The sequence below is a fragment of the Podarcis erhardii genome, assembly GCF_964252035.2.
Source record: "Podarcis erhardii genome assembly, chromosome: 10".
In the NCBI taxonomy this organism is placed as follows: Eukaryota; Metazoa; Chordata; class Lepidosauria; order Squamata; family Lacertidae; genus Podarcis; species Podarcis erhardii.
The window spans coordinates 30910760-30982848 of NC_138500.1; the positions used below are offsets into that span (position 1 = coordinate 30910760).

A 72089-nucleotide genomic window follows, 5' to 3' on the forward strand; every position below is an offset into this window, starting at 1 on the left:
GTGAGGGGATCTCTAGAAATGCAACCCCCTCTCTCCCAGGATGCCAACCACCACAATTCCATTAACCACCCCACATACATGCGCTCACATGTATATGAAAGCAGCCAAGCTTTGTGGCACCTTAAAGACTCACAAATAAACTGTAACAGTGAGAAAACTTAGGCCACAATACAGTGCCGCAAAGTCTCTCTGTTGTTTGTGTCATATGGCTGTCCTTGGGAACTTATGTGCACCCACCCACTTACAAACATATTTCTCATCCAGATCCTTCCTATTGATTTATTATGCTTTGATCCTGCTGTTCTTTGAACAAGTTCAGCTGCAAGCCGTAAAAGCCTAAGAGGTGCAACATCAGGCGAAGCATGATAGCTTTATGCTGCTGCTCCAGACACAGAGCCCTACCATTAGACAAAGTGAAGCAATTGCCTCAGGCGGCTGATGCTGGAGGGGCTGGTTCTCCTAAGCCACCCAACCATTCCCCCTGTTGGAGAATGGAGCTGTGCATGTTACACTGCCTGTTCTGCCTAAACGTCTAGACTAGCCTGCTATGCTGTAGAGATGCTATCACCTCATTTACACTGAAATAAGACTCAACTGCCAGTCCAGTGGGTTTCTATACATGGAATGGGGTGGAGGTAGCATTTTCCCTTTCGCTTCAGGCAGCAAAATGCCTTGGGCTAGTCTTGCCTTCAGGTCCTCACCTTCATGCCCTGCTTGAAGACTTCCCAGAGGGATCTGATTGGTCACTGTGGGAAATAGCATGCTGGACCAGATAGCCCTTTGGTCTGGCCCATATTTTTCTTAAGAAGACTGACCCACAGAATTAACAAAGGATGCTGTTGGTCAGCCCTTGCAGGGCTGCTTCTCATGCACAGCCGCACAGCAGACATGTTTGGTTCATCCATTTCCCTCTTTCTTCACGATAGATTCTTTGTCTCCTTGTCACTTAAGCAATGGCCTGTAATAAGCACAGCAGAAATATATATACCATTTTCAACAATAATTAAACATACTTTTACATCTCATTCATTTTTTTGACTTCCATCAGTCCTGTCTGAAATTTTTCCAATCTAGTTTCTTAGTATGCATTTCTTATTTTCCCTATTACATTCAAACTCATAACCAATATCTATATATTTTTCTACTTTGTAACACTTTGTATAGTTCTCCTTACAAAACTTCTTGTAGTCCTACTAGCGTAATTTGTTGATTACAGTTGCTCTTCAATTAATTCATATACTCCTTCCAATCTTCTGTAAATCTCTGGTCCCACAGGTTTCGAATCCTTCCTGTCATTTTGTCCAATTCTGCATAGTCCATTAATTTTGTCTGCCATTCTTCTTTCGTCAGAATTTCTTCTTGCTTCCATTTCTGGGCTAACAATACTCTTGCCGCTGTTGTTGCATATAAGAACAGTTTGACATCTTGTCTATTAATGTCTTGGCCTATAATACCAAGTAAAAATACTTCTGGTTTTTTTAAGAATGTATATTTCAACATCTTTTTCATCTCATTATATATCATTTCCCAGAAGTTATTTACTTTATTACATTCCCACCACATGTGATAAAATGTTCCTTCTTTTTCTTTACATTTCCAACATTTATTATTTGTCTTATACATTTTAGCTAATTTCACTGGTGTAATATACCATCTATACATCATTTTCATCATATTCTCTTTCAAAGCATTATAGGCTGTAAATTTTATCCTTTTATTCCACAAACTTTCCCATTCTTTAAGTTGTATATTATATCCAAAGTCTTTTGCCCAGTGTATCATTACGTTCCTAGTTCTTTATTATACCCAATAAAGAACTTATCAAACCAGGAAGTAGAAAAGATCGATTTATTATATGGGGGGGGGGCAGTGTGTGCTGCTTTAGAGGGTAAGATACAAATATGCGGGCAACACACACCTTAATCCTGCACACTTTAATCCCATAAAGAACTACCCCAAAGGTCGGTGAATGAGTGCAGCTACGTGCCACAGACTCACAGTAAAAAGAAGAAAGGAATACCTGATCTTGGAGTTTCATGGAACACAAAGTCAAGAGATCTGTGCCTTTTTCGAAATGTAAACATTTATCTTAAACTCCTCTATCAGCCATGCAACAGAAATCTCTCAGAGAGACATAGGGCTGATGTTTGGCAAGAAGGAGTTCCATTGGAACGGTGAGTTGACAAACCACTGTAAAACCTTGGGTTTAAATATAATTGGAATCAAACTTTTCATGAGCCAAGGGAAGGGGCTAGCTCAATGAGTGAATAATATGACACCAAATCCTTTCAACTGTGGTTTGTTCTCCCTGGTTTACTATTGTGTTTCTGCAATATAAGTATGAAGTGAGGATGACATGAGCTTAATTTTGGGAAGGCCACATTTTATCTTTACAGTTTTTGAATCATAAATTTGCCTTAAAAGTGATCTTTCTTGTCTTCTTCCTGCCCACGGGAGGCTGATCACTAGATCTTCCTGGCTAATAAAAGGATTAGAATGCTGATCTTTGCTGCAACTATTAGGGGTCAGGACCTCAGCTGTTCTCTGAGTCATGTATGAGATAGGTGCTTGTAACCAGGGTCAGAGATAGTTCATGCGGGATATCTTTCATATTAAACTTATGCCCGCTGCACTGATGCCACGATCCAAAGAAATACAGTAGTACCTCGGGTTACAAACAGTCCTGCTTATGAACGCTTCAGGTTATGAACTCCACAAACCCGGAAGTAGGTGTCCCGGGTTGTGAACTCTGCCCCAGGATACAAACGCAATCCACTTCCAGGGCCTATGTAGGCCTATGTTGGGAATGCGCACCTGGGATTAAGAACACTTTGGGTTAAGAACGGACTTCCAGAATGAATTAAGTTTATAACTCAAGGTACCACTGTAAACCATGTAAAAAGTCCAGAATAGCACCCATTGTTACAGTAAGAGAGCTGCAGCTGTATTTGTGGCCCTGCCTGCTCATTCTGCTAAGCGGGGGCCCCAGACTTCTGCCCCAAAGTTGTGTCTGATGGCACCACTGTTTAAACACCAATAATACAATATCTGTTCCCAACAAACAGAAGGAGACAGCTTTACTGCAGAGGGAATTCACACTCGAAACCACTACTTTGGGGGGGGGGGGGAATCAAGAGAGTAGTGTATTATTCCAACATTGGAGAAGAGGAGTGTGCAATTTCCAAATAAATAAGCAAAATGAATAAACAAAAGGGTTTACAAAATGTAAAGGAATTGTTAGGTGGGGTGAGAAGCCTTGCTAGCATTTTCCTTTTTTTTTTAAAAAAAAAAAAAAGGTCTGCATAAGCATTCCTGGGTTTGAATGGTACCGTGGAGACCCCTTGAAAACAACCCTGCTCATGGTGTTTTCCCCATGAAACTGCTAATAGTTAAAGGTGCTAGTAATGGTTTCAGAAGCCCCACACTACCTGGAGCCAGGATACCTAAAAGACTGCCGTACCCTTTATATCCCCAACTATCAATGCTGGAGAGGGCTTCCTGCATATATAATCTGATCAGGAAGACACTTCTGTAGGAACTGGGCCTCAGTGTTGTGTACCTACCCTTTCAAACTCTCTCCAACTATATATGTAATGTAATATGTAGCGTCAGATTATGATATCAGACAGATGCCACCCCCGTTCTTTTTTTCCAGCGCCTCCTAAACACCTCCCCGCCCCCCAGACTTATAGGTGGAGATTTTTATCTCAGTCTGCATTGGATTTGACTTTTTAAAAATTGTTGATGTTTAAATTGTCAAGTTCCTTCAATGTGTTTCCTGGGAAGCAATTTTAAAAATGAAATGAAAGGCCCTGTGCTCTGAAAGGCAACTTACAAATTCCTTTAATAAATGAACGAATTCATAGCTAAAAGTAATCAGTGACTCAATCAGTGGATGAACACAGCTTGAAAGGTCCTCATGTCTTCGCCCCTTGCCATGACACAAGCCTTGCCCAAGAGGGACTTGTGCAACCGCACTGCCACATAGGATTCATAATCGCATTTGCTGGATTGCTGCATTTTCCCAGTGACAAAATAACCCAGTCTGAATGCTGGGGGAATATTAACTTGGCACAACAAATGTTCCACTTTGTAGGGAGGGGAATAATTTGTATCACCGGCAAAACAAAATGAACAACGGCTGCTAACCTGTGCATGATTACTTGTGAGTAAGATGCACAGAACTCTGGGGCTTGGTTCTGAATAGAAATGCTGAGGATTGTGCTGACCTATACATTTATTGCCTAGAGGCAGTAACAGGGTAGCCCTTCCTTCTGCTTCGTAGAGAGCAGTTCTCTCTTTTTGAAGGGATATTGGAGGATAGTCCTGTGTTTGAAATCCTCTTTCCAGTCTAAGGCCAATCTATAGATCAAGATAAAAAAATTCCTTCCAGTAGCACCTTAAAGACCAACTAAGTTAGTTCTATGTATGAGCTTTCGTGTGCATGCACACTTCTTCAGTTTTTTGTTTTGTTTTGTTTTTTTTGTTTTGTTTTGACTATGGCAGACCAACACGGCTACCTATCTATAACTGGAACTATAGATCAAGATTCATCAGGAGGGAGAGCAGGGACCTTGAAGGGTGGTCCATTGACAGCAAACTGAGCAGCCACACTGGTCAGATGTACTGAATGACTGTATCAATGTCTAAATTTGCATCCATACATATAAGTTAGCCTATGCAAATTTTAGGTAAATATGTGCCTTCCATTTCCTGTTCTTGGGTGATGGATAGGTAGCAAGGAAGGTTTGCTGGAAGGCTCCTAAAATGCGCCCCCACCCCGCATCATGGGTCTGTCAGTCTGAACTATTTTTGCCACGGCCCTCTCCGGAACAGGGTGTCCGTTGTACCCATTTTACAGACGGTGCCTTGAACGCGCAGCAAATTCAAATCCAGGCCTTGCCGGGTCCACTCCCAGCTGTCCGCTGCACCGTCCTGGCAGCTTTCCTTGCCTTTTCAGGTGCCTTGGTAAAAGGGCCTACTCCCCACCGCCCGCCCCCTTCGTCCCCGAGCTTGGCGCATTCCTTCGCCCAGCACAAGTGGTCGTGCCCAGTTCAGACACTCACCGAGCCCACCCCGCCGTCTCCTCCCCGCCCTCCCGCCGCTCCCACCCCTTCCCAACTCGGCTTCCAAACACAAGGCGTTCCTTTGTATTGCCTTCCATTGCAGAGGCAGAACAGGAGCGCCAGTGCACAAAAAGAAAGACACACACACACACACACACACACAGCTCTTTAAGCTGCAAAAACCGCCGCCAATTGCTAGGCATACATTTCCACACTCAAATATCCGTCCCGGTTTTTGTATTGTGAGGGGCGTCGGGTTGAGCTCGCTTTGAAGATGGTGGGGAGCCCACCCTCGACTCCTACCTAGATGCAAAAAAGAGAGAGCGCCTCTGGGGGTCACGATGATGCTCGGATGACTTAATCCCTCTCCTCCCGACGAGTCCTTTCTCTCCTCATTCCCTCCCCCGTCCGCTCCCTTCCCTACTTTGCGTCGGGGTAGGGGGCGGGATATTTTTAAACCGGAGGAGGGACGGGAAGGTGGGGAAGGAGCTGCGGCGATCTGGCTTGGCGGGGCAGAAGGAGGTTTTTTTGGGGGGGGGCTGAGACCTTCGGGAGCAGAGCGGCGGGCGGAAGGGGCACGGACGGACCCCCGCTCTCACGCACGCAGGGCTTTTGAATGACTGCAGCAGCAGCATAGAGACCTGCCAGGCGAGGCGAGGCGGGTGGGAAGGAGAGCAGCCCTCCCAACCTGATCTCTCTCTCCCCGTTAGCATCGGGCTCCCTCCTTTGGCGGCTCCGAGGAGGAGGAGGAGGAGGAGGCGGGGGAGGAGCCTCGGCCGCATTATTATTAGAACTATTAGTATTATTCTTGCGCGAGGAGGTGATTTCCTCCCCCCCCCCCACGCACACATTCCCTATTTCTGCCCGGATCCATCGCCTGCCCCGCCTGCCCCTGCCTCTCTCTCTCTCTCTCTCTCTCTCTCTCTCTCTCTCTCTCTCTCTCTTTGCGCCTTCATAATCACCACCATCTTCATCATCCTCCCCTCTCTTCATCCTGCGCTCCCTTCGCCTCTCTCTCTCTCTCTCTCTCTCTCTTCCCCCAAACCACGCTCCGCACCCGGGTGTGTGGGTCGCTCGCCTCCTCCCTCCCCTGCAGAGGCTGCTGCTGGAGGGGGGAAGGAGGAGGAGCAGGGAGGTGGAGGGCTTTCGCCCCGGCTGAGCCATGCCGGGGGGCGGCCACGGCTGCCGGAATCAGGGATGGGGCGAGAGGCTGCTGCGGAGTCCAGCATCTCCCCACCGGGGGCCCGCGAGGCAGAGGAGCCGCCGCCGCCGCTGCCGCCGCCGCTACTGAAAAACAACGGGCGATGGGTAAGTGGGAGAAGCCCCCCCCCTCACTGCCCCCTACCCGCCGTCACGCTCTCCTCTCCGGCCCTCCTTCCCCGCTGCCCCCCCTTCCCACTCGCACTCCGAACCCCCCACTCCCCATCTCACTGCTACCCTTCCCTGCCCCATTCCACCCATCTTCCCTTTTGACGTGTGTTCCCATTCCACCCCACATCGCTCCTGACCCCAAGGGTCTCCCTTGCCACTTGTGCCTCCTCGCTTCGTCCCCCCCCCCATCGTCAGATCTTTGTGCATGGTTAGGAAAGGGGGGGCGGCTTCTTTGGAGGCACAATTATTTTAAGACTCTAGGGGTGCGGGAAGAGGTCACAATCAGTCCATTCTTTTGAGTCAGGGAGCTAATGGTGTTCTGAGGACCAGACACTCTGCACCATCCATCCAGGAGGAAACTCCAAGTGTTTTTGATCTTTCACTTGCCTTACTTCACTCTGAGCCTTAGAAATAATGGGGGGGGTTACAGATGTGTGTGTGTATGCGTTGGGAGGGTAAGGGGTGGCAGGGACCCTGCCATCGCTCCCCCAATCTCTGCTGCTGCTTGTGATTGTAGTATGGGGAAAAGAGGGAACTGGGGAGGGGGGTTGGGTTTCCTACTCCTCCTTAGAATTGTAGGGAAACGACCCACCTGTATCTGCAGGGATGGCTAAGACATGACCAGAGAGAAGATGCTACCCCTTCTGATAGACCATAACCTCAGCATCTCTCTCTCTCTGTCTGTCTGGAGGTGGGGGGGTGATGGGGATCTCCTGCATTGCAAAGCCAAGGCTAGATTGCAAGCCCACTCTGCCTTTCCCACCCTACAAAGAGAGAGAGAGAGATACACCTTAAAGCAAGGCTGGGAACCTACAAGCGCAGGCACTGCAGCAACAGCCCATCTGCTGCCCAGCTCTCAATGCCAGGAGGGCACTGATGGTGTATTTGTGCCAAGCCTGCACCGTGCTATAGGCAGTAAATAAGGGGGAGAGAGAGATGAGATAAAGAGAGGTGCGATTTTGAACACTTATTCTATAGAATAAGCACAGAGGTTTTCCTTTCCGATCCACTCCCTCAAGCATATTGCTCATTGTGTTGTTGATTTTAAATGATCCCTAGACAGGGTTTGATACAGAAGCTGGGCTTCTTTCCCTTGGCTTATACATAGGGCCACTGGCAATGTCTGAAGATGCACAGCTAGACAGACAGAGCTCTGCCTCTCTGTATATTGTGATGGAGGGACCATCCAGTGCTGCTCCATCCCAGGGAGATGTGATTGTCTGCTGGAGCACAACAAAGGTGTTGTTGGGGGGGGGGGAGTGGAGCCTGTGCTGCAGATGTAAACCTACTTAGGCAGTATTATGGAAAGAAGGGGTGGGGAGAGCAAGCAGGAGGGATGGAAGAGAAAGAAGACTTGGACCCCCCCCAGCTTTCCTTTCTCCAGGGATTTGTGGGTTTTACCTGCTGGGTTCTCTTCTTGGGCAACATTAAGTCTGTCCTCTTGGCACATTTTCAGGACCACTAAATAGATCAGGCAAGAGCAAATATTCCCCCAAAGTAGAATTTTCACAATTAGGAAAGCTGTTCCCATCAGCAGCAAGGATAGCATAGCAGAGCTTTTTGCCTGTTGAAAGTTCTTCACACAAACCATCTCAGTAATATTTAGAACAACCCTGTTAGGTAGGCCAGTATTTTTATCCCCATATTTGTAGGTGGAAGGCCAGTAGTGGCTTGCCAAAGACAACCTGGTGAGTTTGAGTTAGATCTGAACCAGGGACATAGTTGGCAATCATTTATAGGCTGCTTTTGCACATATGTACATCACATGAGTCAATGCACCCTGGCTGGGAGTGGAATATATGAACTTGACTACACTGAAAAAGTATAGATTCTGAGTTGGAGCATTTTGTGATATAAATAACCATGTGTGGTGATAGATTGCAGCTGACTCTTTCACACATGCCAGTCATCACTTGATGTTGCAGTCATCGTGGGATGAACTTGCATGTTGAGCTAGACCTTAGGCTGAGAGTGTTACTCAGTTAACTAACAAATTTCCTGGAGGTTCAGATGCGTTTATGCCCCTCCGCAGTCACTGCTGAGAGTGGAAGGGGCTGAGTCATCTGTAAATCCCAAAATATACATACATTTCAGCAGAAACTGAATCATCCACAAGGCTCACTACTTTCCTATACATAGGAGCACAGGAAGATGCATCCTACCAAGTCACACGGGCAATTGACCAAAAGGTTGGTGGTTGGTGGCCACCCAGGGATGGTGGTGGGCAGGATTCCTGCATTCCAGAGGTTGGACTAGATGACCCTCAGGATCCCTTCCAACTCTACAATTCTCTGGTTCTGCATGCAATGATCTACCATTGACCTATGGCTCTTCCCTGACCTACACCCCCTCAACTCCCTATATAGCAGAGCTCAGATCACGAGGAATCGCAAATATCAAGAAAAGCAGCCCATTCCCCCATTCCTTGGAACTGCTGTGCTTCTCCCTCCACACCAACATTTTTTTAATGGCACAAGCTTTAATGGACTACCACCCATGCCATCAGATTCATTATGTGCTAGTCCCACGCACATGCTAGAGTGGTGGGATTGTAAGCAGAAGAAAAAGTAAATGCAGGAAAGCAGAGAGGCAGTGATAATTATGTGATGAGCAGAGTGGCCACACATTCCCAAACAAATCCTTGTGTCACCTGGAAATTCTTCATTTAATTTTTCCTATTGATTATCTCTTTTCCATCTACGTTATCTAATCCACCAAATTCTAGTCACTATAATCTATAGTACCTTTCCCTTCCCCCTGCGCTGGATGGCAGGGCACGCCATAGGGTAGGTGATCCATGTGTGCTGTAAATCTGGGGTCAGATTTGACATCAGCTAGGAACTGGCTGCATGGGTGACATTTTTTTCAGAAACTTGAAAATAGTACAATAGGGCTATCGCTGCCTGTTGGTACGCGTGCTCTCTTTTTTTCCTATTCCATTGGCCTTTGGTCCAGCAGAATTTGCATTGCTTGAAAAATCTGCTTTGTCTATAGTGGGATGGATTGGGTTTTTTAAAAAATATGCATGTTACTATGATTCTTCTGTACTTCATTCAAATCTCTGAGAGACTGTAGTCAGTACTCAGCTTGGATAGAAGAGCGGAACATAGGATGCTGCCTTATATGAAGCCAGACCATTGAGCCACCCATCTCAGTGCTGTCTTCACAGACTGGCAGTGGCTCTTCAGGGTTTCATTGCAGGATTCTCTCCCAGCCTGACCTGGAGATGCTGGGGATTGAACATGTGACCTTCTGCATGCAAAACAGATGCTCTACCACTGAGCTACAGCCCCTTTCCCTGAAGCCCCGCCTCCAAAGATAAGTTCCATTCCAAATAGAGAAGTAAAAGTGGGGATAATCTGTGCAGCATTTGGTGAGGCAATAGAGACAAGGGCATTAAAAAACAAACCAACCCTAGGTCTAGGAAGATGGCATTTCGTCTGTGTCTTTTGGAGGGGAGAAATGCCCAACCTTCCCTTCCCTGATGCCCTTTGAGAATCCTTGAGTCTCTGCAGTGAAGTCTTGTTGTAAACAGTAGACTTGGACTGAAGCCTACAATTACCACAGGCTGTGGCAAAGCTCCCAGCCTAGTAGCTGGACCGACTGACTCAAGGTAGCTTTGCAGTAGAGACAGGAAGTTTGCTGCAGGTGAGACATCCTTTCCTGCTGGGGCGCTGTGCCAGATATCTATATCCCTTGGTTTGGATTCTGCAAATATGCAGACGACCCAAAACTGGATGCAGAGTGCACCCAGCCAAATGCGGAGAGGGAACCTGACCAATTTTCCCTGCGGGTGCCAGCTCACATTAAGAAGGCCCTTTCCCAGATTGCTGTCCAAGCAGCTGCTTCTAATACCATCATGTTTCTTTGCGTCTGTGGTGCCTGCTTGAAATGCCACCATATCCCTCAAGCACTTTGAGCTGCTTCAGGGACATGCTATGGCCTCTTCCTTATAGAAAATATCAGACAGACAGACAGAGATGCAGCTGAAGAAATAGGTTTTTGTTGTATTGCATCCTAGGATTTATTTTGAAATAAACACACACTATACTCATGAAAGACAACCAGGAGACTGGAAACTGAACACACCTTGTCAGAAATCAGAGTCTCTTAGGTGTAATCATTTTCTATCCAGAGTTCATGTGCTTATCAAAGTGCTGGTTTAGGGTTGTTTTTCCATTTGTCCTTATTTGCTCCTTGTGCCTGTATTTTTGTGGGCATGCTTGCATAGTAAACTGAAAGTGGTGCATGCACATTACTATGGGATGTACACAAAGCATACAGAGTGGCCAGGGACTAGAAGACATTTTAGGCTTGCCAACTCTTTCCTGCACGGTTTCTATACCTATTTCAGCTTTGGGAGAAGCAAAATTTAGCTGGTGAATGGTTAGTGCATCTCCATGCTTTTCCTGCTGAATTTCTGTTTGCTGTTAAAGGCACAGGAGCCATGACAAAAAGAAATTTGGTAGCCATGAGAGAAACTCAGCAACAAATAATTTTGAAAGCTGGTGAAAGAAATACTTATTTTGGATCTTTTAAAAGAAAGGTTGGATAGATAGCCAATATAATCTCGCTTTCTCTGTTCCTTCTGAACCAGAAGAGGCAGCTGAGGTGTTAGAAAGGTGCTTGGGAGCTGTGATGGGCTGAATGTGGGCCAATAAGTTGAAGCCGAATCCTGAAAAGGCAGATGTGTTATTTGTCCCAAGTTCTCACATCCAGAAGGTGGGAAGACAGTCTGTTATGAATGGATTTGCATTGCTCTGGAAGGGCTGGTCTGCTGGGTGGGGGTGCTTCTGGATTCAACACGGTCACTGGAGGCTCAGGATACCTCAGGGGATAACAGTGCCTTTTTGCAGCTATAGCCGGTTCACCAGCTACAGCCTCTTTTGGACAACAGTGATTTGTGCCCCATGCTCTAGTCACTTCCAGGCTGGATTATTGCAGTGCACACCTATGTGGGACTGCCATTGAATACAACATGGATTCAGCAAATGCCAGAGACACACCTCATTGCCCTGGACTTTGACACCTGAGATGTGTGTTTCCATCTTATTTTTGCAACTGTGAGCTGTTTTGAACTGTTCTTAACATTGTAAGTTAATTGTTGTAACCTGTCCTGGGACCTTAGAGAGTGAAGGGTAGGTCATAAATTAAAATAAAGTAGTAGTAGTAGTAGTAGTAGTAGTAATAATAATAATAATAATAATGTGTGAATCTATATCCAGAAAGTTTGCAGCATGTTCTTGTAGGTGGGGGACTTTTGTAAAAGCAGAACCTCCCCTTGTTTGATCCTTGGTCCATCACCCCCACTTGACTCTCCCGTAGCCCATCATGTAGCACGATCTCCCCCAGTCTGGTGCTCCCCAACTGTTTGGGACTACCACTGACTGGGAACTAATGGGAGTAGTATAAAGCAGCTGAAGGGCACCAGGTTGTGGCAGACTGAGGAAGGCCTCTAAGGCCTCTTCCTCCTTTCTTATCTTGTACCTTCTGAGCAGCCACTGCAGCCGTTCTGTGGGAGGACCTACACACTACCAGGCCCTCAGAAATGCTCCATGCTTCTATTCGCCCTTGACCTAAAAATGGCTAAATATGCATATATCCAAGATCTACGGTTTTACTTATTTCACAGCATCTATACTGCTTAATTAAATAATAACAATCTCTTGAGTGGTTTACATAAAATAGTAGGAACGTCTGATATACTTGAACAGTTAAGGAGTGTGTATATAACCAGATTGCAGCTTATGCCATCTCTCTCTCTCTCTCTCTCTCTCTCTCTCTCTCTCTCTCTCTCTCACACACACACACACACACACACACACACACAGCTGTGTGTTAATCTTTTGGCTGCGGGATAAAACTCTGCACAGGGACAGAGGTCTTATCAAGCTGCTGCTGGATTTCCTGTCACAAGCTTTCTTAAGAACAACATCTTGAAGATTAAAAAGAAAGAAAGCCAGAATGGGCAGATTGGATGAAGGAATGGAGACGGGGGGGGGGGGGCAGGATAAGTGCCAGTGGGGACTATCCGCCCAGGAAATTCTCCTGTAAAAGCCCCATTGAAACAGACAGGGCAATGGGCAGAGCTTCCCCAGAGGGCTGTGACTAACGGTTGCCAAGGCTGGCAAGGCTCAAGGTGGGGCCGCGCTCTCTGAAACGGGCTCTTTGTACATTGTTGGAATCTGTGACCCAGTCAGAATGGGATACGGTTTGAGGAGGAGGTGGCAGTGCTGAGGAAGCCTGGCACAGCCTGCAGCCATGCCAGGGTGGGTGGGTGGCTGGCCATTGCCTGGCATATCAAGCCCGGCTCATATCTCTGGGTCAGATCATGTGCACCAAGGGTTACACTCGCTGTGCATCGCCTGCGGTTGCACGCTGGTGGGTGTGGGCAGTGTTTGCTCCTCTTCCACCCTGAGCACAAAGCAGGGGGAGAAGTATTTTCCGCTCGGTGTGCCACCAGGTTGGCAGGTGTGTGCTAGGAGTGGTCAAGCCATTCTGATTTCCCCTTAAGGTTGTCATGAGAAGAATGGCTGCGGGACATTGTGTCCCTTGTTTGTTTGTTTGTTTGTTTGTTTGTTTGTTTTTTATTTATGGACATTTTCCAGCATACAATACAATAAATAACAAACTAATCTAAATAAAAATTAAAAACAAAAGCAAAAAAGAGGGAGAGGAAGGGGGGAATACAAAGCCCCCTATCAGAGGTAGATCTTAACTTTTATCACAGATAAAAGCTGGCAAACGCTCCCAGCTCTCACCTGGGAGCTTCCCTTTCTTCTCCCAGCCCCCCACCCTGGGAGATCTTCCCTTCCCTGCTTCTCAAACAGGGTCTTTCCCCTTCCATCCATCACCTTCCTCTGCATTCCTTCATTAACTCAGAGCAGAGGACACCAAGAAACAGAATGAAACATAAGGAAGAATAAAGTGGATAGAAAAAGAAAGAAAAAGAGAAAACTCAGGAAATTTAAACCAGGCACAGCCTAGAAGGAGACAGTCCTGACCCCAGTCCAGGTAACCATGCTGATGCCAGCATGGTGATCGCTTCAGTCTAAGGTCCTGATCAAGCAGATTAATTGTGTATTGGCTTGAATCCAAGATAAAATTGACTAGTGGAGTTGCACTAATGGAGACAAACCCTGAGGTGCTCATACGGGCCGTAGGTCAGTGGTAGAGCGTCGGCTCTGCATGCCAAAGGTCCCAGGTTCAATGCCCTGCAGTTCCAGGTAGGGCTGTAAAAGACACTACTGAGCTAGGCAGACCAATGGTCTGGCCCAGTATAAGGCAGCTCCCTGTATTCACCCAGGACATAGAACCGTAGGCTCTGAGGTGTCTCTAGACTGGCCTTTCTCAACTTTCCCAGCTGTAGTTGGACTACATCTCCCATCATTCCTAGCCAGCATGGCCAGCGCTCAGGGATGATGCGAGTTGTAGTTCAACAACATCTGGGGACCCAAATTTGAGAAAGGCTGCTCTAGACCATTCATTCCCAAACTGGGAGAATTGCAGGTGTGCTGTGAAAATTAAGGGAATTAGGTTACAATCCTATGCTCACTTTCTTGGAAGTAAGACAGATGGGCTAACTCCTGAGTAAACATGCAGAGCCTTGTACTGTTCAGAAAAAGCTCCTGTGAATCCGAAGTACCTATCCAAGAAGGAGGCTACCTGTTGCCTCTCTGATGAGTCACTGCAGAATTACCTACTCTTGGAGGAGAAAGCTTCTTGGGCCTTGCCACCTTCCTGTCAGAAGGGACACCCAGAATAATGACTCACCCAGAAACACAGCGAGTGTGTGTCCTCTTGCCCTAAATTCTTGCCCTAAAAGAAAACATTTTCAGCTGTAACCTCTTAATGTTGTAAGAGGAGTTGATCTCTTAACTGTCATCCAGTGTGCGTGCATGCATGTGCTTGTGTGTGCCTCTGTATAAATTAATAGACTTGTAGAGTCAGAAGGGACCCCGAGCATCATCTAATCCAATCCCCTGCAGCAGTGGAGCGTATTTTTATGGTGCTTGGGGCACATGTGTGTGCCAGGGGGGCATGGCGCAGAGCACGGAGGATGAATGGAGCCTGCTGCACATCAGCCCTTGCCACCCACGTAGTGACACCAGCCCCAAACCACTTTGCAAGGTTGGAATGATGCCAGCCTCGCAAAGTGGCACAGGCCCTGCTTTGCAAGGCTAGGATCTGGGGAGGATGGCGTGAGAAGGATGCCATGCAGCCTTCCATCCCAGCCCCTCAAGGGCAAGGCTGGGATCAAAGGGTGCTTGGCGTCCTTCTCACACCACCCTCCTCGAGCCACAATGTGATGCTGAGATCTGATCAGAACCCAGCCTCGCAAAGTGGCGTAGGGCTGACTCGGCCGGGTGGGTGGTGCAAGTTGCTCCCCCCCCCAACGTACCCAGAGCGAGCACCCTGACAATCCCCCGCCCCATGCTGCGCCCCTGCCCTGCAGTGCTGGTGTGTGTGCATAAATCAGCCTACTGTAGAAAGGTATGATATGCATTTGTTGCTCCACCCACTTTTGCCTGAGCCCCACCCACCACTGGCCTGTGGCCCCTGGAAGATTGCCCGGAATGGGATGTGGCCCTCAGGCTGAAAGATGTTCCTCACCCCTGATCTACACTGACTGCCAGCTGCTCTCTAGACTTTTGGGCAGGAGTCTGTCCCAGCCCTACGTGGAGGTGCCAGGGATTTACCCTGGGACTTTCTGCAAGCAAGACAAGTGCTTTAACCTCTGAGCATCAGCCCTTCCCCAATGTGCCACCTTCGTTCTCCATGTCTACGGAAGTATTGCTTCTGGTATATACTCTGTTTCTCATTTCCAAAGAAACACTTCCCAGTGTGTGAAACGTACAGCCTCCATAAGCAGCTTCATTTGCCAGCTTAATATTATCTGCTGCAGCAATGCTGATTGTTGTTCTAAGGACAACGCGTGTATAGTTCATTTTAGAGTATTTCTCTAGGAAAGTGCATCAGAATAAGCAACCCCGTTAATTAATATGAAATAGCTAAGGCGGCTAACAAAATCAAAAGAGCATTTAAAAAGGAAGTCATCAGTTTAAAATGGCATTTAAAGCATAACATAAACCTCCTAGACCTGACTTCTGCTGCATACAAACTTTACCTTTAAAGCACATCCCCGGCCAAACCAAACTATCCTGGAAACTGTAGTTTGCTAAGGGTGCTGGGAATTGTAGCTCTGTGAGGGGTAACTCACCATTCCCAGAATTAATTGGGGGGTTCTTTAAACGTATGGTGTGGGCTGTCTCCATCTCCTAAGCAGCAGATGAGATGTCATGCCTGGATTATCTCATGTCTACTTGAGACTGCAGGTCGGAGCTCACACGATTGAATGGTTCTCCATCCAAAGAAGTCCTAAAACTAAATGTCTGATAGAAGGATGCTAGCCTAAGCCTTCTTCCAGCAATATTCTTTTTCTGTAAGCACAAAATCCTTTTTCTTCATCATGTCATCAGCACCCTATCATGTGAACTCCCAGTTGTATGCCAAAGTCATAAACAGGTTTATGAAAAGTAAATAGCCCTTCTAATGATGCCTCTCCCTGGCTGTTGTGGCCTTTCTGAAAATATAAAGCTCAAAACCTGATGCCAGCGACCTTTGGACTCCTGATTCATTAGGGCTCACTTGAAAGTTATGGCTGCTGTAGGTTTCATAATGACAGCAAATGTTTAACATACACAGAAAGGAGCCTGCAGTATAGATACACTGTCTAAAATGTCTTTAAAGTCAACAATCTTTTTATGTTGGCTTCAGCCTTGCTGGTAAGGATACTAAACAAATAACTGAAAACGAACAATATGAGGAAAGCAGCGCATCTCAAAGGGAGAGGAACTCGGAGAATAATAAGCAATTAGCCCAAAGACAGACGTCATCATGGCAGAGATTGCTTTAAAATAAACTTCTATTGTTAAAGCTATTGTTATAACTAGGAAGGCAGAAATCCATGCCAACCTGCCGCAACTCACCCAGATATCTACCAGGAGATCCAAGGATAACTTCAGCCTGCTCCTGATTGACAAGAGTTCTCTGCTTGCTGTCTCACCCTGCCCCCCTCTAGACCAGCCCTACCATTAGGCAAAAAGTGGGCAGTGGCCTGTCCTGGGGGCCCTAAACTAGCCTGCTGACCAGATATGCTATCCTGGACAGTGTTTAGGTTAGTTGTAGGTTCCAGCAGGCCCAACAGATCATGGGGTGGCAAAATCCCACACAGTGGTGACCCTGTGGGTGCCCTGGCGTCTCTTGCTGCTGCTGGGGTTGTGTGGGGGCCGTGGCTTTTGCCAATGTCTCATGAGATCTTGTGGAACTTGTGAGAGATCTCAGGAGATCTTGTTGGAAGCCACGACTCCAGAAAGTTTCCAGTTTGGTTGGTTTCTGTATGTTGCTTGGGTAGGGTGTGCCATCTTTTCCTTTGCCTCAGACAGCAAATTGTCCCACACAGTTGGCGGTAGAGCAGGTGATACTGTAGAATTTCCCAATAGCAGCCTGAAGGCTACATAATTTTCTTGTCTTGTCTCTCTCCTTCCCTATTAGCCTTTAGACACGAGTGAGAACTACCTTCAGATATTTTTTAGTGGTGAATGATGAGTGACATACTGATTATTGAATCTCTCATGGGTAATCAGTTGCTGGGTTTTCTGCTATTTTCTGTTAGCTGTTCATCTAGTTGGTTGTAATTTTATCTTTATTATTATTTTGTTATCTTTATTACCTTTACTATTAAGTTGTTGTTGTTGTTGTTGTAAAAGTTTTGCTATAATCTGCCTTGTGGACTTGGTAAAATGGTGAATAGATATCTTAAATAAATATAAGACTTGGAAAACAAGTAACTATACAACCTTTAGAAGACATCTGAAGGCAGCCCTTTAGGGGAAGCTTTTTAATGCTTAATGTTTTATTATGTTTTACATATGCTGGAAGCTGCCCAGAGTGTCTGGGAAAACTCAGGCAGATGGGTGGGGTATGAATAATAAAATTATTATTATTATTATGGAATAAGGTAAAGGTAAAGGTCCCCTGACCATTAGGTCCAGTCGTGACCGACTCTGGGGTTGCGGCGCTCATCTTGCTTTATTGGCCGAGGGAGCTTCTGGGTCATGTGGCCAGCATGACTAAGCCACTTCTAGTGAACCAGAGCAGCGCACGGAAACGCCATTTACCTTCCCGCCAGAGCGGTACCTATTTATCTACTTGCACTTTGACGTGCTTTCAAACTGCTAGGTTGGCAGGAGCAGGGACCAAGCAATGGGAACTCACCCCCTTGGGGATTCGAACCACCGACCTTCTGATCGGCAAGCCCTAGGATCTGTGGTTTAACCCACAGCGCCACCCACGTCCCTATTTTCACTGAAGTAATGTTGGAGGGTATGCAAGTGTATTTTAGGAGCTGAGTGAACAAATAAATGACTGCAAGCCTGATAATGTCTACTCAGAGGTAAGTCCCATTCAATTCAGTGGGCCTTACTCTCAGGTAAGCAAGTTTAGGACTGTCACCTATGGTAGTTTTGAAGCATGGTAATTATCACGCTGAGGCAAGGAAAGTGGGTGCAGAAGAACTTGGGCATTCTTGGCAATGCTCTTAAGTATACACTCCATTTCTTTAGGGAATGCAAAGCAATTAGCAAGCACTGGGGGAGGAAGCGTAATTAGCTAAGGAATCTCACGTTTGTGGCCAATTTGCATTAATCAGCCCCAGGTGGGAAGGAAGTAGCACTACCACCATTTCACAGAATGGGAAACAGAGGCTCTGCAGAATGTAATTTACTCTTCTGAAGAATACCAGAAGGGACCAACATCCAGTCTACTAACAGTGTAATGCTATATGTGTCTGTTTAGAAGTATGTCCCATTGATTCCTGAGACATACAATACTCCCAACTAGGTGGGGAAAGGAGTGTAGCCAGGAGTTTCTGGGTAATGGCTCAATCAAAGAAGTAGAAAAGCAGCTTCTCAGTAGGTAAGAAGTGGGTTTGTTCCACTTTAACCTCTCTACTGTTTTTATTTCTTTTTGTTTCTGCTCTTATCCATTCCTGTATCTTCCCAGAGTTTTGTTTCCTGATCAATGCAGCCTTACTTACATTAAGTAAATAATTATACCCTAACAGTGAAACCTATGGGCTATGTTACTGAGGGAAATTACTCTGCAGTGAGGATCCTCTTCCTCTATTTTTAAAACATGTTTATATATATTTATTCAATCAAAAACGTAAGAAAAGAAATAAGCTCCAATTGAGGGGGGGGCATACAACTGAATAAAAATAACAAAAAAAGAGTACAAATTTGGGTGGTTGTGTTTCTTGGGAATAATAATTAGTAGTGCTGGAGGATAGTAAATGTTCCTTTTCAAAGATTTGTTTTGCTTGCAAGTATCAGTCTTATGTTATTCACAGTTGAGGCCGACGGGTGCATTTTTGACTATTTTAAAATGTTTCCAGGTATAGGACTGAAGTTGCTCTATACCCTTTGCTTCATAGTAGTCCCTATTGACTTCAGTGCATAATCAGCTGGCTTTTAGTGAGTCAGGTCACTGCCTCATCTAGTTCAGTACCATCCACGCCAGTTGAAAATTGCAGAGGGTCTTGGCAGAACACTTAATGATTTTTGTGCCAGTTGTAGCATTTGTAATGTACTACGCTAAATGCTGTGTGGTTTTAACTGTATTTTTATTTCTCATGTTGTGCTGAAGGGTGGGGAAATTCCTTATTTCTTGGCGTCAACAGATTGCCACCATTAAAAACAAATATATTAAAACTGAACTTCTTGATCCTAGCCTCCCATTAACTTTTTTAGATAAAAGATGACAGCAGCTTATTAATGAGTTTACCCAACAACAGATAAGCAGCAGCTGGGTGTAACTACCATGTACAGTACAGACCTATTAAAAAGGGTTTTTTGCTGTCCTCCTACTCCTATGACTTCAGGTTTGTTCTTCTCACCTTTGTTCCCATTTATTGGATATCTTTCTCACTGTTTCCTTTCAAATGCCTCTTCCCCATATCACTTCTGATCCATTCTGTTCACCTTCCCGGAGGACCTCCAGGTTCTAAGAATGACTGGCAGCCACTGCACCCACTCAGACCACCTGTATGAAGCTCACAGACCCCAATCCCTGGCATAGCTGTCAATTTACAGATTTGAAAATAAGGGACCAGCAGCCAAAATAAGGGACCAGCAGCCAAAATAAGGGACCTGCAGCCTCACCTGTTCCAGGCACTCCAGTCTTCCTGTCCTCCTGCAGTCTGGTCAAACTCATGCTGGAAGCTTCGAGAACACTGTCCAACCAACTTTGTAACCAGAGGTTCAACTGAATAGAATCTGAATCACATGCACCACAAGGCCTATGCAGCCTCAACTTAAGATGGCTCCCTGGCCTGGCTTTGCACTGCAAAGTTTGCAGCAGCATGTGCAACAAAATGGCGTCCAGCATTCAAAAACCCCCTCAGCTTGCATTAACTAGCCACACACAAGGCATGCAAGCTCCACCCCCCCAGTTGTTCTTAGACTTCTTATTGGGTGAGCAACACAGCCAAGCAACACAGTTGGAGCCTCCCTCCTCCCTGGCCAGCAGGGAGGGAGGGAGGGAGAGGAGCTGCTTCCTTTGAACTTTAAGGGACATCATTTAAGGGACATTTAAGGGACATCCATCAATAAGGGACAGCAGCAGGACATGGCGCTGGAATAAGGGACTGTCCCTTCAAATAAGGGACACTTGACAGCTATGATCCCTGGCCTACACTGACTGGCAACAGACAGTAAGAGTGCATGGAGGCATGAGCTGCAAGATCTGAAAGCACTTGCAATGCAATTCTGTGCATTGACTTAAGAGCAGCCCCATTGAACTTACTGGCACAATTCCCAATAAAACTGCAAAGGGATAGGGAGCTCAGAGGGCGGGGGAAGCAATGCAGAATGTCAAGCCCTCTTTAGTACTTGCATTTGTAGAAATGCAACTTTTGAAACAAGAACTCTCACTCTCTCCCCTATTAGCATATATGGAAGCAAACATCACTTATTTATGGCTTTTATGCTGCCCTACAACCAGAACTAAGGGTGGCTTACAATACAAATTATAAATTAAAGCACAAAAACACAAATGCAGCATAAAATTAAGCATCAGAGATTAAATCAATTGATTAAAACCAATAAGAACTGAAATTCACCAACAGTGCATCTTAGAAACACTTAATTATTATTTTTTAAAAAGATGGGGAGTATTTACTTGATGCCAAAATCTTCGCCTGGTGCCAGAACAAATACAGATCCTCCCTGTGCAGGATATTCCTTCACTAGAGGTGCCACCTTCCATCAAGATGGCTCTGTCTCTCACTTCTTTCTGCCACACCTTGCTGGGTAGGCAGTGCCCTCTAAAGATGACATTTTGGCTTCAGTGGAATTTCAAGTAATGTACTTAGACTCACAGCCAAGAAAATGCTTTTGCAATTTGCTTTTATTCAGAGTTAGGTGTGCTAAAGCCTTATTAAATTGACAATGTTAGGCGCACCTATCTCTCCACACATGCCCAGACTTCTAGAAATAGGTTTTGCTGAAATGAGTGGGATGGACTTACGGTACCCATGAATATGTTTGGTACTGGAGAAGGTTCACCTGGGATACACCTGTTGTTAATTTTTTAAAACAAACAAAACCACAGTGTTAGAGACACTCCTTTAAGTGGCCACCCTGCATAAAATCTCTTGCTAGTCTGCAATCTTCCTTGTGTAATTGCTGTGTTGGTTTTAGTTACAGTAAGATAGTTATCGTAGCACTAAGAATAATTAGAATGGAACTGAAAACAAGGCTATGAAAACAACTGTCTTGCAAACACTGATGCCTTGAGAAGCCTGTTTCTCCTTGTGCAAGAGTGGAGGGTATTGAGTTTCTCTCCATTTGGGCACTAGATCTGCTTCAAACCAATATACTGCACTTAATACCACTTTAACTTCATGGTTTTCCCCATGAGTAGGGAACCCTACTCTTCGATGCTGGTAATTTTTAGAGATTCCTTGCCCATCTGACAGAACAATGATGCTGTTGCTTCCTAGGAAGAGGTTGTTGCTAAAACTGACTTACATCTGTGATTGTGGATTGGTGAGGACTGGTGATTGTAGGATTATTGGGATCAAGAAAGGGTGAAACTTTGGGCTTGGACTGAGCTGAGTGCAACTTCAGGTGCTCTGATGTGCCAGACACTAGTAAACCACATGGGAATTAAGGATCTTTGCTAATCCTAATGACAGACTAGTACATGAGCATAATCAGGACAGGTAGCATATGGTTCATAATAATACAATAGACACTGCACAAAACCCCTGTCTTAATCGGTGACCTCCCTTTTCTGGCTTAGCACTATAGTACTGAAAAGAGGTGCCAGTTCTCTGAAGCCTGAAACAAAAGGGGAAGAACCTCTTTGGGAGAGGCAGAGGCTGGCAAGAGAGAGAGATAGAGCCTGTTGCACTTTATTTAGAATAGAGCAAAAATTCTCTACGAACCAAGCAAAAAACGAGATTACCCTTGTTCTGGCCCTTTAACATGAGAAGTAACCAAACAATTTAAATCCTGTGTTGTAAACAATAGTCAGTAATATCCAAGGCATCACGATGACCAAATACAATGATATGATATCAATATACGCTCTTTATATAATATGAAATATATAAATATATGAAAACACATGAATCTCTGAAAGTCACAAAATATGCACTCTAATGGATTCTCTTGAAAACATAAAACCAGATAACCATAAGTCTTATAAGTCTCTGAAAAGTCTTTGAAGACTATGCAAGTCTCTGAAAGAAGCAATGTATCAGATTCTTATCTGGTGAAAACAGGCTGTAAGGCTTTGTTTATGACGTCCAATGCTGCCGAAGTAGTTCGCAAACAGACGTTGTGAACAGTGATTCTAGATATGCCCACTGTTTCGTGGAATTCTTCTTCAGCACAGCAGAAGGATACACAAATGCTTCATAAAACCATCTATACGGTGAAATATAACAATTGCTATGGAGCAGTGGTCATAAAGTTATGCCCAGTGACTACATAACTGAAGATGCCATAAACAGCCTGTTTTCACCAGATAAGAATCTGATACATTGCTTCTTTCAGAGACTTGCATAGTCTTTAACATGAGAAGGCAGATTAAGAAAAACCTGGAAGATCCAGTTCACATTTAAAGGTGAGTCTATATTAGTTGCACTTTCCAAAATGATACATGAAATGAAACACAGAGCCATCCTTCAAAATTTGCAATTCTCTAAATTTTGTAGTGCAGCTCTCCAGTCAATGACATGTACAATAGTGCATATACTGAGGTGAAGTCTGCATTAAAATACATACAATGGTGAAAATACCACACCAAAATGCAATATATATGGGGAAATAGCTTTCCAAAAATGAGTCCACAGTCATACCTCGGGTTGAATACGCTTCGAGTTGAGCGCGTTCGAGTTGCGCTCTGTGGCAACCCGGAATAATGGAGCGCGTTACTTTCGGGTTTCACCGCTTGCACATGCGCAGATGCTCAAAATGACGTCACTCACATGCACAGAAGCGGCAAAAAGCGATGCGTACGTGCGCAGACGTGCCATCACTAGTTACGTTTGCTTCTAGATGTGAACGGGGCTCCGGAACGGATCCCGTTCGTATCTAGAGGTACCACTGTATTTGGAGAAATTCTCACTTAATGCTAATTAGTTTTCATGAAGGTTGTGTTTTTTTTAATGCAAACAGATGTGAAAATATGAAGAACTGAAATTAAGAATAAAAAATAAGAAACTGAGAGAAACCAAAATTGACGCATCCCTGCTAGTGAGAGAGGAAACAGACCAAGCACATTCTGGCTGGGGATACGTTGGACATACGAGAACTACTTAAAGGGGTAGCCCTTTGGGGAAAGGGAGGATGCTCTGTGTTGACTATTTGCCCAGCACAAAAGAGCAATGTAGCCATCGCCATAAAGGAGGCTAATTACGAAGGTCAGGCCGGTTCAGGGATAGAGTCAATCTTTTATGCCCCAGAGGAAGTAGAGTGAAGCAATGTACAGTTATTAATTAACAATGTTGTTACATATTCCTCTTCCTTTCTTCTTCACTCAAAATATCTGGATCGGCAGAGATTGGGAACAGTTTTTTGGTGGGAGAGATGCTGTCAGTTTGTGGTAGAAATGTGAGGAGGTTTATTCTCTTCTGCAATGTGTGAACCGGGCCTTGTGCAACCTAGGTGGGTGATGTCTTATCTCAAATACCTGGCATAGTTGTTTTGTCTTCTTTCAATGAGACTGAGAAGAGATATGATTGCCATCTTAAACTAGAGGAGGGAGCCAGCTTGCTTTTTCCTGCTCCAGAGGGTAGGACCTGAACCAATGGCGTCAGGAATAACATCAGGAATAACTTGCTGATGGTAAGAGCTGTTTGACAGTGGAATGGACTCCTTGGGGACGTTGTAGACTCTCCTTCCTTAGAGGTTCTTAAGCCAAGATTGGTGGCCATCTGTCATGTATGATCCAGTTGAAATTCCTGCATTGTAGGAAATGTGACTAAATGACCCTTAGGATCCCTTGCAACTCTACAGTTCTGTGATCCTGTGTGTGTTGTTTCCATCATCCTAAACTGAAGCCCTAGGAGAGAGTCTGAAGAGAGATGTTTGCTACAATCCAATGTTCAAATGACATGTGAATCTGGGGGGGCAAATGTGTCAATTTTAGTTTCTCACAGTCTTTTGTTCAGTTTTTGCACATTTCCACATCAGTTTGCAAATTATTTTTAAAGACCTAATGGAACTTCACCAGCAAATTTCTCCTAATATGTTTGTATGTACCGTAGTTTTGCAGAACATACACATTTTTGCAAAGCACTTTCCCCCAATATAATGCTATTTTATGTTATGTTTGCTAATATATGCATTTTTGTGCACACTTTACTGCATCATGTGCGTTGTTGTACACATTACTGCTTAGCAAAATTTGGGGAAGTGCAAATTTGGAAGGATGGCTGCTTCGGGTCTTGAATTGCTTCAGAAAGTGCAGATAAAGCAGCTTTACCTTTAAAGGTGAATTGAAGCAAATTTCTCTGCCATTCCTACTTTGAGCATGATTTTTTTGATTTTTTTTTTTTTTAGTATTACAGGCTTGTGGCTAGCCATGTCTCTTTGCAGCTGCAGCAGCAGCTCCTTGATTGTAACTGGGGGGGGGGACAGGATCTTTTTTAAACCCTTTGCCATATGGCCATTCCCCACTGCTTACTGGCCCTGTTGTCATTTTAAAAAAGTATTTTTGTTGCATGAGTGCATGATCCAAATGAATCCTGCTTTCCCACCAGTTCCTGCCATTGTTTTGTGGCCACACCTGCATTTGGAACTGCCAGGAGAGCTATAGGATGGCTTTTGCATTATTAAACAAGCTTGTGCATCATTTATAGGCTATTTGTGCAGTGGAACAGCATCTTCTGGTTTCCTGTAAATACTGGAGATAGTGCTATTGGGTCCTGGTGATTTATATCTCAGCAGCTGAAATCAGAGTGGCTTTACTGCCTCTTTACATTTGCTCCCTCCCCCCCACTTCTTTGCCTGGTAGGTGTTCTTCAGAGTATTCCCTTGGTGGCTGTGGCTGATGGGTGTTGTGGTCCACAACATCTGAAAGCCACCAGACCGGTGGAGACTGGGCTGGTGGCTTGCAGACAAACTAGGTGTACTGGCTGTGCAGTAGTTCAGACTGGCTGGTTTAGGACTTTGTTTTGGCACAGTGGGACCACACATTTCCTGTCAACAGCTGAAGGGCATTTGCACATCTAAAATTAAGTAGTGAACCCACTCTCGGTAGATGCAGTTGGCTTGAGGCTTGATGCGTACATTTCACCACAAGTTTTCTGAAGCACAGATGTTTTTAAGCCACTAAAAGACTAGTTTGCTGGCCATAGAAATGTGGTGTTTTTCACTTCCTGTAATGTATGAAATGGCCTCTGGGTACACTGCAGCAAAATATCAGCATGCCGTGAGACAAAAGGCTGCTTCCATTCTAGATTCCTTTTCCTGAGTGCTGCTGAGGCATTGCTTTTCCTCAATTAGCTGGAAGCCGAATTAAAATGGGAGGTTCTACACAAACACTTGATAAAGCACCCAGTTGTCCAGCAGGGCCCTTTCTTATGGCCAAACTCCTTCTGTGCTAATTCCTGAGTATGTCCCATTCAGCAAAGGTTTCCAGTAATGCTTATTAAAGCTTCTCCCCTTGTAGAGCTGGCCTGATTTCCTTCCCAATGACTGTAGGAGGAGGATTAGTGATATCCTATCCCCACCGTGTCAGTTTCTGTTCCTGCGTGTGGGGAGGGCTTAATTGCTAGTTTCTTTTCCCCCATCTTCTTTTTTGCTATTAAAAATTGAGAGGACACTAGTAATTGAAGTCCCCCCCTCACCTTGTGAGAACAGAAACTGAAATGGGTCGATTGAGAGGCTACCCAAGGGTCAATTACTGTACTATTATCTATCATAAATTCCCCATTTGCGTTCATAAGGAAGCAGTAAAATGGGCTTAAAACAGGTGCTTCAAAAGAGCATTTGGAAAACTTTTTCACCTTTAATTATTTAAGTGATGCTGTGGAAAAATGGAAACATAGTATCTAATATAATTTATGTTGATTTGGTAAGCTCTGTAAATGTTGCTGCTCCATTGTTGTAACTCCAGCCTTTTTCAGATCTGTCAAAAGGTGGATTGTAACACTTATGCAACTACGCTGTGTGAATGTTATGTTTGAAATTCCTTTGCTCAAGTATGTCCACCTTGGTATCAGTGGCAGAGTGTTCTGGTAGACTGAAATGTTCTGAAGGTTTGACATGTTCTCCTTTCTCAGTCTGTCTTGTTCAGTATTCTCTAAACTGCCTGACAGCGGCTCTCTGGGATTTCAGAAAAAGTGTTTTCCCCCAGCCCTGCTTGGAGATGCTGGGGTTTGAACCTTTGGCTTCCTGCATGTTCTCTTCTACTGAGCTATGGCTCCTGCCCTTGTAAGGCAGGTTCTGGTATAAGGCGCTGCAGACTTCCTAAGTTGTAGGGTGTCCATTGAAATATACTCAGAGTCGAGAGTGGATTTCATGCTCTTTATTCAGCTCATAGTGGTGAGGAGGAATGGAAGTCCCCTCAAAGTATCTGCTTTACATACATTATTTACACAATGGGCTGCACGTGATTGGCTAATTCCGGAATTCTCCGGAAGGCCAATCAGGTTGTGGATTCACTTCTATCTGGAGCTGGATTGGGTGGCTCCTGCAGACCAATCATACTGCTGCATTGTTCTAGGACCAATCAGACTGCTGCATTTTAGATCCTATTCAACTCAGTACATAACACCCATTGTCTCCAGAAAGTAGTTTGTGCTTAATGCTGCAGACTCTGTGTTCTTTTGGAAACAATTCTCAAATCCCAACGGTGAAGTTATTGCATCACGGGCTGCACACTGTGAACAAAATCTGACCACAGCATTTCCTGCCACTAAAACTGCACTTCCACATCCCTGCCTGAAGGGTGGTGGCGCATGACAGCTTGAAGCCCACCCTGTAATGAGGCTGATCTTGAGTATGAAAATTAGCCACATTAACAATAGATCCCTCTTCACAGGAAACGCCAGGAATTGTGGATCTGTGAGGGGAATAGGGGCCTCCTAACAGCTCTTAGCTACCTTACTGAACTACAGTTCCCAGAATTCTTTGGGGGAAGCCACAACTGTTTAAGGTGGTAAGAGAGTGTTTTCAATGTATGGTGTGAACGCGATCCTAGTCCTCCTGGTTTCTCGCCACCTACTATTAGAAGGTTATATCTGAGGTCAAAAACATACATCTTTAGAGGAGGCAATTCTGAGATATGTCCAAATTTGGTGTGCTGAGAATGTAGATTCAGGGGAATCTTTGCCAAATCTGCACTCAGCTTGAATCATATGGATGATACTTCTATCATAGTTCAAAGTCCCTCGGTCTATATCCCCCCTTTTCCTCTGAAATAACTGAGAGGTTTCTTAAAACTCAGTGCCTAAGCCTTGCTTATGAGTTTAATATGCTACAAAATGTTTGCTTTAGGTTTAGCAATTGTAAAACCTGGTTTGGGGGTATGTTGTGCCAGTCACTACTGTGCAGAAACTGTTAACTAGCTAGCTTCTACAGAACTTTAATCCTATTGGTTAGGGTCCTATAAGCTGCAAGGCCATTATTTGCAAGAAGATGGATATCGCCCAAGCAGAAATCTACTAGGTGGGCAGTACATCCTCTTTTAAATCAACTCATCAGACTTTGTTGGTTACATATGTGGCAGCCCAGGGTAGGGATGGAATTTTTTGCAAATCTCAAATGGCGAGTTTATCTGCATGGATTTTTTCTAATTCCTGTCTTACTTCCTAATCTTGATAAGGACCCTTTTGCAAAAAAAATGTGAACAGTTCTCATATATGAACTATTATACATATAATGATGTATACATATCCACTCCTGGCTTCTTAAAATAACCAGCACATCACACAACAATATGTATAACTGTGTGAGTGGGTGGAATTGTGCTGGAGAAATATAGTACAGCATGAAGCTTTAGATTCCCCCCCCCCCCAATTTAATTTTGCACATAATTAGTTGGACTTTTAAACAACCACAACAATGCACAAGCAGCTGGGACATAAATTGGCATATTACACAAGAAGCAGTGATGTGAGCAAAACACAGTCTGATCAGAACCTCCAAATTCCATGTATGAATAAATCCATTTAAAACAGATTCCATGGCCATCCCTAGTGTGGGGTATTTCATTATTTCTCCCATTGGCTAATGGCATCATTCTTAAAAATGTGTGTGGGGTGTGTGTGTTAATCTTATAGAATTGCTGGGGATGAGGTGATTTGCTGGGTCTTGCCAGAGCTCAGGAGGAGGAAATGGAGAACAAAAGAAGGCTGGAAAAATAAATAAGGCCACTTCTTGGATCAAGTGAATCTCCCTCGAGCAAAAGTAATGCATACTGGAAGGGGCTTTGCTCCCCTGCTACCTTTGGATTGTGATTAGAGGAAAGGGTGGGGGTGGAGGAAGAGAGAGAGAGACCCCCTTAGATTAAAGTGTGGAGTCAGGTTTCCCCCTGTCTGTGTGTAGTGAGTGGGAGGGGGGGTTCAGAGAGAGAGCGACAGGGAATGCTTTTTGCATAGGATTGGCTTCTCCCCAAACATTCATTGAAGCAGAGGAGCCAAGTTGGGACCCGTGCAGACAGAAAGGGGGGGGGGTGAGAGGGAAGGGGAGGTGGAGTGACTGCTCTATTCCAAAACAGTAATAGAGCTGCTACTGTGGGAAAGTGATCCTGCTGCCAAACCTCAAGTGACCAGGGTATGTGTGTGTTTGTTGCTGCCGCCGCCGCCCCCAGCAGTGATCCTGTCATTTGTGCTTTGCAGTGCCTTCCTCTTTCTCAGCCCCTCTTTCCAGAAACCTGCCCCACAGAAAAGCCATCCATTAAGAAAATTGCTTTGCTTTCTAAAGGCCAATTTTAAAACACCCCTCCCGCCCGCAAAGGTGCTTTGAAACCGTAGCAAAATTACAGGAGCTCCTTCAAGACTACTTGATCTAGGAAATCATTGAAACTGTTGAAACGCTGCATCATTATGCCCTTTAAAATGTCTTTGCACCTCATTCCACTGCCCCCCTCCCCAAGTCAGACTCCTTTTGTGACTTTTGGGTGGTTACTCCCAATTATCCCAAAGAAAGTTGCTACAGCAGCAATACTGAAGTGGCCTGATCTGGTTGGACACAGCAGAACCCATTAAAGCCAAGTTGGTTTCCTTATTTGAAAAACAAGCACTAAAGTATCTTTATGGGCATTCATTGGGAAGTAGGGCTTAAACAAGGACAGATAACTCCCTGCTTTGTCTTTAAGAACAGCTTTTTAAAAATGTTGTATCTGGCCCGGAGGATTAGTCTTCAAAACACAACTAAACATTCCGTACCAAAACGAAGATATATGGCCTCATTAAGTCAAATGCAAAGTGAAAAATAAAAGGGCATAAACATGGAGTTCTTCAGAGAAGAAACGGCAGTAAAAGAAGGATGTGTTTTCAGCCTGAACTGACCTGCCAGGGCGACATAATCCAATCAAAGACTGACTCTCTGTTAATATGACAAAGGAGAATTTTACAAGAGAGAACCGGTTTGTATTTAGATGTCTGTGCACAGAAGGAAGTGACTGGATGGGACCAACTCCACTTTGATCAAACAAAAATGTATCTTTTTCAAGGAAGAAATAAAGAAGGTGAAGAGTTGTAGCAGAAAATAGTGGGTGTTGTTGTTTAGTCGTTTAGTCGTGTCCGACTCTTCGTGACCCCATGGACCAGAGCACGCCAGGCACTCCTGTCTTCCACTGCCTCCCGCAGTTTGGTCAGACTCAAAATAGTGGGTAATAGGGAGTTAAGCATCCCTGCCCTCTGTTTCTCCACTTCACATTGTCTAAAGCAGATTTTCTCTAGAGCAGCAGGAGAGAACCTGTAGCCCCTGTTGGACTGCAACTCCCATCAACCCCAACCTGCTTGGCCAGTGGTCAGGGATCATGGGAGTTGTAGTCCAACGTATCCATAGAACCATAGAAGAAGAAGCCATCACGATTTTTAATACACATTTGCATGTAATGTGTTGTTCTTTGTTCATTGTTACCTTCGTTAGTCAAACAGTTTTGGGGTTACTTCAGGGCAGTCAGCTAAAAGAAAGGCAGGCCTGTTGGTGACTTCATTCTGCAAGGAAGTATATTTATATACAGTGGTACCTTGGTTTAAGAACAGCTTAGTTTATGAACAACCTGGATTAAGAATGCTGCAAACCTGGAAGTAGGTGTTTTGGTTTGTGAACTTTGTCTTGGAAGCAGAACATGTTTCACTTCCTGTTGAGTGTCTTCTGTTTGTAAATTGAGTCCCCGCTGCTATGGGAAAGCATGCCTTGGTTTAAGAACGCTTTGGTTTAAGAACGGACTTCTGGAACAGATTAAGTTCGTAGACCAAGGTGCCACTGTATTCTTTTTGGCTTGGGGTAGAGGTGGAGTTCAGAACCCAGTCTCTTAGTGTGCAGAAACATAATAGAACTACATATGGTTGCGTTGCTAGTGTAGAATGAATTTGACATTTAACCTGTGTGTTCTTAAGAATCATTTCCTTGCACTGGAAACATGCAGTTGCCACTTGTACAATATACATATACAGCAACCCCACCCCAAGGTGGTTATTTCAGCAGGGTAGGGTAGGAAGAGATAAGTAGAGCATCACTTGCCCCATCACTACAATCTGTCCTCATTTCCCTTTGAAGGACAGGGCATACTGGGTCTGCAGACACCCACTGGCATCACTGAAGAGGAAAAACCCATTCCTAAAGCCATTTTGAGACACCCTCTTTAAAGTTTAAAAGGTAAACACCTACAGCACAATTGCTCAAAAGTCTTAATATGTTCAGTGGGGCTTATTCACGAGCTCATAATTACACTCCTAATGTTTTCATTCTTATAATTTTAAGTTTTATTTTTCTAAGGCAACATCCGTTATGCCAAAAGGAGTCCTCAAGCAATCTTTGGAAACTAATTTAAAAATATTATAGGTATTTTTATGATTTTCACTACCGGTGGGCAGCAGGATGAGGAGCAAAGCCTCTCTATATTTTCTGCCTCAGGTGCAGAAATGTCTTAGAACATAAGTAGGTTCTGTGGTTCCCAGGTTGCTGTTTCATTTTTCAAGTGTCTTGTACTGGTGTGCACAGACATCTGAGTGCAAGACACATCCCAATTACTTTCTTGTGCTTCCAGATCACATATTGGAGAATGTCTTGTAAGGGCAGTTTCTTGCTAAGGAATAACATCAAGTTGTTTGCATCCTTTGTTTGTTCAGCTCCCAAGGTGAACATCAATGTCAGTAATTGTTGACCTGTTTACTAAAGTTCCATTATGTTTCGGATGTGAGGACAGGATGGTATAAATCACTTGATAATTCTGAACAATAAAAAGGCCTAATTCTAGGGAAGGAGAAGATAACCTCTAGTGTATTACTGCTCTTGGCCCCAGTTTCTTACTGCTTAGGAAAATGACAATAAGCACAGATTTATAATAGCTTAGATCTAAAATAGCTTAGATCCAGTCATTTCCCCATGTACCAAATAAATTACAGCTGTCTGTTGAATGAACCTGTAAAATGGTTTAATTTTCAGAAGGAGATTTAGGTGTCTTAATTCAGATAATAATTTGAAGAGAGTTTGTTTCTTGAAAAATTATTAGAGAATAGCAGCTAGCAGAATACGAGCCATTATGATGTTGGTTGGAGTAGTCAGTATGGTTCCCTCCAGATGTTTTGGGGCTACAGAACCCATCATCCCTATTGGTCTTTCTGGCTGTGGTTGATGTGTGTTGTAGTTCCAGGTTATCTGGAGGGCACCATGTTGGCTACTCATACTAGAAAGGGTATGATGGAAAGTGAATCTATGTATTGGAAGGGACAGTGGGACAGTGTCACAAGTAGAAGGCAGGCTTTGCCCTACCTTGACCATGTCTCAAGTGCCAGAACCATTGACTTAAGTGGGAAAGAAAATCAAGGATGCATTCAGGGATGCTAGTTGGAGAAGTCAATCTGCTCCCTGTGATTGGTGACCCCAGTATCTTGAAGTTGGAGAAGATGTTTTCTCATTTCCCAGTCTCCTTACATTTTTATTTTTTTACTTAGTAAATTTCTATACCACCCTTCATCCAAGGATCACTGCATTTTATTTACAATAGAAACACACAAAACATAGTAATGAACAAAAACAATTACATGCCCCTCCCATAAGGTTTGTTTATGTTGTGTCCCATAGAAGTCATTGGGAAACAACCCAGACTCTTCTCTGCCGTAGCTTAATTCTGGCTTCTGTTTCTTGGTTACCAGGTAACAGGACTGTGTTATACTATTAGCAATCAAAATTCTGCTGCAGGAAAAGGTGCTCATTAAATTGCTGACCTAAAAAAAAAAAAGCATGGGTTTCTAATCTCTTAACTGGCTCAGTTGATTGTTACATGCTGAAATCACTAAATCAGGAATGAGGAACCTGTGGCCCTCCTTGTGGGACTCTAAACCAAATCAGCCCTAACCAGTATGGCCAATGATGATCAGGGATGATGGAGTCCAACATCTGGAAGGCCACAGATTCCCCATCTCTAACCCGGCTCTGTCTGCCTGGGTGCTCAGTACAACACCACTCTATAGGTCAGAGAGGCAGGGAAGGGAGGTCACTATCACCCATTTTTAAAAAAATCCATCTCCCTCACTATGAGACTGATACACACTGTGTCTGGGTTCAAGTGGTTGCTTGTGGCGTTTGTGGCCAGTGAGACAGAAAGGGGATGTTGTTAGTCCACTGTCTACCTTACTGTACTACAAACTCCTTCACCAAGCTGGCAGAATGTAATATTGAATGTGGTGATGGAGAACGCTTTCATGATTGTATTGAGGGACTTCCAATATCCATGCGGAGGCTGGGCCAAAACTTCATGACAACCATGAAACTGTCTCAGTACATCGTTGACCCGACATATGTATCTGAATACACCACCTAATGTTCGCCACAGCACAAACTAGTAATATTTTGCTGATTGTAGGGCTTGTTGTGCCTTCCCCACAGGCTCACTTGTTTGAAGACAGGCAGAGGGGATCTTTCTGGTAGTTCCACTGACTTCAGAAGTTTGGAGGTGATGGTGGCTCAGGGGAGGGCAACCCTTGTGGCACCCCTTAAACTGTGGAATCACCCCCTCCTCACAGAAGTGTGTCTGGCACCTTCATTATGGAGTTTTCATTGAATGTTGAAGATGTGCCTCTTTACCCCTAGCCTTTGACAACTCATATATTTTAGGACCTACCCTTTTATTCTGTGATTTGTTTTAACTGATCTTTATTTTAACAGTTGCATTTTTAAAATTGTAACCTACCTCAAAACCTCCATGGTGAAGGGAAATAATACAGTGGTGCCTCGGGTTACAGACGCTTCAGGTTACAGACTCCACTAACCCAGAAATAGTACCTCGGATTAAGAACTTTGCTTCAGTATGAGAACAGAAATTTTGCAGCGGCAGCAGGAGGCCCCATTAGCTAAAGTGGTACCTCAGGTTAAGAACAGCTTCAGGTTAAGAACAGACCTCCAGAATGAATTAAGTTCTTAACCCGAGGTACCACTGTAATTGGCAGCCAGTACAATATGTTGAAACCATCTTGCCCCCATGACCACCAACCCGGCCACCAAATTTATACCAGCTAAAGTTTCTGAACCGCCTTCCGAGGCAGCCCTGCATATAATGTGTTGCAGTAATCTAACCCAGCTGTTAACGGAGCATAAACAACAGTAATTAAGCTATCCTTGTCTAGATAGGGGTGTAGTGCCTCACTTACCTGGCTTGAGCTTTAGCCTGGCTTTCATCCAGCCCATTACCAAGGAAAGACAGAGATCCTGCACAGCCATACCTGCAGATGTAAAGGAGAAGTAAAGCTGTGTGTTGTCATCATATTGCTGACAATGTACTCCAAAACTCCAGATAACCCCACTCAGCAGTTTCATCTAGGTGTTATAGGAGACCTCTGGTTTCCATAGTTATTTTGGGGGGTGGGAAGATCCTTTAAGTTCTCTGATTTTCATACGTTCGGTCAGTACTGGTTCGTGTTCAGGCAGCAGCTGCTGGAGGCAATGGTGGCAGCCTCTTTTCCGATCTCCCTAAGCCTCCCTTACACAGCTCTGTCCTCCAACTGAGGGGAAATGGTTGACTACTACATGGCATGTCCTGGTTCTGCTATACTAGCCCATTGCTTTAGGTGCACTACCCCATCACCACTGTTGAATTAAGAGTCAGCTGGTAGCTTCTGTGTGTGGAACAGAAAAGGGCACCATCTCCTTTGTCTCAGACAACAAAGTGACTCAGACTAGCCCTGCGGTCTGTTGTCTCCTTTCTACCTGTGCATTGTTTTTCTCTTAATTGTGGGTGAAGGAGAAATGTCTTGATTGCTTCATTGGATGAACTTTGGCCTCACGCGCCTGCAATTCAGAGGCATTTCTTGCATTGCAATGTTAATCTCAGGAAATGGAAAAAGGAAAAATGGGAGAGAAGGCTACAGAATGTCAGCCCACCCAGAGGCCAAGTGTTTCTTCCTCTCTGAGATGAGGAATCTCTGGTATGTGAGGATGCAGAGGTGACTCTGTGTGTGGTTAGGAGCAGGGCAGGCTGATCTTAATTTGATAGCTTTGGGGTGCTATGACAAATAGTTTCTATAATTCAAGTTTCCCCAATGAAAGAATTTTTTATTGCAGTGATGTCTCCCACAGGGGAGAGAGAAAATTCGAACCCTAGGATATGAATCCATCTGCCAGTGGGTAGGTCAAATCCAGATTAGAAACCAAGGTTTCTAGTGTGTGCTATATGCTATATATACCTCTCAGAGGTGAATTCAGATTTAACAACAAAGTTGCCCACCAGGCAAGTTCTCTTTGAGAACTTGTGTGATGGTTAAGAGTACGGTTGCCATATTTCAAAAAGTGAAAATCTGGATACAAAGGTTTGGCAAAGTTATTGAGCCATTTTCCGGAAATTAGGCCAAGGACAACATTTTTGGCAGATGAATCCCGGCTATGTCTGGGAAATTCCAGACGTATGGCAGCCCTAGTTAAGAGTGTGAGGTATATGCCTCAGGGCTTTTTCCCAGCCATAACTCAGTTCCAGCACCTCTCAGGTGGGCACCATTGCCATCATAAGAGAACAAGGGAGGTGTTCATGATGAGTCCTGGCACCTCTTTTTCTAGAAAAATGGCACTGATGATGCAGAAGCATTGGGGGGGGGCTTATCAGTGGGGGCTCCTATATCTAAATAAACCCCAAGCTGAACTGCCAATTTATGGATTTTAGTGCTGTGCTTCTGTCTTTCTAATTATCCACAGGCCCATGATTATTCAAGTTTTCAAAAACCTGTTAATTTAAGGTAAGCAAGCCCTCCTTTGAACAATTGTGTATCCTCATCAAATAATCCTATTTGGGCCAGGGTCTCTACTCATGTGTTGTAAAATTTTGTATGTGTGTGTGAGGGGGGGGGGGGAGAAACAGAGAGATTGCCTCATATTTTTAGAACAATGTTTCAATGGTCATGACCCATAATAGTGTTCAGTGTTTTGGAACGCAGAAATAAAATCCTCAAACCATCCATTCTAGCATGCGGGGGGCCACCTAAATTATATAATTCAGTATTTGAATGACTGGTATTAGTAATGGAATACACAGGATGAAACGGTCAAATCAGCTATGATTAAATGGGCGCAGGACATTGGTCATAATATTATGTTTGCTGACTGGGAACAGTTGTGGACCACCGGTATGAAATTTACGGCATGTAATGCCCTAAGAGAGAATATTATGAAAATGATTTATAGGTGGTACATGACCCCTGTCAAGCTTGCAAAAATTTATCATTTGCCTGATAATAAATGTTGGAAATGTAAAGAAACTGAGGGAACATTCTTTCACCTTTGGTGGACATGCCCAAAGGTTAAGGCTTTCTGGGAAATGATCTATAATGAACTGAAAAGGGTATTTAAATATACCTTCCTTAAGAAACCAGAGGCCTTTCTCCTGGGCATTGTCGGCCAACTGGTGCCAAAGAAAGACAGAACATTCTTTATGTATGCAACAATGGCAGCAAGAATACTCATTGCAAAATATTGGAAGACACAAGATTTGCCCACCCTGGAAGAGTGGCAGATGCAAGTGATAGACTACATGGAGATGGCAGAAATGACTGGCAGAATCCGAGACCTGGGAGAAGAGTCGGTGGAAGAGGACTGGAAGAAGTTTAAAGACTATTTGCACAAATATTGTAAAATGTTTGAATGTTAAAAAGATGTTGGATATAAAGACAATATGGCATTAGTGACATAGTCAAAAGGAGTATGCAAAAAGTGTGAAAAAGAAAGGGGGAAAAGACCAGAGTAATGTTATGTCAAATGTATATTAAGTGGTATAAGGGACTAAGTTATAAAGATTAGGTAAAAAATGATGTGGAAAGAGAAGAAAAACTGGAGACATAATAGGTTGGAACATAAACAAGGTTTGAAAGAGGGTCAGAATTTGCTGAACTTGATTGTGTAAAGGGGAACACAAAAAAGGGAGATGTGAGGAAGTCAAGAAAGAGGGTTATAGAACTATGAAGTTAAAAAAATGGATTTCTTTTTTGTTTCTCTTAAATGTTTTTATTGTTTTTTTCTTTTTCTTTTTTGATATATCTGTTTTTGTTGTATGTCTGTTTCACTTATGTTTCCGTTTTGTAAAATCTCAATAAATATCTATTAAAAAATAATAATGAATGACTGGTATTAGTAATTGTATTATAAATTGGTATTGTTATAATGAGGCTATTATTGGATAGTGATTGAAAACTAATAAAAATTATTATCAGTAGCGTTCAATGCTGCGGCTGTGAAAAGGGACTTCTGGGCTTTCTTCAGAAGTCCTCGTTGTGGTATATGTGTGTATAACAGAGGGCGAAATACTATTGCTACCAAGTTGTGAAAGCTTCTGCTTTCCTGTGCTTCCCAATGTCTTCAAACTTTTTAACAAAAAAAGATTGCAAGCAGGATGCTATGAAAAGAGTCTTTCACAATGTGACATCCACGGGCCTAGGCCCAGTTATAAGGAAACCGTGGGGAAAGTTTGAGGCCTAACCACCACCAACCTAAGTGGGGCTCATCTCCTGCACCAGAACTACTTGGTGTCATGTGAGCAGCTCCATCAAGGCTTCTCTGCTTGAATCAGCTAGCCGTAAGTGAAAAATGGGCCTTCATCCCCTTAGCTGAGTGGCAGACCTGAGAATGTGGCAGACTCTCCTGTTCAAAAGATGATTTCTGGGAGGCTTTAATACAGGGGTAGTCAACCTAAGGCCCATGGGCCGGATGCGGCCTTCCCAATCTGGCCCGCAGACGGTCCGGGAATCAGCGTGTTTTTACATGAGTAGAATGTGTCCTTTTATTTAAAATGCATCTCTGGGTTATTTGTAGGGCCTGCCTGGTGTTTTTACATGAGTAGAATGTGTGCTTTTATTGAAAATGCATCTCTGGGTTATTTGTGGGGCATAGGAATTTGTTCTTTATTTTTCCAAAATATAGTCCGGCCCACCACATGGCTGAAAAAGGTTGCTGACCCCTGCTTTAATACGTTGCCTTGGTGAACAAAAGGGTTTGTGTGGACTGTTGGAAGCAATGTTTCTTGGCCTCTGAGGTGGCTCAGGTGAGGTTATATTTTGCGTGTGCGGGAATATCACTAATTGGTGACATGGAATGAGAAAGGTTATTAGGAGGGACACGTGGGTGGACAGAAACAGTGTGGTGCTATTGCTACCTCGTTAGCAGGAGACTGGACAAGAGGAGCTATGGGCAGAGATAAATTTTGTTTGGGCAAGTAGATCTAATAGTTAGGTGCAGGGAAGCCTGTGGCCTCGAGCAATGTTTTACATCCCAGCAGGAGTCAACTGGCAGTCTCCTGATTCTGCTGCTACTCCTTGCTCATGTTGCTGGTTCACCTGTCCTCTGATGGGTCCCGACAGGAGAAACAGCCCGTGCCACCTTGCCTTCTCTTTTGGGGCAGTGGTGCAGGCTGAGCTGAGACACTGAGCAAGAGAATGGGCAGCAGCAACACTGATAGGGCTACTTGGGCTGGCAAGCCTGCTAAGGCCATCTAGCCGAAGGGTGCCCCAAAGCTTGGGACATGGATAGGCAAACTAAGGCCCGGGGGCCGGATCCAGCCCAATCACCTTCTAAATTCAGCCCACGGACAGTCCGAGAATCAGTTTGTTTTTACATGAGTAGAATGTGTCCTTTTATTTAAAATGCATCTCTGGGTTGTTTGTGGGGCCTGCCTGGTGTTTTTACATGAGTAGAATGTGTGCTTTTATTGAAAATGCATCTCTGGGTTATTTGTGGGGCATAGGAATTTGTTCACCCCCCCCAAAAAAAATAGTCTGGCCCCCCACAAGGTCTGAGGGACGGTGGATTGGCCCCCTGCTGAAAAAGATTGCTGACCCCTGGCTTGCGGTTTTAGGTGAATAGGCAGTCTTGTTCTTATTGGCAATGCTACTTACACAAACAACTGCTGGCATTAGCTGTCTTGGCTTCAGGAAAGAAACTTTGTCCTTGGTTTTCAATAATAACCGGCTATATAGCTCAGATCACTTTTTCACACACATTCTTGGTCAGCCCTACCTATGCTAGCCTTGTAAGAAAGGCCAGTTTTATGCCTGTATTGCCAATGGAGAGCTGAGTAGAAGAAATAGTGCCTTGTCTAGAGAGTTCTTAATGGAGGCAAACCAAAGACTTCTATCTGCTGTGCAATGCTACGTCTCTTTTATCTGGAAATGAATTGCTTCATAAGGTAGAGGAAGGAGATGTAACATAACTTTAGTCTCTGCTTCTGCTGGTCGTCTTCTGCCCTGTCCCCTTCCTTCCTCATATTCTGACTCCTAGCTTGCATAGACCTCGCCATACTGTCCACTGCCTTCATAATTAAATGTTGTGCATAAAAATAATTATGCACATAATTAAATGTCATGCATAAAATTTTTGAAAGAAACTCTGGCAACTTGTTCTTGACTCCTGAACTGGAGTTTAAATAAGCAGCCCCACACCCTCTGGCTTGGAACTTATTACATCTTAGAGATCTCTACTGATTTATGGTTTTAATTTGACATAACTCATTTAGCCTGCAATCCTATGCACATTTACTGGATCGTACGTCTCGCCTTTTAAAGTCAATGAGCCTTTCTTGGAAGTTGCCTACGCACATGCATAGGTTTGTTGCCTTTAGTTACTTTGGAAGCAGCATTTATTTCACTGGAACATTTTGGTCTGCATTTCCTTTGATGCCCATGGTTGTCATTCTGAAAATCATTCTGAATTTAATGGCCCAGGTTATTCCTACTAGGATAGCTGTGAATGCACTTTGCCAAAGGTCTTCATGTTTCACAAGCATTAAGAAACAGAACAAGGTTTTCTGGCCTTTTTTGATAACCTCTGTCTGGGTCTCTTTATTAAACCTACTTCAAGCTGCTGCCTTTTTATTATTAAAGCAAATTCTTGTTTTGTTTTTTTTAAAAAACTTTGTAATAGGATACATTAAATGCTTTCCACTTGATAAGTTTTACTAGTTGCAAATTTAGAGGGTTGTTTTTCTTTTCTTGAGGCATAGATAATTGTGTCTGGACATGAAGGAATTTCCTTCATCTTAAAAACTGCTGAAGAACATCTATGCCTGAAGGGCAAAACTCCAACTTAGAATTATCCACACTGACTGGCAACCGCTCTGCAAGGTTTCAGACAGGAGTCTCTCCCAGCAGATGCTTTACCTGTCTTTTCCTATGCTGAGTATCTTCTTAATCACCATAGTTCTTGGGCCTCCCTCAAGTTAATACATGAATGTAGTGAACCCTTCTCTGCCTGCAGATGTAGTGGAAAGAGTATTGTTATAGATTTTGGGGGGAGATCCCCCTAAACCCTAGAAATTAGTAAATGGTAGGATTTTCATTAATTGAGATTTGGGACGCAGGTGGCGCTGTGGGTTAAACCACAGAGCCTAGGACTTGCCAGTCAGAAGGTCAGCGGTTCGAATCCCCGCAACGGGGTGAGCTCCCATTGCTCAGTCCCTGCTCCTGCCAACCTAGCAGTTCAAAAGGAAGTCAAAGTGCAAGTAGATAAATAGGTACCGCTCCAGCGGGAAGGTAAATGGTGTTTCCATGCGCTGCTCTGGTTTGCCAGAAGCGGCTTAGTCATGCTGGCCACATGACCCGGAAGCTCCCTTGGCCAATAAAGCGATGAGCGCCGCAGCCCCAGAGTCAGTCACAACTGGACCTAATGGTCAGGGGTACCTTTACCTTTACCTTTACAAGCTGTGCCAGACAAGGAATTCCTCCTGTCTTATGCAAACCAGCCTGACTGGTCTAGTGAAGAGCAAATCTGTTAACATGACAAAAGGTGTTGATGGGCCATCTGAAGGGAATCATTTGGCCTGGGGAGACAGATATTGCCAAGGTGTTGGGGTGTCTGTTTGAGGTGATGGGAATCGCCAAAGGAACACAGACTGGGAGGGGGATGCCTGGAACCCCTTATCACTAGGCAGAGGGTGGGGGTGGTACCCAACTTTTGCAACAGTATTAAGGAAGAAGGTGTGTGTGTTCCTAGTGGGTGGATTTGGAGACAATCTGGTTGTCGGGAAAGCTGGACGTTTAGGCCTTGTTGCAGTGGTAATAGCCCTTGTCTGAGTATTGTACCACTGAAGGCAGAGGGCTTACAGGATTACTGTATGGAGGATCATTTAGTCATACAATTCTCCCACTTGAAGTCTTACCACTCAGTGAGAACTAGGTCGTAGTCCCAAGGGCTGTTGTTATTGCACTGTTGGAGGTTTGCCATAAACTCTTCTGAAGATCGCTCCTTGTTTATCTTCCGGCAACTCCTGCTGATAGTGCCTAACTCCTGACTAGAAGATATCAGATGGAAACCCATTAACAGCATGCTGTTTTGATCCTGGGGAGAATGCAACCTAGGCTACCTGCCTGAGTAGAGCTGGTGGACTTTGGCTCTTTCTGCTTCATTTTCTTGGCAACAAGTCATGGAGAGACAGATAAAAAAGGAAAATTATCGCTTCTGCTTATATCTCTTTGATTCTTGCACCTATTAATTTCTAATGCATGATGCTTCCAAGCAAGGAAGATGGGGAGGAAAGGGTCAAAGTGGGCAGGCTAGCTTGCTTGCTCTTTAAGCTATCATAGTTTGTATGACATTGTGGCTGAAATAAAATGAGAGCCATTTGCAATGATTTCTTAGAAATCTTAGAGAGGTGGACTTGACCACAAAGGGCAGGAAACATGTGTTAGGTAAAGAGCCAAGTGGCAGTAGCTTAGCATCACTTGTAAACATGTAGAAGCTGCTTTCTACCAAGTTAGGCCATTGGTCCAGCTAGCTTTTTCTGGTCTTCGCTGGCTGGCTGGCTCTCCAGCATTTTGGAGAGTGGTCTTTCCAGTTCTACCTGGAGATGTCAGGGATTGAACTGGAAATCTTCTGCATGCTAAGCGTGGGCTCAACCACTGATCTATGGCCTCTCCCTTCCATTAGTGTACCATAAGAGGTGTCAGAGTATACAGTATTTCCTAAGTAGTTTAAGGTGCATTCCTGGATGCCTCCATCACTCTTTGCCTCTTTGTGTAGACAGGGACTCCACAGAGTTTCCTTCACTACCCTTTCTGCCACTTTATGGGCAGTGGGTGACCTCATCCAAAGGCGGGCATAAGCTGTGATTGGGAGCTAGTGGCACCTCAGAGGTTGCTGGGCTGTAACTCCAAATATCTCCTACCATTGGCACTGGCCATATTGACTGGGGCAGATGGGAGTTGGAGTGCAAACACAACCATTGGCCACATGTTCCTCATCCCCAGTGTTAAAGACTGGCAGGAATTCTCCAGTGCAGCCCATGTGACACCTGGAGGGTATGAAGGAATTCTAGAAGCATCACTAGAAATCATGGCCCTGTCCCTGACTGGACAAAGAATGATGAGAGGCAGCAGTATATGAAATGCACTGAATATCCAAGCAATATTCCCGCCCATGGTTCTGGGATCAAATTAAGACAATGTATACAAGTTTTAGGATGGAAATTCAATTTTGATCAAAGAAAAACAAAAGAATTAAAACCCTGTTCCACAGGTATCAAAAGTTTGGGAAATGTCTCAGGGATGCCCGTGCATAAATATTTCAACTTGAGTCAGCAGTAATGTGAAACTGTTGCAAAACACACCAAAACCAAAATCCAATTTAAACAGTGTTAAGAGAAGAACTATCCACAAGATATTCAGACCCTTTGCTGCAGTATTTTGCCTGTCTCCGCCATAAGATTAACACTGATGTGAAGAGTCCAAGGAGGTCAAGAAGATAAACAATAGTCTTTGTATTATGCTTTTTATATTTATTCCCTTTCTTTAGAAAACTTAGAGGCTTTCAAGTACTCACCAGGCTGGACGGAGAAGAGCTCTCACCCCCACAAGTGATATAGGGCCCAGCAGAAGCTCTGACGTAACTCTTATTTGCCAGATTGTCTGCTGTTCCCAAAGCCTTTTGAGCCATGAACCAGAGCAAGTAGGAAGGTGCCTCTAAATTAGGCAGATTACGTGGCACTCCCAACAGATGGACGCCAACAACAATAATTCAGAATTTCATATAGGCTACACATAAAATGAAGAGATATGCTGATTAAACAAAGAAATCTCTGAATAAAATGTTTCAGTGACATTTAAAATAAAAATATGTTGCTAGAATAACCAGTAGATGTCTAGCCAAGCATATTCATACAATACAACTTCATTCCTAAGCACACATACTGGGAAGTAAACTCTATTGAATTTACTGCATAGGATTGTCCTCTTACCCCATAACAAAAGACTAATATTGTCCAGAGAAGTTTATAAATGATTGTCAATTTTAAAAATTATGAATTGGCCATCGGGACCCAGTTTCTAGATATAGATAGGATGGTCACTCCACTGGTAGGTTAAGAATCAACTGACCACTTCCTGGATCAATTTTTCAATGACTAAAACTACAGTGATTCAGAAACTTCCACTGGTGCAGAATTCAACAGCCAGGTTGCTCATGGAGGCAAGATGGTTTGAGCATACAGGTGGTGACCATTCTGCATGTATTTCATTGACACACAACCACCTATGCACAGGTCATTTTGGACCCAGAAGCGGGCAGAACGTGCTTGTGTGCACTCTGCTGACAGGTATGAATGTCCAAAATGCAACCGCTGCGCAAATAAAGAGTTGCCTGCATTATACTAATCCTGGCCTGACTGCACTGGTTGCCAATTAGTTTCCAGGCCCAATTCAAAGTCAACTGACCTGGACCCCGTGCTCATAATCTGAGGTCTTTCTTAAATTGCCACCTGCATGAGAGGTTTGGAGGGTGGCAACACAAGAATGGGCCTTTTCTGCAGTGACTCGCTGTTTGTGGAATGCATTCCCCAGGGAGATTCGCCTGTAGCCTTCGTTGCATATCTTCAGGCACCAGGCAAAAGCATGTTTGTGGGGGCGGGGAAGGTTGTTGGTTTGTTTCTATTAATTTTATTTTATTTTATTTTGTATTTTTGATCTTTGGATGAAGTGAGCTATACACATTTAATAAATAAATAATAATAGCAATAATAACTTAAAATCCAATATTCTGAATATCAGTTACAGTCTGAGAGCGTCCCAGGTGTACTGAACTAATTTTGTGGGTTTTGTTCCATCTTCAGCCACATCCTGCAAACATTACCAAAAATAGAAAGTAAGGCCTTTTTTAGCTTCCAATTACTGATGAGCATCCTTAAACTAGCCTTGATGTCCTTCACATTAATTGTCTTTTCTGCACTGCAGCTGGCCTGCAGTTTTTGCAAATAGTAGTTCTTGCAAATAGCGGTTTCTGCAGTGTGGTGACATCTGAAACGGGCTCTACTTTTTCATGAGCTGTTCTTGTCCTTTCAAAGACAGAATTTTCTCTCTGACATCTAGAGGAACAGTATCAACCTTACAGCAGTATCAGTCCCCAACAGCAAAAGCAGTACCCTCGAATTTAAACTTTTATCCCATTTTAAAACTAAAAAAAGAATCAGCTCACAAAATGGGGGAGGGATGGGGTAACTGGGCCCCTAAAGGACCAGGTGCGCAGCTTGGAATTCGTTTTAGACTAAGAGCTGTCCATGGAGGTACAGGTCAATTCTGTGTCCAGGGCATCTGTCTACCAGCTTCACCTGGTATGTTGGCTGAGACCCTGCCTGCCTGTGCATTGTCTTGCTAGGGTGGTACATACTCTGGTTATCTCCCACTTGGACTACTGCAATGCGCTCTATGTGAGGCTACCTTTGAAGGTGACTCAGAAACTATAACTAGTCCAGAAAGTGGCGATTGGTGACTGGGAGCGGCCACCAGGACCATATAACACCGGTCCTAAAATATCTAAATTTGCTCCTACTACGTTTCCAAGGACAATTCAAAGTGTTGGTGCTGACCTTTAAAGCCCTAAATGGCTTGGGCCTTGTATACCTGAAGGAGCGTCTCCACCCTCCATCGTTCAGCCCAGACACTGAGATCCAGCTCTAAGTGCCTTCTGGCAGTTCCCTCATTGCGAGAAGTGAAGTTGCAGGGAACCAGGCAGAGGGCCTTCTCGGTAGTGGCACCCACCCTGTGGAACGCCATCCTGTCAGATGTCAAGGAAACAAACAACTGACTTTTAGAAGACATCTGAAGGCAGCCCTATATAGGGAAGTTTTTAATGTTTGTTGTTTTACTGCGCTTAATGTTTTAATTAAGCAACCCAGTCAGATGGGTGTCATATAAATAAATAATTATTATTACTAGTAAAAAAAAAAATCAAAGCTGAAAAACCAAATCAGTGGTTCCCCACCCCAATAGACTATTTGAAGATTGCTGAGTGTCTTGACAGACTACTTAATGACTTTTCCGCCTGTTGTAGAAATTGTAATTTGTTGTGCTAGATACTGTATGGTTTTTAATTACCATATATTTTTTCTTTGTTTATGATATGTTGCACTGTATTGCAATTTGAACTAAAAACTACTTAGATCTCAAGTTTTTTAAAAGTGTTGCGAAGATCAGAACCAGGACTTGGAGCTGAACCTAGAAACAGGAAGCCGGTGCAGATTATGAAAAGTTTAAGAAACAGCACCTATCGCAAATGAATAATCAGGCGGGTAGCATTTTATATCAGTTTACATTTTCCATTGCTTTTCAGGGCCATTACTGTGTAAGTCATGTCCCAGGAGTCAAATCTTGATATTATTAAACCATGAATAATCACATCCAGGTCAAAATGGCAGCATAGCAATCCCTAGATATCACCAAACATATTTTAAATCATTTGTTTTGGTATCTGCCCCCAACAGCAAAAAGCTTTAGTTCAGATATAGACTGCCTTTCATTACAATACCTTTTAAGCAGTGCGCTTCTTAAAAAAGAAAACATATACAACTGAAAACACTTCACTGAATAGCAAGACATGAAGCTCCTACCCTGCTGTTCTTTCTCCCCCTGCCCAGAACTACTTGATTCACTCACACATGAATATCATTATAATTGCTGGGGCACAGGCTGATCCCCCCCCAGCTAGATAAAACAGAAACAGTAGCTAATTGTGAGCTGCAAACTTAGCCAGATAAACTGCATCAGAATAAGACAAAAGGGCAGGAAAACATTATCTACACAGATTGACAGCAACCAGATAAAATACCTATCAAAGGGCAAAGACAAATAAGTTCAGAATCGATTTTCCTTCCAGTTGCTCATAATGCCAAATAGCAGTAAAACAAAATGAGTAGGGAACATCCTATTCTCATTCCTTTCCCACTCCTGCTTCTCTTGTCAGTAGGGCTGAGCCCAGAGAACTAGGCTCCTTGTGAGCCTTGCCTTCACTGCAATATACCTGGCTAGCTTCCCCCAATTTGTGCTGCAGCCAAATAGTCTCAGGGGACTTTTTTTTTTTTTTAAAAAAAAAAGGGTGTGTAGATCAACTACAGGAGTTGTTCTAGTGAATGGTGGTCTAATGGGGGTTTTTGATCAGATGAGTCCCTTGCAGATAGAAAGTGAACAGGAATGAAAAAGGGAATGAAAACAGGAATGAGAAAGACAAGTCCCTCTTGTTACGGTAAAATCTGGGTGCGAGGCTGCTCTGCCACCCAGCTCGTCGGACTAAGTCCGCGGGTCCCTGCGGAGGAAAATGAGCTCAGCCGGAGACAGGAGCAAGCTGCAGAAGATCCAAGTTTATTGCGCAACAGGTTCAAGGCGAGATTGAACAGCGAGAAAGGGGTGACATGAACTTTTGAAACTTCCCTCCATGTCCCAGAATACAGTGCAAAATACATCCCAGTTACATCATGAATACATTAAGAAGAGGTTGGGTTACACAGATTACATCATGAATACATTAAGAAGAGGTTGGGTTACACAGGATTAACACATGGAGGAGGGAGGGGGGAATATGCAGAGCTGGAGATATGCGCAGATAAGCACATCCTGAGTACCTGTGATGAGAAGACAATGGTCCATGTACGCATAGTCTGCCACCTGGCATTGCCCGGAGGAAAGGCTTGGCAGAGTGATTTGACAGTATTAGGGTCTTGACACCTTGCTTGAGGGATTATGGAGGACAGGGGAGGTGTCATGGAGTCCTAGAGAAATTGAGCAAATTGGCACGTTGAGTTTCTATGAATTTTATAGATTTTAGTCCCTTTTGACATTGACAATTGGAAATAAATGGATATATTGTAGCGAAGAAGAAGGTGAAGAAGGCATGCCCCCCCCTTCCGTATCACTCTGGAAGGCAAAGCTTTGGTTCACTGTAAGCCTGCCTCGTTTTTAATGCTTGCACTCTAGCTTTTGAAACTGTAGGCTGATTTTTCAAACCAAACTGAGGTCTGCACCTACACTTTAAGCTAATAAGCTGCATTTAAAACCTAAGCTGAGCCTACGCTGAGCTTGAACTAAAAGCTAAGCCTGTTATTTATGAATGGACTTTCCTGCCAGCTAGGTGTGCATTGTGGTCTTTGTTAATGCAGAACTTTATATAAGCTTCGCCTTATTTTGGAAACTGAGCTAAGCCCAGGTTTCTGGGTTGTGGTTTACTGGTAGAGGAGAGCTGCAAGAACTGTAAGTTTCTACAGAATTATTATCTCCCCTAGGATTGATTTCATGAGCTGTACATTTCTACAGGATTGTCAGGACTCAGTTCATGCCATGTAGTGCCCTTTGCTGAACCTTTGTTGCTTAAGGAGGAGGAAAAACGCCTAACCCTGGTTATGCTTCCCATCCTGCAACATTTTAACTGTGGTGCAGTTAAGTAATTTTACACTCTGGACTTAATAGTCTTATGAAGGGCTCCATCTTTAGATCGTAAACATGTATTCCTTCACTTTCTTCAAAATGTGGTAATCCAGCTCTCGTGTGTTAGGGGTGTGATAGGAATTTTATGGTCTTATATATATGGTAATGTTCATAAGTGTACCAACCAAGCACATACATAGATCTGCACAGGAAGACCAACCTGGAACCATTTTGATTCCTAAACTGAGCCAATGTTTTCTCCGCAAGGTCAAAGTGGGAAACCTGCCATTGTCTCTTTCCTCACAAATCCTGGGCACATTTAAGATATGAATAGGGTGTGAGCCTGTGACCTGACCCAGGAACTAAGTATTTATCACTACAAAAGACTGGCCAGGCTCCCCAGGCAATCCAATCAAGTAACCTGCCAGACAGGAGATAAACAAGGACAGGAGAGAGAAAAACAACATTCAAATTTCTGTTTAGACCGCCTTTTCTGTGATGTAGGTATGATGTATCTGGGGGGTGGTCTTAGGTTTGAAGAGGTTGAGCCCAGTCAGTGGCACTGGCTCAGAGGCGAAGCTGACAAGGTTAAACCCCTTCTGTGATGTATGTATGATGTTTCTGGGGGTGGTCTTGATCTACAGGGTGGCAATTTCAAAAGTCTTTATAAGGCCTTGCATGTCATTTTTCTGGGTTCCTCCTCTCTCCTGTGGGTGAGGGGAGCGCCCTGTTGCAACAGATCAATAAAGATCAAGCTTACTAGCTGTTTTGCTTCTCAATATTCTCTGGTTGGCCTCTGTTATTCTCTCCTACCAATAGGGAACCTATGTAAGGACTCTATATGGGCTCTTGGATACCCCATAAGGAAAAAGGGCATTTTTTTTTTACAACAGGGGGACCTCTAGCTCATTCTGCTGAGTGGGGTGGGGTGGGGGGCTTGGCTTCTGCCCCTGATGGCACTGCTGCCTTTTACCCAACCAATGATTAAACAATCTCTGTGGGCTAGGAAATTTTAACCCAACTTCTCTCTTTCTCTCCCTTTGTCTTCCCTCCCTCCCATCCCAGGATGAAGATGAGACGCCACAAACTCTTTTTGACTCTGTGCATGGCTGGTCTTTGCCTCATCTCTTTCCTTCACTTCCTGAAGGCCCTCTCCTATGTCACATTCCCCAGGGAGCTGGCGTCGCTTAGCCCCAACCTGGTCTCCAACTTCTTCTGGAACAATGCACCCGTCACACCTCAGGTCAGCCCTGAGCCTGGGGGCCCGGAGTTCCTCCGTACGCCACTGTACTCCCACTCACCTCTGCTCCAGCCCCTCTCCCCAAGCAGAGCTGGCGAAGAGCTGCATAGAGCCGAGTTTGTGCTGCCTGAAGACACGGCGGAATACTTTGTGCATACCAAAGCTGGTGGTGTCTGCTTCAAACCAGGCACCAAGGTGTTGGAAAAGCCACTAGCGGGCCGGCCAGAGGAGAAAATAGAAGGAGCTGCTTCGGGGCGGACAGCCCGGAAGCCTCTGAGCACCAATGGGACAAAGCGGCGCAAGTGGGTGGAGTGCGTGTGCCTGCCTGGCTGGCATGGGCCTAGCTGCGGGGTGCCCACCGTGGTCCAGTACTCGAACCTTCCCACTAAAGACCGGCTGACCCCACGGGAGGTTCCTCGGAGAGTCATTAATGCCATCAACGTCAACCACGAATTTGACCTCTTGGATGTGCGTTTCCACGAGCTGGGAGATGTGGTAGATGCCTTTGTGGTCTGTGAGTCCAACTTCACCGCATATGGTGAGCCACGCCCCCTCAAGTTCCGCGAGATGCTGCTCAATGGCTCCTTTGACTACATCCGCCACAAGCTGCTCTATGTCTTCCTGGATCACTTCCCCCCAGGCGGGCGCCAGGATGGTTGGATTGCCGATGACTACCTGCGCACTTTCCTGACTCGGGATGGCATCTCCCGCTTCCGCAATCTGCGGCCCGATGACGTTTTCATAATTGACGACGCCGACGAGATCCCGGCCCGCGATGGCGTGCTCTTCCTCAAACTCTACGATGGCTGGACAGAGCCCTTTGCTTTCCACATGCGCAAATCCCTCTACGGATTCTTCTGGAAGCAGCCCGGCACCCTGGAGGTGGTTTCTGGTTGCACGGTGGGGATGCTCCAAACTGTTTACGCCACAGATGGGATTCGCCTGCGCCGGAGGGAGTACTACACCATGCCAGGCTTTCGGCAGTATGAAAACAGCACAGGTCACATCCTGGTGCAGTGGTCACTGGGTAGCCCGCTCCATTTTGCTGGCTGGCACTGCTCTTGGTGCTTTACACCAGAAGGAATCTACTTCAAACTGGTGTCAGCCCAGAATGGGGATTTCCCCCGCTGGGGTGACTACGAGGACAAGCGAGACCTTAACTATATCCGGGAGCTAATTCGGACTGGCGGGTGGTTTGATGGCACCACCCAAGAGTACCCTGCTGCGGACCCCAAAGAACAAATGTATGCTCCCAAATATCTGTTGAAGAACTACCAGAGGTTTAGTTACTTATTGGAGAACCCTTACCAGAAAGCAGAGGGGGCTGGGTGAGGGGAGTGGGGCTTGCGTGGGACTTTATGGAAAAAGGGGGAAGTGGGGTACGTCTTTTGTTTTTCTTCCCCCCCTCCCCACCCACTCCTCTTGGAGAAGTGTGTGTTCTCTCCAGCCTCTGTTTGCCCCATCCCAGAAAATATACTTGGGTGTGTCTGGGTGTGGGGGAGATTCCAAACCATGTAAACAAGGACCAGAGGATGCAGGAACTAGCCCTGAGAACCAGCAGGAGGTACAGCTCCTTCACCTCTCTTGTGGGATGGAAGAAAACTCTTAAGACAGGTAGCGCCTCTCTGTGTGACATGGAGATGAGAAGGAGAACACAGCTGGATGTGTGAGGGTGCAGAAGCCTCGAGTCTTTGTAGTTTAGGTGGGCATGATGTCAAACTCCATTGCTAAAAGCCAATGTTCATCTGAGTCATTTGAAACCAATGGGTGTCCAATTAAGTTCCGCTCTCCTAGCATATTGCCACTTGTTCAGCCCATGGAGGTTATGGACAGAGGTCAGGGTAGATGTGTGGACTATTCTTGTCTTGGTCGTTTCAAGAGCATGTGGTGATGTTTGGCCAAAGAGCACCGTGTCCCTGGATACAATGCTCTTTATTTGGAGCCAGAACAGGTGGGTGGCAGCTTCACTAGGAAATGTGTGTATAAGCGTGAAAGAACTTTTGTAGGTGACTCCAGGAGTCATGTCTGTCTAGGATATGTATATTTTGCCACGTGTGTTTGTTACATTTGAGTGTGGGTGTGCACACAAACTGGGATCACGGTAGCACCAAAGAACTATGCTTTCCACCTGATGATGATGAACATTCAGGGAAAAACTCTCTGCAAAATGGCAGGCTATGGAGGTCGAAACGCTGTCTGGTTTTGCTCATTAAATGGATAGTTTTGGTAGCCAGTTTCTAATGTGGAAGGAACATGACAATAGGGCTGTAGCCCACAGACTTGCAAGGAGAATGCCCACTGAGGTCCTACTTTCTCTCTTCCACGACAACAAAACGTGCTGTTTACATTTTCAATTAAAACAGTGTGCATGTCATGCTTAGAGTTGCTTTTAAGGAAAGGGGATATTAGGATGCTAAAGCTACAGCGCCCATCCTACTACTTCTGGAACAGGAGAGGTATAAAGGTACTTGGCTCTATGATGCCACCATTTTGAGGACAGTGCTATATTGGAAGTCTAGCACTTGCACACCTATAATGTGGTTTGCCTAGGCAAGTAGAGGGGACAGGGTGTGTAGCAGATGAGGCTGGTGTAAGAGCCAAGCGTTTAAGTATTCCATTTACGGTGTGCATCCTTTCTCCTTTGGTGAAAAGGCTCCACTATGTCTCTTTTAAGTTACTATATGGAGTCAGGGTGAAATGTATTGTAAACCCCATGTTATGTTTGCTGCTAAGGAAATATATTAAACAGTGAGCTACTATGCTAACTGCAAAAAATGGGTGATGTGTGTGCAGCAATAGGAGGTGCACACAGGTTCCTTGCCACTGGAACAGTATGTTACTCTGATGTGTGGTGTGTGTGTGTGTCTTTCTCTCTCTCTCTTGTTCCCTTTGTCTTGCCTGCCCTTCAAATGCATTATTCCTGATCCCTATAAAAGACACAGAAAGTGCTGTGTCTTCTTTATAGTTTTCCTTTGGCATCACTCCTAATGCTTTGTTTCCATGATGTGCTCAGCTAGTTCATGCTCTACCATTTTCATGTGATGAAATCCCTTTGCATTGACTCTTCTTTTTTGGTGCAGCTGCTGGTCTTGTGAATGCTTGGATAGCTCAAGATGATTACACCTCTTCTAGTGGCAAACTTTCTGGCCTGTGAGTTTGAGCCAAGGGGTGGTAGGAGAAGTGGCTCCCTGTACCAATCAAAGTCATCTTGCGTTTAGCTGTGCCATGTAAAAATGGTTGTATGAATTGACCTTTATGCCTTTAAAATGAAGGAAATTCCTGCCTAAAGCTGAGCTCACTTGAAGCCCCTTTTCTTTTTGTTGGATGGGTGAATGGATTGGCTGGTGATGCCAACCTAACTCTGTGCACCACTCTAAGGCAATGCTAAATTTTGTACATGGTTCCTTTCTCTGTTGAAGCATTAGACCACCCTTCTCTAACCTGGTGCCCTTCAAGTATTGTTGGATTCAAACTCCCATCATCCCTGACTATTGGCCATGCTGGCTGGGGCTGATAGGAATTACAGTCCAAAACATCTTGAGGCCACCGTGTTGGGGAAGGCTGCACTAAAATGACCCATGGAATGGGCTGCATGCTTTTTCTCTGAGACGATCTTCATTGGGTTAAAGGAGAGGGATTCTGAACCATACTGGGTACAGCGGGCACAGTGGGGTGTAGAGTTGATGGAGCAGATCTCAAGCTGCTATTCCAAAAGGAATGTGCAGCAATAGCAAAGGAGCTGCTGGTGACTAATGGAGGTTAGTTAAGCACTATTGGTTCCCAGTACTGCCATACAAAGGCCCACTACACAGAGGGAATAGTTTTCTTTCAGTCTTGGGAGGAAATGGGAATCTAGGCTTTGACCTTCAGCTCTCATGACCCAGCCTGCCTAACACAATCGTTGCAGTATGTTCCTTCACTAATGATGTGTGTTGAGAGGCAAGGGAGGGGGAGGGGAGAGAGATGGGCTCCAGCTCTTAGGACATGGAGAATGTGCGCTTTAGCTATGCTGCAGTGCTTGGTTGTGAGCCTGCAGCGTATTGGGACAAAATTCAGAAAAATAGCCCGTCAAGAAATGAGGACCAAGGGGATGACTTCACCATATCTTCAGCACTGTGCTGCTTTCCTGCAAACCGAGCTCCTTCCTCCAATCCAGCCCGCTGTTCATTTCAGTCCTTGCACTTGCTCCACAGGGCATGCTTTGTGCACATCTAGGGCTTTCACAATTACTGCTCATGAATTCGTAATACTCCCATCACTGCTGTCTCTAGGCTCCATCTGTCACTGAAAAGCGCAACACACACAGACAGCGAGGCTATTCCTAGCCCCTGTTATATTTTCCCCCTTCCTTGGTGTGTGTGGGGGGGTTGCCCCCCCCCCGCCCCATTGTGTGCAAGCAACAGATCCCATTGTAATTGGATAAGTTAGCACTGAATTCCTTTGGGACACTGAAAGAACTCTTTGTTCTGGTCCCCTTCTTTAACTGCACCAAAGTGAAACTTGAAACTGACCTCTTGGGTTGGGGGTAGGGGAAGAAAAGGAGAATTTACAGTAAAAGCTTTGCTTTTTAAAAAATAGGACTGCCTTTTGCGTATGATGGGTTTTCTTTTTAACATTTCCAGTTTAAGAACCCTCTATTTAATTATTTATTATGTAGTGGGAACAGAGTCCCACATTAAGGTACTTTGCACTAATAGAAAAGCCTTTGGACTTCTGCATTCCGGTGGGGGGTGGCCAACAGTGGCTCAAGGAGAAACAACGTTGGGGAAGTATCTTGGCAAGCCAGTAATTTAGGCACCTAATTTTACCCCTTGACTTGCAGAGTCAATGGAAAATGAGTAAGTCAAATATTAAATGTGTATGCAACAGGTAGGAGAGGAGAGCTCTGAGATTATTGAAGAACCTGCCCTAATGGAAGAACCTTTAGGCGCAATTGTAGAGGAACCGATGTAGAAAAATCAGGCTGTGCACACCCTCCATCTTGTAACAAGACTGTATCCAGCTGGTACCACGTAGAGAATCTGAGATCCTTGCACATCATTACAAAGGTAATTAAGGGTCCATCCCCACTTCCTCTTGTCCCCTGCTTTCTAGCCAGAGGTCTGAGTGATTTTGCCGATTGTGGTTTGTTCCAATTCAGCACTAAACTATGGGTTTTCCCATAAGAAAGCAGTGGGGCAGACAGAAGTGTGGATGAGTCCTTGGTGTGGTTGGTGGGCAAAGCCAGCCTCATTTTGGAGTGTGTCAGTGGCTGCATACTAACGAGTAGCTGATGCTGTGCAAGTGGATATTTAGTGCCTGCCCCCTCCATCAGTTTAATGTATACACAGAATTTGTGTTCAGATTGCAGCTGCAGTGACGTCGTGTCTTAACTGTATTGATGAGTGTTTGGAAAGAACTTTGATTTTTAGAATAACTCATGCCACTTCAAATGGGCAAAGGGTGGGCTGACTTAAAAGTATTAGCAGAGTTCTTTCCTGCTATGCAGAAAGGTTTGGAGCAGTCTTTGTTATAGTGCTGCATAATTGCTACTTGCAAGTGGACCAATAGTACTATAACCATCATGATGCACTATCCTCATGAATGCCAGCATATAACTCGTAGCAGAGCTAGCTTGAGTCTCCTCTCTCCATGAATAGCTGAAGGAAGTTGGGGAGTATCTCTTTCCCATTTTCCCCACAACAGACCCACCTCACTTATCTCTAGTAGACCTCCAGAAGTATTGTCATGGCCAGTAACTGTGGAGAGAGTGCCCACTTTGTAGACAGGATTTAGAGGCTAGCTTCCCATTTGTTCAGAGAAGCTCTATCTCCCATAGTGCCACATTCCACTGTCTTCAAACCTAATTTGTACAAAATGAGGTTGTGAAATTGGTCTTTGACTCTACCTCTTTTTAAGTTGCAAGGTGTGTGGGGAGCTGAACGCTTTTCCTTATTTGAAAACAAAACTAACTTCCCTGTGTGAGGGAGAATTATAGCCACCATAGACTTTTCCATGATTTGTTTGTTTTGTGTCTCTAGGGATTCCTACCCACCCTCACCAGTAAGATAGCACTCTGCTATGAGATCCCATAGCTGCAGTACAAATTGGGTATGGTCCAGAAACAGTTTCCCCGTCTTATCTGCTCTTTATATGAACTAAGCATTAGAGAACAGCTCCTTTGACCTACTTGTAAGCATCTTTTCACCCCTTGACCAATACAGGCAGCAACTTATGTGACTGGTTATCAATTTGTACTAATTCTTACTCATATTCATATGTTCTCTGTGACCTTAGGGGCTACTTCACACCTTATCCAGTTACAAGGGACAAAGTTGGCACTGCGCAGAGAGCTGGATAGGCTGGTTTTTTTTAGTTCTGTGCATCTGTATGGAAGAGATATTTTCACTCTGCTGTGTAGCTCCTCGTCTTCCCAATACTGTCATTAAGACTGGGTATTCAGCTGCTGAAAAAGGAAAACTGGAAGATTCATAACTTCTTTTCTATAGCAGGCACATAAGGATGTTCTGAATCATTTCTGGTGAAACTACAGCATTTTCATTGCGAATCTAGAGCTCAGACTTGAACTACCATTCATTTTCACTCGTTGCCTGCTCCTAGGCAGTTGCCAAACTTCATTTCTCTGTCTGTCCTCTACTGGTGGAGATCTGGAGTAATCGTGGAAGTAGTCACCCTCTGGATTGGATTAGAAGGGAGAAGGTGCCATGGCTTTATAGACCTTAAACTGAATGGTTTGGAAAAAAGGAATGGTACTCCACTCAACCTTTGGAGCTCTTTTCAAACTCTGAAGGATCTTAAAAAGGGAAAATATGGAGTTGATGAGTTTTGTTGGGGGGAAGAGGGGGAGGCATTACGGGCCATAACCACGCTATAAAAGTAGGGCTGGGAAACCAGTGGCCTTCCACATGATGTTGGAGTCAACCACCAGCCACCCCAGCCAGCAAGGTCTGGGGTGATGGCAGTGGTAGTCTAATAACATCTGGAAGGCTATGACTTTGCCACCCCTGCCATAAAGAAGCTAGAGAGAATTTTGATGCAGAACTCTCTCATAGGTGGGGGTGGGGGGAACAAGGCTGGTAAATTAGCCTAAAAGAGATATGAAGAAAAACCTGCAACAAGGGTGCACACCACTATCCAGCATGATTCCTGAGGGAACAATTGAGCAGTATTCTACCGTGGAAAGTCCTGAAAATAGCTCATTTCTTAAAGAAAGGATACAGGATCTCTTGTCCCAGCACAAAGAAATAGCTTTTGTGCCCCCTGTTGGCTAAGGAATACATGGGACTTGCCAAATAAGTTGAAGAAGCCCTTTAAAGTCTAATTTATAAATACCAATTATTAATAATTTTTTTGTAAGGGAAAAATCAAAGTGTACATTCTGAAATCATTTTCTCTGTAAATGGTTGGATTTCATTTCACCCTTAAAGGGATGTTTAAAGGAAGAAATAAAACAAATTACAAACCATGAAAGGGAAATGAGCATGTGTGGTGGTTTTATTTCCAACTGAAACTGGAAGATGTTCGTGGAAGAGGAGAGTGGAGTTTGCTTGTTTCTGACTGTGTTTGTATATTCCTTCCCTTTAGCCTGAGAGCACAATTGCCCAGTCAACTGAGGAAGCCTATGCGCAGTTAAAGATATTTTGTGTTTTCTCCATAGCAGGATATAGCAGAGTATGTAGCCACTTTCAACCACATGATTCCCAACTGGATATAGACATGTATACCCCTCCCCTGAATATTCCACGCAGAATTGTCAGACAAACAGGAATGAGAGATTTGGTGCCATACACCCATCTCAACTGTCTCTGATAGGAGAAGGAGCAAAGGAGACATAATACAAAATATGTGATAATAAATGACAATATACACACAGATGAATAAATAATTGAATTATTGCAGTCTTTAGTTAAAATTTCAGTTAGTCATTGAAGGCTTACTTAACAGCAGTCTTAAATAGGACAAGTTCATACTATGTAGCAACATTTTTCCTTCCCTCTGCAAATAATCCACCTATTGTAAATGCCTGTTTATTTGTTAGGACCCATTCATCGCCTGCATACTTCCCTTCCTCTTTCTCCCTTCAATCCCTCGATCAGTTTTGCAGCTACTTATATACAATTAAAATTAATTGAGTGAACAAACGTCTTCCTCCGCACCATGTACCTCTCTAAATCAAATCTCAGGTCAACTAAAGCACACAAAACTGTTTACATAGGTTATTAATGAGAGAGAAGCATTAGGAAGCACCTACATTGATCAATCTATTCAAGCAAACTTCAGTTAACAGACAATAGGTGATCTTGCATGAACTCCTTCTTATAAGAACAATCCTATGCCATGTTTTCTGCTGCCCGACACGAATTCATAGTATGAATTGCCCAGTGTCCTGCATGGAGCAATTTACTCACTTCTGGAAATGATAACATGGGTTCAATTCCCCTTCATGTAGGATTGCAAATGTTGTTAGTTTATCTTTTGCTATGCGTAGCAATTAGCAGTGCCATCTGAACAACATCTGCTCAGACGTAAGCCCTATTGAATTCAGTGAGGTTAGGATAATCTAATACAACTAGGTGAGGAAATGTTGGTGGGTACAGATGATTCAATCATAGATACCTGCTATGGGTACAAAGCCTAGGTAGGGGCTGGGCGAGACTGTTGCCTGACAAGAGCCACTGCCAGTCTGTGTAGTCAATAATCAGCTAAGTGGACCAATTGACTCTCTTGGTATAAGTCAGATTCCTATGTTCCTAAGTGCAGCTTAAAGTGACTCCACTGATGGAGGAAAAGAGCAGTGACAAAAGAGGGAACAGTGTGAAACTTTTGGTCCAGACAATAGATCTTATCCCCAGAGAACTGAAGGTTCACATTTTCTCTTTGCATCCTCCTTTTGCAAAGCTTTTGATTAGCGTATTTTTCGCTCTATAGGGCGCACCAAGTTTTCAGAGGGGGAAATCAAGGGAAAAAATATGATTCCCCCCCCCCCCAAGCTCTGGGAGCAGCGGACAGGCTGCAGGCAGCCTGTGAGCTTCTCCCAGACCTTCTCCCTGCTTTTGCAGGAGGTGGGGGAATTCCCCCATCTCCCGCAAAAGCCCACAAGAGGGAGAAGGGACTGACTCGGCCAGTCAGTCCCTTCTCCCTCCTTGGGGAAAAGCCCCCAAGAGCGGCACACTCTTTAAAAGCTGCACGGCTCCTGCGGGCTTTTCTACAAGGTGGGGGAATTCCCCCACCATGTAGAAAAGCCCGCAGGAGCCTTGCAGCCTTTTTTTTTAAAAAAAATATTTTTATTAATTTTACAGGATACAGAGATACAGAAAAGAAAAACAGATAAAAGAAAAAGAATATAAAAGTTTCAAATTTCCGTAATCCTTTTATCAAATCTACTGGACTTCCCCACATCCTCCAGACCTTGCATTATTTATAATACAAACTTCAGCAATTTGTCATCTTATTTCATAACTTATTGTATCTTTCAATTTATCATGTTATCAAATTCCAAATATTGTACACCAATTCTTATATATTTTAATTAAAACACAATAAAATTATTTCCTAATTCCACCTCAAATTTCTTATACCTTAATTTTCATTTCACCTAATTGCTATTGCTGGGGCTAAGATTTCCTAAAAGGTGCATTTTCTTAGCATTCATACAACTTATAATGTTTTTGTAGATAGTCCTTAAATTTTTTCCAGTCCTCTTCCATTGCTTCTTCTCCCAAGTCTCGGATTCTGCCAGTCATTTCAGCCAATTCCATATAGTCCATCAACTGCGTCTGCCATTCCTCCAGCGTGGGTAAATCTTGTGTCTTCCAATGCTTTGCGATGAGAATTCTTGCTGCAGTAGTAGCATACATAAAAAAGGTTCTATCCTTCTTTAACACATTCTGGTCTACAATGCCCAGAAGAAAGGCCTCCGGTTTCTTAGGTAAGGTATATCTAAATACCTTTTTTAGCTCATTATAAATCATCTCCCAGAAGGCCCTCACTTTCGGACATGTCCACCAGAGGTGAAAGAATGTCCCTTCCGCCTCCTTACACTTCCAACATTTATTATCAGACAGGTGATATATCTTAGCCAGCTTGACTGGGGTCATGTACCACCGGTATATCATTTTCATAATATTTTCCTTCAAGGCACTACATGCCGTGAATTTCATTCCGGTGTTCCATAACCTTTCCCAGTCTTCAAACATAATGTTGTGTCCAATATCCTGTGCCCACTTTATCATGGCGGATTTGACTATCTCGTCCTGTGTGTTCTATTTAAGCAGCAAGTTGTACATTCTGGAGAGCAGTTTATTTTTTGGTTCTAACAATTCTGTCTCTAATTTCGATTTTTCCACCTGGAATCCCACCTTTTTGTCCACTTTAAAAACCTCCTGAATTTGGGCATAATGCAACCAATCTCGCACCTTGTTTTTTAATTTTTCCAAGCTCTGTAACCTCCAATTGTCTCCAATTTTTTCAATTATTTCCCAATATTTTGGCCAATAGGCCTCCATATTGAGTCTCTTACGTGCCTTGGCCTCCACCGGTGAAAGCCACCTTGGGGTCTTACTTTCCAATAAGTCTTTGTATTTTGTCCAGACCATAAAAATTGCTCTTCTAACAATATGGTTTTTAAACAGTTTATGAACTTTAACCTTGTCATACCACAAATATGCATGCCACCCAAAAGCATTATCAAACCCTTCCAGATCTAGGACATCAGTGTTCTCCAGCAAAATCCAATCTTTCATCCAGCAGAAGGCTGCAGATTCATAATATAACCTCAAGTCTGGCAGGGCAAATCCCCCTCTTTCTTTCGCATCAGTTAAAATTTTAAACTTTATTCGGGGCTTTTTGCCCTGCCAAACAAACTTAGAAATATCCTTCTGCCACTTTCCAAAACATTCCACCTTGTCCACGATCTGTAGGGTCTGAAACAAAAATAACATTTTCGGCAATACATTCATCTTTATAGCTGCTATTCGACCTAACAAGGAAAGTTTCAATCTTGACCAAATTTCCATGTCTCGTTTAATTTCTGACCAACATTTCTCATAATTATCTTTAAACAAATTCAAATTTTTGGAGGTCAGATACACCCCTAGGTATTTCACTTTTTTAACCACATTTAATTCTGTCTCTTTCAGGAACTCATCTGTTTCTGTAGATGTCAAATTTTTTGCTAAAACCTTAGTCTTTTGCTTGTTCAACTTGAATCCCGCCACTCGACCAAAATCAGAAATTAATTCTAAAACTCTTTTAGAACTAGAGACTGGCTCCTGTAATGTTAATACCAAGTCATCTGCAAATGCTTTCAGTTTGTATTGTTTCACTCCGACCTCGATTCCTTGTACCAACCGGTCCTTTCTGATCATGTTCAATAGCACCTCCAGGACTGAAATAAATAATAGAGGTGATAGGGGGCACCCCTGTCGTGTCCCTTTTTCTATTTTGAACTCCTCTGTCACCACATTGTTAACAATCAATTTAGCTTTTTGCTCTGAATAAATTGCTTCTATTCCATTTTCAAACCCCCGTCCCACTCCCATCCCTTCCAAATTTTTCTTCATAAACATCCAAGAAATGTTGTCAAAGGCTTTCTCCGCATCAATAAATATTAGCACCGCTCTAGTGTTAAGATTTGTTTGTAAAAGTTCCAAAATGTCGATGATGTTTCTTGTGTTATCAAACAAATGCCTACCAGGGAGAAAGCCTGCCTGGTCCTTATGGATCACTTCATTAAGGACTTTTTTAAATCTATTTGCCAAAATGTCCGCAAAGATTTTATAATCCACATTTAGGAGTGAGATGGGACGGTAGTTCTTAAGTTGGGTCTTTTCAGTTTCTAGTTTAGGTATCAATGTGATGAAAGCTTCTTTCCACGTTTCCGGTGCCTTCCTCCCCTCCATAATCTGATTACAGACCTCCATCAAGGGTTGTATCAAGTAGTCCTTCAAAACCTTGTAATATTTGGAGGTAAGTCCATCAGGGCCTGGAGATTTGCCTAGTTGGAGGTTCTGTATGACACTTTCGATTTCCTGCCGTGTAATTTTACCATTCAGGATTGTTCTCATTTCCTGGGGTATTTTTTGTAATCCATTGGTTTTGACATATTGATCCACCTCAAACTCTTTCTGCGGCCCTTGTGCATAAAGTTCTTTGAAATATCTCTGGAAACACTTTCTAATTTCCTCGGGTTTCTGAACAATTCTCCCTTCAATCTCTAGATTTGTAACTATATTTAATTTTTGTCTTTTTTTCAACTGCCATGCTAGCAGTTTCCCACACTTGTTAGCTGATTCAAAAGATCTTTGTTTCATTTGCTTAATTTTCCATTCCACTTCTTGGTTTATCAATTTCGAATATTGTGCTTGGAAAAATTTCACTTCTCTCAGCACTTCCTTCGACTTAGGCCTAGATCTTAATTTTTTCTCTCCTTCTCTTATTTTCTCCAATATCTTCTCCTTCTTTTCATTCCAGAGTCTTTTCTTTATCGTATTTTGTTGTATTAGAAACCCTCTCATGACTGCTTTGCTTGCGTCCCAGATTGTTCTTTTTTCCACCGTAGTGTTTAAGTTTATCTCAAAATAGTCCTTTAGAGTTTTTTGGGCCTTCTTAACAATCTCCTGATCTCTTAGTAATGTGTCATTCATTTTCCATCTGAAGGATCCGGTTGTATTTAATCTCAATTCCACTTTCAAGGCATTATGGTCGGAGCAGGTTCTTGGGCAGATTTCCACTTTTCTAGTCTTAGGTGCCAGTCCTTTAGTTATCCATATTTGGTCGATTCGTGTCCATGACAGATGAGCTTCAGAGAAGAAAGTTCCTTCTTTTCCTAGGGGGTTCTTAACCCTCCATATGTCAATCAGGTCCATATTGTCAGTCATTTCAAAAAAGGTCTTAGGTAGTCTGCCATCTTTCGTTATGTTTGCACTTTGCGACTTATCCATATGTACAGACACCACCCCATTCATATCTCCCAACATGATGATGTTGTTGTAATCTAGATAATCCAGTAAGGTCTCATGCAACTTCTTAAAAAATTCCGATTTTCCATCGTTTGGTGCATAAATTCCTAATATCAAAAAATTTTCTCCTTGTGTTTGAATTTCAATCGCCAAAATTCTGCCTAGTTCATCTTTAAATAAAAATTTCGGTGACAGGCTCTCCTTTGCATATATCACCACTCCTCTTTTCTTGACTTTATCCGAAGAAATGAATTCCTGGCCTAACCTTTTGTTAATTAACACTTTCCTATGGAACCTTGTCACATGGGTTTCTTGCAGGCAAATAATGTCCAATTGTTCTTTTTTCAAGATATGAAACACTTTTCTTCTTTTTTCCGGGGAGTTTCCGCCATTTATGTTCCAACTAAGCAGTTGCAGAGACATCCTGGATCAATTCGTAAGTCTTACAATGGGGTATCTTGATTTTCCTCCGATCCCGGTGGTGGTAATGCTGGTCCAGCTCCAGGTGTAGGTTCCGGTAGTGGCGGTGGCCAAGAAGCTGCTGCCCCTTTTTGGAGGTCTTCCCCGTGGTCGTGTAGGAACTTCTGCTGGTCCTCTGGTGTTTTAATTCTTACTTTCCTTCCTTTGTAGGTAAATGATAGTCCTTGCGGAAACTCCCACCTATAAGGGATTGCGTTGTATCTCAACAATTTTGTCAGTTCTAAATATGAGGCTCTAAGATCCAAAAGCTGTTTGGGTATATCTCTGTAAATTTCAGCCTTTTTACCTTGTATCTCCAAAGATTTTTTAAAATGTAGGCCTAGTATCTTGTCTCTTTCTTCTCTTGATCTCAAGATGACCAAACAGTCTCTGGCCTTGTCTTTCTTTACCGATCTACCCAGTCTGAATGCCGTCACAATTTTAAAGTCTTTATCTTCTTCTATTCCCCAGAACTTGGAAAATAAAAGTGTCAAAAATCCCTCCAAATTACCTTCCTCCGATTCTGGGATGGCCCTCAGCCTGAGGTTATTCTCCTTATTTTTCAGTTCAACCATTGACAGGTAGGCTTGCTGTTCCCCTACCTGTCTTTGCAGAGGCCTAACTTCTCCCTTAATCTCATCAACCTTTTTGTTCGCTTGCTCTGCTTTTTGAAAGGCTTCCTCAGCTAATTTATGATTTTCAGCTGTTGCTCCTTGCAAATTCTCAATTGCTTGGGTATGCTGGGAAACCTTTTCAGACAGTTTACTAATAGAGGATGTTGCTTGGTCAATTTTTGTTGATTGATTGTCCACCTTTTGGTTCAAAATTGCTAATTGCTCCAAAATTTGTTTCAAAACTGCTTCAGACCCTCCTGCTGCCATATCTTCTGCAGCAGGCTGTTCAGCTTCCACCTCCTGTGCTGTCAGCACAGTTGGGACAGATGATCTCCGTTGATGAGTTAAAGTTGTTTGAACGAGTTGCACAGCTTTTTTTTCTTTTTCTTTAGCTTTAGCTGCTCTTGTTTTCCCTGTGCCGCTCATTCCCCACCTGCCTCTTTTCAAGGTCAAATTATCTTTTATTCCATGGGATAGACAAGTCCAGAATGTAAACAATTAAACCTCAGAAAGTCCAAACAAAGTGTAGTTCCCAGGCCTCTATATCTCCACAATCCACTAGGGGGGGTATCTCACAGTTTCAAGGAAGGGAATAATTTTTCCGCCATTAAAGTTCCTATATTCCCTATGTTAAATCCTTATAGTTCCGAGACAAAAGGAAAGTTCCCAAAAGCCTTCTATTTCTTAAAGGAAAGCCACAAGGTAACAAGAAAGGTGACAGCAACAATGTTTAAGTGGTGAGACCTCAATGCGTGTAACAGTTTAAACTCTTGCAACAGTAATCCGCAGTTTGACAGCTCTCTTGCGCGCTGGCAGCCCGACGGCTTGGTTGTCCCTTTTAAATCCAAAAGCAAAGGAAAAACAAGAAGAAAGTTCCAAAAGCAGATCCCACAAGTTTAAGAATAATTTCTCCTTTATCCTTTAACTAAGTCTGTAAATGCACAATAGTTCCACTTTTACGATCTCCTTTAAACTCCTCAGCATTCCTCAGAGTCTTTGCTTTGATCTGTTTAGCAAGATCGGGAGGCGGACTTCCTGTTACTCGCCTCCCGTTTTCGGCCGAATTTCCAAGTTTTAAATTTTGGATCCAGATTTTAATACCCCTTAGTCACGGGTAAATTACAGCCAATCCGATGTTTTTCAGGAAGAAAGGTCGGCGCTCATCGGCAGCAGCTGCGCGGCTTTGCATCCACGGAAAGAGCGATGAACTCACAGTGCCGCTCCCCCTTTCACGTTCCGGAGTCCCTTACGGGGTCCCTTCTGCGCTTCTGGGGGGGCTTCTGGCACCCACCGAGTCCCACGGCCACAGGCTCACTCTGCCTGCGGTTTTTCTTGATGGGTCTCCGCTTTGCCGCAGCGGACGACCCTTTTCCGCGGAGCCCCTCTTCACAGCGTAAAGAGGACCGCCATTGCCGTTTCGCGTCGCCTCCGGAAGTCGCCGTCTGGCCCCATCTTAGGAGCCTTGCAGCCTTTAAAGAGTGCACGGCTTTTCCGTGCTTTTGCAGGAGGTGGGGGAATTCCCCCATCTCCCGCAAAAGCCCACAGGAGCCGTGCACCCTTTAAAGAGCGTGCAGCTCCTGTGGGCTTTTCGACTGAGCTTGTGGGGCTGGCAGTGGGGGGAAGCGCTGCTTTCCCCCACTGCCAGCCTCAAAGACCAGACTCTCCTGGCTTCAACGAAAGCAACGCGAAGCCTCCAAAGTGCAGGCTTCGGAGGCTTCGCGTTGCTATCGCTGAAGCCAAGGAGCCTGCATTCGCTCCACAGGACGCACACACATTTCCCCTTCATTTTTGGAGGGGAAAAAGTGCATCCTATAGGGCGAAAAATACGGTATATGGCTCACTGTCTCAGCTCCAGGTTTTGTAGGTAACAACTTCAGAGAAAGAGATTTGGTGCCATTATTAAACCTGTAAATATTCAGCCTGTTAACAGCAGCCCTGCTTCTGTGGCAAACTTTCCCAGTTGGGATCTTAATTGCATTTTTAAACTTTTGCACTGTGCAATTATTCCTTTATGAAATAAAATAAGCTCGATATTTTACACTCCACAGAAATGATTTCAATATTGCTTGGGCATTTAGGAAAAGTGTTTTTAAAAATCATAGGTTTCAATTCCATGCTGTATGACAGCCAAAGTGGTTATTACTACCCGACTTATGATAACACTCTAGGAGCTGATAAAGCAAGTAAGACTGAACTGGCTTACTGCTGAAGTCACCAGCGCCTTTAGTTTATTTTGATCCTTCTGAGACAGCATATCACAAAGCATTCTCAGTGTAGCATAAGGAAGGAGGCGCTTCCATCTTCCTATCCCTCCCACCATTGTGAGGAGGGAGGCTAATGCCATTTGTTTCTGGAAGTGTCTAACAAGCAGGGACAGTTCTGACATGGCATCCAAAGGAAAACGCCTCCAAGACAAAGGTAACAAGTATACACAAAAAGTATCAGGTGTTATAATAATTGATCAACACACCAACTTATGAATATAAAGAACAATTTTTCTGGAATAAGTATAAAAGGTAAAGGGACCCCTGACCATTAGGTCCAGTCGTGACCGATTCTGGGGTTGCGGCGCTCATCTCGCTTTATTGGCCAAGGGAGCCGGCGTACAGCTTCCAGGTCATGTGGCCAGCATGACTAAGCCATTTCTGGTGAACCAGAGCAGCGCACGGAAATGCCGTTTACCTTCCCGCCGGAGCAGTACCTATTTATCTACTTGCACTTTGACATGCTTTCGAACTGCTAGGTTGGCAGGAGCAGGGACCAAGCAACGGGAGCTCACCCCGTCGCGGGGATTCGAACTGCCGACCTTCTGATCGGCAAGTCCTAGGTTCTGTGGTTTAACCCACAGCGCCACCCATGCTATGCTATGCTCAGAAATTCTAGTCCCGACTGCATGGGTAGTACTGCCAACATATAAAATCCCATGAGCACAGCTGTGTTATGACATATTTATCGCATATATAACCAGTACAGCAACAAGAGAGACACTGGTACATTCTATATTTATGAGTATCTCCAGGCTTGGTTATGCACATTGTACTTTAGTTTGCTCATTGTCTAGTTGGTTTATGAGGGTATATACTTATTCCAGTAAAAATGTTCTTTATATTCATAAGCCAGTTCTGGTGTTGTTGGTTTGCTGTTCAAAGGTAACAAGTAACCTGTGTGGTTATAGCTACTATGGCTGTTTTGGAGTGGTGATTGTTGTGCAATCTCTGAACCTACTGATTCTACTGAACCTACTGCAGGGATGGGCATTGTCCTTTTGTGGGCTGTGGGTGATTTGACACACCTGAGCCTCACCAGCAACTGTCTGAAAGTGTTCATACTGCTCTATTAAGACATCTGGTACCAGACCAGTGCTCCTTCCACCCTGGACCTCTGTTTATCACAAAAGAACAATTTCAGCAAATGTTTATTCAAAAGGTCTGGTTTCATGCATAAAACCTCCCATCTGGTAGTGCCATTACCGCATGCACAAGTTTCCAACACCAATGAGAAAAAGAAATCTTTGAGCCAGTGGGAGGAAGCTTGTTTGTTCCTTCTGGATTCCAAAGAATCAGACGGAAACTGTCTTATATATAGTTGCTTATTAGGGGCTCTCCTTCTTGCTAGATAGTACTGCACACATTCTTCAAATAAAAATGAAATAAATAGGCATATGTTGTATTTCTGGAGTTGTACAAAACATCTATTGATCGGATGCATTCAGAAAATGGAAACAAATCCTCTAAAAATAGCTAAGTCCATTGCTTAAAAATGTATATGCCACAGCTCTCTCTGCCTAAAGAGAATCTCTGTGGCATACATAAAGCTGTATTAGGGCTTACCTCTGAGCCAGTCAATAAAGTGCAAAATGAGAAGAAGCCCACGCACTGGCATGCTTAAGTATTTTGCAGCCCAGCAATGGGATTACTTAAGGGACTGAAGTTAAGCACATGCCCAAATGCTTTGCTGAATTTGGGTTGTACACTGCTGGGAACATTATGGTCTGAAGAACTAAATATAACTTTATACTGCAATCTAAAGAGCTGGAAAGATTGTGTCAATAAAGCAAAGCCCTCCAAGTTTATGGGATTTCCATACACTCTTAGTAAAATTCTGAGTAAAGAAATTATTTTCAGTCACTTCCTCCCACCTCCCCTGCTCTTCTGCCTATGGCTACAGCTTCAGTTCCAGATAATAAAATGTTTTCAGCAATAGTCCTAACGGTTTATTTTACCTAATCATGGTGCTTTCATCCAGGCACTTCACTTTGAGAAGCAAGCCACAGCTCAGCAGTGACAGGTTGTTCTTAAGCAGTTCCAAGCACAGATCCCAGATGGTTTCAGACAACAAACAGAAATGCAATCACTGCTGCAGTGCATTTCTATGCACATACTTAGTAGGAAGAAAGTCCCATAGGACCTCAGAGAGTAAGCATGCTTAGGAATGGGCTGTGTATGATGTATTGAAGTGTGCATATACATTAGTGCCGTAAGGCCGAGCTCTTCAATCTTCCTCATCTCCTCTCCCAGGTACACTGCACATTGAGAAGAGACATGGTTAGCAAAGAAGGAAAGGGACTGTGATCTGTTGTCTCATTGGTGGAGGGAGATTCTGGAGCTCAGGGCAAAGATTGTTGGGCCAGACTAGAGGGAAGAATAGTAGCTGCAGGACTTGTTGAGGGATGGAAGGCAAAGAAGGCAGTGCTTCTGTTCATTCTGCAAATACTTCATTTATGTGGCTCAAAAGCTAATAAACTTGGCCACTCCTATTTAAGAGCATAAGAAGAGCCTAACAGACTTGGGACACAGACCCATGACACAAATTTGCTAATAAAATAATTGCATACACAAATTTATATGTATAGATGCTTCTGGGAAAATCAAGTTGATGGGTGGTTGGGGGTCTCATCAACACTGTGCTTTGCCATGTGCTCAGCCACTTTGTAAGCAAAGAAAAATAAGTTTTTAAAAAGAAGGTGAAAGGGGAAGGAAACGGGCTTGGTGCAGAAGATCTGGCCCCCCCTGAGCCACTTCTTAGCAGTGCATCTGAGGAACACTAAGGAACCAAGTCTGCCTTAACAATTGCTGTGCCTCTTCCCACCGTATTCAAGCAAGTAAGATTCTCAGCTCTAAACCAGTGCAATGCAAACACAAATGGAAAAAAAAAATATTTTCATTCTTTGCAAACTGTTTTTAATGGAGGCAGATCAATGGCAGCTCGTAAACATGACACCTTACCATTTGTAAGATAGTTGTTTTTAAGCAATTAAAAAAAATAAAAACCCAGACAAGCTACATACAACGCATAACAAATCTCCAGCGGAAACCTTAAGCTGCCAGGGCTGCCAACAAATGTTACTAGCACATTGAAATCCCATTCAGCACAAGCTCAAAAACAGTTAGTGCATTTTTGCCTCCTAATCAACATACCAGAAGAGAACATTCAACTTCTGGTTCTGTCCCAACCAAAGTAGCAAGCACTCCCTTAAGCTGCAATGTGGTAGAGGAGCTGCTTCAGTCAAAACCCTCCATTGGCACTAACTCACACTACTGGCCTGTAAATCCAGATGTGAACCGGTCCCTGCATAGCATCACACCCAGGCTTTAGTACTCTCACCACAACCACACCAGTAGAGCAAACAACTCGGTCCCAAATAAAGGAATGGTACAAAAATACCATACCAAATTCTAAAAAATATCTAGGACTCACAGGAACCTGGGAGAAGGAAAAGTGATATTGTTGCTGAATATATGATTTGGTATTGAGATAACCAAATCCTCTGTTTATGTATGTCTGGTAAAATTACCCTGGGCCATAATTTGGCTGCTGTGTCATGTTTGTGACATGCTTAACTTCCAAAACTATGGCAATTGCCTAAAACTTGCTTTAATAATATTTTAAACTGGGCTTCTTGTTTTCAACATGATCACAAAACATGTGTTTGTAAGAGAATAATTTGAGTTGCTGTTTTGTCCCACTCAAATCACTCCTCCCCACCTTTCACTACTTTTCTTTTGTTCTGAGGATGTACTATTTTTGTATTTGTGCATACACACTTTTTCTTATACGAAAGAAAAAGTTCCCAGGAAAAACAAAGTTCCCATATAAGAACAAACATTTCCAGCCTGTGATATTGATTCACAATGGGCAAAATGGAGACTTTTGGGGTACAATACCCATTGCCATTCAATTTTAACATTTAAATAATAACCAGGTATTGCACAAGCATTATATTTAGTTGATTCATATAAGGCTTGCACAATAGGTCTTGTGCAAAACCTCCTTATTAGTATTCTTTTTTAAAAGCCCACTATATATGTAGATTACAGTCTATGAGACAATGTGTCACGCTTACTGTGTAAATGAGAGAATGGCTCCTTTGAACCTGATGTGCTTTTAGTAAGCATTAATCTGTAAAAATGGGTGCTTTTCATCTGGTATTAGGCTGCAGGAAACAAAATGGCTAGGCTGTGCCCAGATAAGGAGTAAAGGGAAGTGTGGGTGTGATGACAGAGAGTAGCCCCTGAAACATCACCAAAATATGACAAACCCATTCACTCCAAACAATACTAATGAGCTTGCACACGAACAGTGACTGCAAATGTATAATGGGTTGTTTTTATTAGCTGGAGTAAGGGGAAATCCAGATTAAATGTCAAAAAGGGGGGGGTATTGGCATTTTGATGACATCATAATGGAGACTGTGAAAAACATGTGTGAATAAGAGCAGAATCAATTCCACAATAAATTCCAGTTTGGAAACACCATCTCACAGTTCTCAGTCTCAGGAATCACCATTTAATGCTTGGGACCACAATGACCACTTTGCAGGGACACAGGTGGTGCTGTGGTCTAAACCACAGAGCCTAGGACTTGCCGATCAGAAGGTCGGCAGTTCGAATCCCCGCAACAGGGTGAGCTCCCGTTGCTCGGTCCCTGCTCCTGCCAACCTAGCAGTTCGAAAGCACGTCACAGTGCAAGTAGATAAATAGGTACCGCTCCAGCGGGAAGGTAAACGGCATTTCCGTGCGCTGCTCTGGTTTGCCAGAAGTGGCTTAGTCATGCTGGCTACATGACCCGGAAGCTGTATGCTGGCTCCCTTGGCCAATAAAGCGAGATGAGAGCCGCAACCCCAGAGTCGGCCATGACTGGACCTAATGGTCAGGGGTCCCTCTACCTTTACCTTTACCAGTTACAGATAGGTAGCCGTGTTGGTCTGCCATGGTCAAAACAAAATAAAAAAAATTCTGAAGAAGTGTGCATGCACACGAAAGCTCATACCTAGAACTAACTCAGTTGGTCTTTAAGGTGCTACTGGAAGGAATTTTTTTATTTTGTCTTTACCTTTACCTTTAACCATCTTTTGACTCCATAGTCGTTAAGGTGCAGTTAATAAACTAATGAATTACTGATACCAATGCTTGTGAACCACTATGAACACTCTAAAGTGCTGTAGAAATGATAAGCATAATAGTCTTTACTACCCAAGCAGCAAGATCAGCATAGGTTTCCACATGCCACATTGTTCCTACTTTGCTTGGCACTACAGTGGGAGAACTTGCCAGTCTAGTGTAGATGCCCTCTTGTTAGCTTTTGACAGTACACTGAGGAAGTCATTACTTTATCTCTCATTTCTACAGAAACAACCTGCACAAAATTCCTTTACAAATCATGTTGCACAGAGCTCAGGTTTTCAGATAAAAAACAAAAACAGGTTGCTCATGGCTACCAGTTTTCAGCAATGTGCAGTTGGAAGCAAGTATTCAACACATTCTTGGCTTTGCATTTGCCTCCTTAGGCAACCTTGAGAATACATCCTAGAACACACTATAGAATCCTGATGTGTAACAGGTTTCATACAAGTGAATCCACAAGGAAAGGATTCCCTGGACACAGGACACTTGAAGGCCACTAACCTTCACTAAGCCCCTGAAAAATGCTTCTGCATAGTCGGTGCCATTTTTCTAGAAAAAGAGATGCTGGAACTCACCATGAATGCCTCCCTTGTTCTCTTAGAATGGCAATGGTGCCCACCTGAGAGGTGTCGGAACCGAATTCTGGCTGAAAAAAAGCCCTGGAAATTATAATGATTGTGTGGTTCCTCAGTATTATAGGCATTAATTAGAATTAAGGACCTCAGTGAAAATTACTTGCAAGCATCCAATTATGATGAATATGTACGTTCTCATGAATACTGGATATTTCTGTACAACAACGCATTCCCCTGTTTCCCCCACAAATATATTATGCTCAAAATAGTTATGCAAGACTATACCAGATTTTTCATTGGCCTGCTCTATAGAAAGGAAGTAATCCATCTCTCTAGTTTAGACAGAGACACCCTGGAAAGCGATGGCGTGGGCCCTTCTCTGTTAACAAAAAAAAAAACCCAGGAGCAGGGTAGGATACACATTCTTCTTAAAAGAGAGTGATCCATAAATCCCATGGACTCTGCATTTTAACCCTGGTGAGAATATCCAAGTTTAAAGTTCATTATACAGAACTGTTTGCATGTGCATAAAGCTATTGAGGCATCTAATCATAAGCCTGCATTTTTATCAAAGCTTCTATATGTTTAATCAGGGCTTGCATTTTAAAAATGAGCTTAAAAAAAGGATTTTCAAATGTTTCATGCCAGGCAAAAGACCAGCTGCCTAAAAGAACCTTGGCAAGATGTTTTTCCTCCTAAGACAAGAAGGGCCCCATTGATTTATAGTAGAAAAACAATTCTCAAAGTCATAAAAAGGGAGAATTACATATGCTGCCCCAAGGCTGAGAAAACACCATTAGGAATGGGGAAAGATAATACTAATGTGCCTCCCAGTAAAATGAGCCAGATCTTCTTTCTAAGGTTAAAAGGCCAGGAGCAATGGGGAGAAACATTTAGCTGGAAAGAGAACATTTTTGGGGAAGTCCTTTTCTAAAGCTGTTTCTTAAACTGAGAGAGTTAAAAAAAGGTTAAAATGTGTTAAATGTTGGAAAGGCAACTGGCTTGGCAGAAGAAGCAGCTTCTTCCTATTTTATTTTGAGGCTGGAGAGGAGGGGGAAAGGGGGAGGTGCAAACTGAAGAGGCTTCTTTTAAAAGCTGTGTTTTATTGAGTTCCTTCCTTTTTACTTTGAAAAGCTTTATTCTTTTAAGAGGCTACCTATGATAAATGTATGAAATATATTAGCTTAAATATATTGGCTTAAATGTAATTATGCAAAGGATTTAAGGAATGCTAGATTCTTATTTCATATGGTTGTAAGAGTTGTATTTATCCTGAAATTAAGTCAGCCACCAGCCCCCCCCCCCTGCCAGACAGAAGACGCCATCCGGGCAGTCTTGATATATAGTTGTCAGGCATTTTGTTTAGAAACATTAAATGAAGGAAATCTTTCAATGTTGATGTGAAACTCAAGATCCTTGACATCTGTTGAACATAAAATGTAAGATTAAACCATTTGTTTTAGAAGGCAATAGGGCAAGAAGGGCAAGAGGTGAGCTGGTAATTA

General features: G+C 43.7%; 1 protein-coding gene and 1 long non-coding RNA gene across 3 annotated transcripts; one reads left to right on the forward strand and one right to left on the reverse strand.

Annotated features, from left to right (window-relative positions):
• Nucleotides 1–5204: 5204 nt before the first annotated feature.
• Nucleotides 5205–57473, forward strand: MGAT3 (beta-1,4-mannosyl-glycoprotein 4-beta-N-acetylglucosaminyltransferase). 2 transcript variants are annotated; one of them, XM_081877640.1, is made up of 2 exons: nt 5205–6374; nt 48400–57473. In XM_081877640.1, exon 2 carries the CDS (start codon nt 48401–48403, stop codon nt 49904–49906), a length of 1506 nt encoding a protein of 501 aa, XP_081733766.1. In that variant the 5' UTR covers nt 5205–6374; nt 48400; the 3' UTR covers nt 49907–57473. The 2 variants fall into 2 exon arrangements, with proteins under 2 accessions (XP_081733766.1, XP_081733767.1); XM_081877641.1 differs by lacking the exon at nt 5205–6374 and adding an exon at nt 37220–37238.
• On the reverse strand, nt 46255–46821 carry LOC309350665. Its single transcript, XR_014160485.1, has 2 exons — nt 46750–46821; nt 46255–46600 (listed from the first exon to the last, which is right to left on the reverse strand). It is a non-coding gene; the product is annotated as an uncharacterized lncRNA (long non-coding RNA).
• Nucleotides 57474–72089: the final 14616 nt, after the last annotated feature.

Excerpts from the sequence above, each read along its gene's own strand:
- MGAT3 (XM_081877640.1), top strand. The coding sequence starts at position 48,401 with ATGAAGATGAGACGCCACAAACTCTTTTTGACTCTGTGCATGGCTGGT.